Here is a 64,640-nt window from a genome sequence, read left to right as displayed (position 1 = left end):
AAAATTCAGAACGACATTGGGTTATAAAAAACTCATATGGAGAAAAAAATATGAAAGTTTAATTCAGATTATTTGTTTTTAAATTTCCAAGTAATTCGTGTCTAATAGCGAAAGCAATTGGGATCCTAAATGGTTCAACAATAATATGAGAGGGGAGATTCTAACTTCCTAGAGAATATACGTCCTAATTTGAATCCGAAATATTATTATTTTGGTTGGATTGCTTCCGTTTGTGATTAGCTACCATAAACTTAGGTTTTGCTTTCTTATCTTTTTACTTCAAATGATTGACAAATAAATATATTCACGACAATAGGAAAATGGAAATTAGTAGCATATAATAAGAAACTTCAAGTGTTGATGGCTTGCAGCGGTGTACTTTTAGTCCAAACACCATATCCTAAAATATATATATTATAATAACTATATTCATGTGTATTGTTTTTTCTTTGTATTGCAGTAACATGTTAATTGGCTTTTCATCTCTTCACTTGTGTCATGTTGTTATTAATCATCCATAGAAAATATTCCATTGATTATATTATGAATTTGATCATACATCATACTCAGTATAACTGGTTGAAATTAAGAATTTTGACATGGGTCAATATTTGTTAAATCCACAATACATTTATGCGTGTAAAATTAATTCATAAAAGTCTTCGACAACTTATTCAAAAAAACATCATGACAGTACCAAATAAATTAGATCTAACAAATTTGGATTATTCTTTTGACACAAAAAAAATATTTTTCTTTTCATTTTAAGACATTAAATTATTTTAAGGTAGTGACTGTCATTCGAGAACAGTGATTTCTCTATAAAAGTACAAATAATATTATTAAAAGCATGCCACATGATCCATCGCATGCACGAAATGGGAACCTTTCAAAACTAAAATAAAAATGCTAGGGAAAAAGATGGTTTTCCATGAAACTATTGCCACCATGGAAATGATTAATCAGTTGATGGGCCATCAAGAGGAGCAACTTCAGCGCAGATTTTAGGGTTTTGCTTTCCGGAAATGGTGGGCTTCACATTTGCACACTGAGATGTAATCGGACCTTGACTTCCACTGTACGTCAGGTCAATATCAGCAACTTCTACACCCTCACATGGTATGCTTTTGCTGCAAACAAGTTTGACTGCGACTGGAGTAGCAGATGTGCCTTTGATATTTTTGAAGCTAACTTTACTGACCTTAATTTTGATGGAACCTGAGCAGTAAAAAGAAAACATTATTGTCATATATAACTCAATTTTCCACTGTTTTTTTAAATACATTTTTCAGTTAATAATTAGTTGAACTAAATAAGGTACAATTTTAATACATACCTTTCGATTGCACTGATTCCATGGACAATATTCTTGGTCTATAATGACAGGATTACTGACGTTAACCATTTCAATATCTTCAAAATGCATGTCTGATGCTCCGAATGAACCAGCAGAATCCGGCCATGTTTTGATCCTGACACCGTTTGTAGTATCAATTAATTTGCATTTTTTTATTGTAACTCCTTCCACACCTTGTTCCCTGGTGTACTTGCCCAAACTTCCTATGGCAATGCCATGTCCTGGTCCACAAGTTACATCACTGATAGTTATTTGTTTGTTAGTATCTCCTACAGAGATACAATCATCTCCGGTTGCGATTTTTGTATTAAGAATGTTAATCCCTTCTGAACAACCAATGTGAATTCCATCGGTGTTGGGACTATTCCCTGGTGCAGTAATTGTCACATGTTGGAAGGTCAGATTTTTGCAGCCCAAAACATTGATATGGAAATTTTTGCTGTCCAAGGAAGTTATATCCTTCACTATTGAATTAGTGACGAAATTGAACTTCAAACTCTGTTCATTTGGAACAAATAAAAAGCTCTTAGTGTCAAAAGTATATAAATTAATTGAGATTACATATATTTAATAATAAACGATATTAGGCTATATTAATGTATATGTATGTATATATATTTATTTATTTAATGATTGAACACTTACCATGGCAAGCTTGGTGCATTCTTTCTTTTGGTGGCAATCATTCTTTGCCCAAGCTGCTTTTCCTTGGCCATCAAAAGTTCCAGTGCCTGACAATGTCAATTGATCGATATAATCCAACATAATCCACCCTTCTCCTTTCACTTCGCTCGGAGCTTGTAAAATCCCATCTACTTGGACCTCAATAGGACTCTTACAAGGGCCTTTGAGGCTGGCTCCACTTAATAGGTAAATTCCTTTTGGAATCAGTAATTTACTTGGAGTGATTGATGCACATGCTTCTTTCCATGCAGTTGCTAAAGCCTGTAGAGTGAATTACTTCATCAAATAAACGTTTATTGTATAAATTAAAATGGTCTATCAAATTAATTATATACACTTACTTGAGTAACATCAGTGTTGGGTTTGGCACCATACTTGAGTATATCAAAAACACCCGCACCAGGTTGACATTTAGCAGTAGACGCTAAAAGTAACAATAACAGTAACGCTACAAAGTTTGATGTAATAAATCCCATTCCTTTATGTGCCTTCTAAGCTTCTTATCTTCTCTTAGTCCTAATTGCTAACTTAGAAATTAGTATGAATGTTCCTCTTTATATATGTGAAGAAATTAACATTATTGGAAATTATCTCCCGATTCCTATGAGCTAAATTTATCAAAATCATTGAGAGGTTGAAGTTAAACAATTGCTTGCCTATTATTGGCATTTGCTTTGTTATTGGAACGACTACTTCTCTTAGTCACTTCAACAAAATTCATTCCGTAAATTTGTATCCGAGACAAACCTGCATGGCCACATAGCACAATACGTAACAAGTGGTGTACAAAAAATATGAGTAATTAATTGCGGATTTGATTTATAATTATTCAAATATCTAATCCTATTTCAATAATTTAAAATTTTAACTTTTTTTTTTCATTGATTCAAATGTTCTATATTTATGACAACTCGGACTTTTTTAACTAACTTAGACAGTCTTTTAACATTTAAAACAATAACGATAACATCACATATAAATAATTAAGATGTCTATTTGATATTTCATATAAAATCTACATAAATCATAATAATAACAAAATTGACTTTTGATAAACAATTGATCTCAACAAACAAACATAAAAAACTAATTTGGAGACTGAAATCTAGGTAGTAAATATCGTCGATTAGTCACCTTGTACGTCTTTGCTTTTTACTAAAAAAAATATAGAAGGAATGAATATTAAAACATGATCGGTCATTAGTCTTGCTCACGGGATCGGAGAGTCATTCACACACACATAATATGATTTATGATATCGTAAAACATGTGGGACCTAAAACTATTGTTAAAATATATAGTTATAACTTTGACAAATTAGACAAGTAACAGCTCCAAAAACTTGTTTGATGTCTCAATTTAGATGCTATAAGATTTTATGCGAAACCTAAACTTCAACGGATGATAATTGGTACCCAGTTAACAAAGTCAAGTAATCGTACCCAATTAAGTACCTCTTAATATATATGGTTTTCCCAACTCAACGCGGCTGCCAGTGAAAAATTTAGAAAGCAAAGGAATGTGATAGTTTAGGTCTAAACACCAACGTGGGAATCATTTTATCATAGTTTTCTATTTATAATTTTTTTCTTGTTTTTCTAGTTAGGAAAATCTTATTATAAATTCGTAATATTTTTCTGAAGTAAATCTTAGACTAATTATTTATTTTTAGATTTCTAAGTTAATTAATGAGATATTCATATGACTAATTCAAAAATATTAAATTTACCAATTATCCTACCAATAACCTTACTAAAAATATGGGCAAGAGGTAGTCTCTAAACTTTACTGTCAAAGCTCTTTTTCCTTCTTATCGACATATTATTTAAATTTGTTTAGATTACTAATTTAATTAATGAAGCATTCATATGAATAATTAAAAATATTGAAATTACCAACTATCCTACCATTAATATTACTAAATATATACACACCATCAAATACAAATCCCCATACTTTGTCTTAAAATGTAGTTTTATCGTATCAACTTGAACTTAGCTCAATTAGATAAGACATCTATCTCCAACTTAACCAAAAGGTCATATATTTTGAATTCCTACCTTCACGTTTTATACTAAAAAGAAAAGGAAAAAAAACTCATTTTTATCCGATGCAATATGAAAATTTAACCATTTTGTTCCAAATAGATTTGTGAAAATTCAAGGTATTAAGTAGAATTTAAAAATAGAAAAATGAAAACATAATTTTTGTAAAGATTTGGACTAATTTAAACTTTTAATTTTGTTTGGGGAGAAAATTGTAATGCCATGTGGAGAACAGAAAGAGCTCAAGGTGAGTACGGGTGTATACTTAGTTGCAAAGGTAGGAAGTAAGAATTTTGTGGGATGACAAACGATTAGGAGGTATGATCAACAGCACCACCCAACATGTCCGACCTTCGGGCCGATATGAATAATTGCATGTCGGATCCCCAACCTATAAATAGGGGGCCTCACTCCTGCATCAGGTATCGAATTCCATCTCGAACTCCCTATTAAATTCGAGTTTATACTGACCTAAGCTTCGAAGTGTTTGCATATCTTGTGCAAGGTCATTCCACATATGGGTCTTTCGGCTATTCCACCAATTATACCTTGACCAGGTTGGACCTTATTCAACTTTTCGTATAAACATTTGGTGCCGTTTGTGGGCACTATCGACATTTTAAGTCATTCCTAACTAGAGTTAAAATGGCACCAGCCATGTCAACTGATTCTAATCATCCCAATCGTTGTGCGATACTTCTAACCCTCAGCATGAGGGAACCTCTAAAGGAGGAGAGGATTGAGCTCGGGTCTAATTAGCAGGCGACTAACCTTGTAAGTCTACTCGAAATGCACTCCCACCGTTTCCACCCCGCCGGACCAAATGTTCGCATCGAACCCGTGGAGGGGGCACTAAAAAGACCGAATGGAAGCTTCTTCGTCAGGCTAACCCCGACACTTTAGCAGCAATGCAGGTCGAGTTAGATGATATGTTTGCTGGAGTTTGAGCCATGAAGAACTCTACAATAACCTGGTCGATGTGACCAGGACGGGACTCATTATTGGATCCAAGATGAGGATGAATAGTGTCCTTCCCAAGTGGAACGACGTAATGAAGCTGGGGACTACAATCAACATCTGGTAATTGGAAGACACCCATCCCATCTCCAGGGTATAGATAGTTGTATGGAAGGCACAACCTACGAAATTATTTCAACTACAAGGTGCGAGATGAGAATTTCGTTGTAAATGGAGGGAATGTCTCACAGAGCGACCTGCGTAACAAGCTCAACAACAAGGTTCAATCCAAGTACACACTGATCGAGCCTCAAGCATTGATCACCAGGAAATAGTGTGACCATATGAAAAGCAAGTTTGATGCTCAGGTCGAAGCCCTTAAGAAGAAATGCGAGAAGAAGGAATGTATTTCCAACAATGGCGAGCCAGGCAAATCACCATTTAGTCTAGATGTCTTAGATGCTTTAATTCTGAGCAAGTTTAAGACGCCCACCATGAATCCCTATGACGGATTTGAAGGACTACGTTGAGCTCTTTGAGGATCTCATAGACTTCCAGGTAGCATTGATGCCATCAAATATCGTGCCATTCAGATTGCCTTAATTGGGAGTGCATAGCTCTAGTACCAAAAGTTGCCAACAAGGTCAATCTCGACCTAAAGTCTACTGAGGAAAGAACTCATTAGCCAATTATCTTATTGACATTAAGATACAAAAACAACGACTCACCTTGTCACCATCAGGCAGAAGGAGAATGATACGTTGAAGGAGTATGTGGCCTAGTTTCAAGAGGAACAACTCAAGGTCATATATTACTCAGACGATTCAGCAATGTGTTACTTCCTAACAAGCTTGGCAGACTAGACTCTAACTGTAGTCAGATTGGGAGAAGAAGCCCCTGCAACATTTGCTGAGGTCTTACAAAAGGCCAAGAAAGTTATTGATAGACACGAGTATAGCTCACACAAAAACAGGTCGGATAGAGAAGAATCCTGACTAGAAGAAATCAAGTCGCCCTGAAAAGGGCAACTTTGACTCCAAATCTAAGGATAGGGGATATGCCTTCCAAACCTTATAGCATCACACTGATTACAAACATTCAGATTTTGGAACAAGTAGGAGCTCACCTTACGAAAGATACACTCCTACTACCATCCCTATCTCACAGTTCTTGACTAATATGGAAGAAACAAGGATGGAAAAATTGTTTAAACGTCCGGACAAGCTCATAGGAGATCCCAACAAGCGTGACAAAGGGAAGTATTGCGGCTTCCGGATCCTGAATTATTCGACACCGAGTGGTGTTGGGATAATTAGAGGATAGCTAAAGACTTCACGTGAATATTACACTACTGCTCTCAAAGACTCCGTCATGCACGCGATCTCCGAGAAGGCCAACCATGAACAAGCACCTCGACAAGAGCATCTACTTATGTGGAAAAGTTGGAGCTTGTTCCCTACTTAGCCCTGAGCGCATGTCATCATAGATACCAAGTTGGGGGCCACTAAGAGGGAGAAACTCATTAACTTCGTCGAAGTTAATTCAGATGTTTTTGAATTGTCTCACGAGGACATGTCAGGCATTGATCCAATGGTTATGGTGCACCGCCTCCATCGACCCATGGTTCCAACCTGTTTAGCCAAAAAGAGGCTTGTAAATAGAGATATGAGAGATGTAATTTTTTAGGAAGTGAAAAAATTGCTTAAAGCATAATATATAAAATAAGTTATCTATCTCGAGTGGCTATCTAATGTAGTATTAGTCAAGAAATCTAACGGAAAATGGAGAATGTGTGTGGATTTCACAATTTCAAGAGAGCATGCCCAAAGCATTGCTTTCCAATTCCAAGGATTGACTAGCTCGTAGACGCCACAACTAGGCACGAACTATTCATCTATATGGAAGCCCAGTCCATTTATTATCAAATTAAGATGCACATCCTTGATTAAGTACATACCTTCTTCATAATTGAATAGTGCTTGTACTGTTATAAGATCATGTTGTTTAGCCTGAAGAACGCATGTGTGATCTACCAAAGAGTGGTACAAAATATTTGAAAAGCAGATTAAGCGTAATATGGAAGTTTATGTGTAAGGACCGTTTGGAGTTAAAAAAAATAAATAATAAGAAAAATTGGAATAAGGGCATTTTGGTCGTTGGATAAAAAAAAGAAAAAAATGAATTTTTATTTTTGTGTTTAAAAAGAAATTGGGAAATTGAAAAAAAAAATAGGGTGCAAGTGTGTGTGGTGTAAGAGGACATGTGGTGGTAGGAAAATTAGATAAAAAAAAAAGAAGAGGAAAGGAAAAGAAAGAGAACGAAAAGGAAGAAGGAGGAAGAAAAGGGGATCTTGGCGTTTTCAACCGAAACATAAGGAAGAGGAAGAAATTGATGGTGATTGTGAGCCGGATTGAAGAACCAACCTTAGAAGTGGTAATTAAAGTTATTTTTATTTGAAGGTTTGGGAAGAAATAGAGGTTGAAGAGAAATAGTCTATGGCTTTGTTGTTTTGCCTAAGAAATCTCTTGAAATAGGTGTCGAACTTGGATTTCTGGTTTATGTGAATATGCGTATCGATGAGTTAGCTTCAATTTATGCGTTTTGGTCACATATCTGGATTGGTATAGTTTGCAGAAGAAGCTAAAAAAAAGAAATGGAGGGGAAGAAGCCATGGTACGGTGGTTTTGGGTCAAGGAACAAGATGATCAATAGTAGAGGAGAGAGAGTGTGGTTTTTAAATTAAATAAAAAAAAGGAAAAAAAAAAGAAGAAAAATGTTGGAAAAATTGGGCTATTTGCGTGAAATAGAGTGGGAGAAAGAAAAATTTAATGGGTTTGGTGGGACCCACCTGAAATAATTTGGTATTAAATCAATATTTCAGGTCAAGCGGAAATTTGAAACAGCGTACGACTCCCTTAAAGGATTTGTGAGTGGTTGTTTTATTAAACGTTTTTGGATATTATTATTGACTTACGAGTGGTTACTTTATTAAATGCTTTGGATATTATTATTGGAATTTGTGAGTGGTTATTTTATTAAATGTTTTGGATAGTATTATTGGAATTTGTGGGTGGTTTATTTTAGAAATGTTTTTAGAAGTATATCATGATAGAATTTCAAGAAAGTACATATATTATGTATGGTTTAGCATTTCTGCTATGAATGAAAGAAAATATGTTTTTTCGAGAATTTAGAAATGTTTATGAGAATTCAGAAATGCTCATGAGTTTAAAGAATTGTTTAAAGCTTATGAAATGTTATTTAGAAAGAGATTTCAGAAAATGAGTTTAGAATTTCATGAAATGTGTTTAGAAAGAAATATTTCAGAAATGGTTTGAGAAAGAAAGAAAAGTTCTTAGAAGGAAGAAAAGAAGAAATTTAGAAAAGTTTACGAGATTGAGAAAGAAATTTTCAAAACCACCATGTTATTGTATCCAGGTGATTACCCGTATGTTATGTGAATGTGTTTCTACAGTATATCCAGAAATACAAGGTCTTTGGGACCATTTTAATCCACGTGTTGAGAGAATTATTCTGCTGTGTATATTGAGATTACTCTATGCCAGTAGACCAGAAATAGAATTATTCTGCTCTGCGTATTGAGATTACTCTACGCTAGTAGACCAGAATAGAATGTGGATACATGTGTGGTGTCGAGTTTTCTGAACCTATTTATTGGTTGAAAGAAAATGTTTGATATGATATTAGAAAGTGTTTTCATAGTTTTGTTTAATGTTTCAGGAGAACGATTTACAAATTTATTTAGAGAAAGCGTGCTGTTACACGTTTATTATGAGAAAGTCTTTATGAGTTTTAGTTGCTCAAGTTTTATGAGTAGAACGGTTTTATAAGGTTTGTTTTGCAGAACTTCGAAACTTCAGTTGTTTACGAAAGAAGTTTTACAATATTATTTTTTTTGTATTAATTTACCACTCACTGAGCTTTTCAGCTCACTCTTTACCCCTTTGTTTTCCCCCCAGGTTGTATCTGAGTTTCAAAGAGAGAACGGACCAGCTTCTGCCACCCAGAGTCGTTAAGAAATTGCATATCATTTGTAGTTAAATCCTAAATAGTGTATCTAGAAGAAATTTAAGAATAGAAGTGATGTTAAAAATTGGTTTAAAAGTCTAGAAGTTTTCCGGCTATAGACTCTGCACCTAGTGGGGTCCATGGCCGGCGCGGTCTGTTCTTGAACCAGTAGGTGTTCTGGGACGGGTTGTGTCATTATGTAGATGATATGTTTGTCAAAAGAAAGCAGTCAAGATCGCACCTATCTGACCTTGCTGAGATATTCAGAGTTTTGCATCGATATTTGATAAAGCTTAACCCGACTGAATGTGTTTTTGGTGTATCCTTTGGCAAATTCCTTGATTTTATGGTTAATAATCGCGAAATTGAGGCCAACTTTGAGAAGATACAAGCAGTTCTAGAGAAGATTAATTAGTTGATGGACCATCAAAAGGGGTAACTTCAACGTAGATTTTAGGGTTTTGCTTCCAGAAACGGTGGTGGCTTCACATTTGCAAACTGTGATGTAATCGAACTTCGACTTTCGCTATACGTCAGGTCGGTATGAGCAACTTCCACACCCTCACATGGTATGTTTTTGTTGCAAATAAGTTTGACTGCTACTGGAGTAGCCGATGTGCATTTATATTCTTGAAGTTGACTTTGCTGACCTTAATTTTTTACAGAACCTGGGCAATAAAAAGAAACCATTATTGTCATATATATAGACCCTAAATTTTATAGTATTCAATTTTATCATTCGTTTTTCTTTATTTGATTTGTAATAGTTTTTTCTTGTAGAATTTTTGTTTAATTTTATAGTAAATTTTTCCTTTTTGTGTGTTTTATCAAGAAAAAATTAAAAATTAAAAAGTATTTAGTTTAAGTATCGATTTCCTTATATTTATCCAAATCAAATCTTGTTGAATAAAATAAAAAAAGTAATAAAATCAAAAAGATTTTTTTTCATTAAATGTGAATTTTTATGTTAAAATAAAAATTTTCTCATTTGGAAAAGTGTTAATTTAATTTAACAAAATTCGGTAAAAATCAAATCTTTTAATTAATATTTGAAATCATAATACTGTTTTTTTCATTTTTTAAACATTCCACCAATTAATAAAAAAATATTTTTGTCATTTAATTTATTGGTTGATCTTTTCCTAGAAAAGTGGTGAGTTTGAATTCATCCTAAATAGTAGCTTGGTGGCTAGGTTTTGGGGATAGATCACAAAGAGAGGTCCAGTACCTTCAATTTTTCTCTCTTTCTCAAGGTTTGCTCCCTTTTGTCATTTTTTCTCTTGGTTCGTTGCTTTATGGTCTTTCAATTTTTTTGAATAAAATTAATTTTTGATAGAATAAAGAAACACAACTTTTGGTGATAGGACGTGTCTTTTGTAAAGGATTACGAAAAGATGTAACTATTTGAATGGCCACAAATAATTTATAAACTGTGGTTTTTTTCAGTTTTGGATGAGAAAAAACTCATCCCTCAAAATATTCTATATTTTTACTTCTGTACGAGTACTTAAATACTTTGAGTTCGTTTAGTCCTGTGCGTGAAGTACTGCATTCATTGGTTGGTATACTCGTCCTATCTTGGGAGACAATTGTTTATGAAACCTTGAGCACCATAGAGAGAACAAATTTGTCTTAAGGAACAACGCTACATTGGGTTCGAATTGTTTATTTTCGTGTTTCCTTAAAATTGTCTACATAATATCTAACAGTCTTAAGACAAATTTTTTCATATTCTTTGTTTATATATCTCTCTAATTTGTGTCTTAATTCATGTGAATTTCATGTTTATCAATCCTATTTTCTTCATCGTGACTTTATACGTTGTAATATTTTTTCTCTCTATTTGTAAATTCTGGCTCTGTCATCTTTATTGTTTGTAAATTTTGCTTACTTAAATCAGTATTGGTGTTGGTCCAATATTTATTTATATTTATCGGTTTTGATTCTATTTTAGATCTCTTGGTTGGGTGTTGTTTTAATTTCTCTTTTTAAGTCTGTTGCTTTGAGTTCCTTCTCAATTGCATGGTTCTTTGAATACTGATCTTACTTTTGTTACTCTGTTTTAATTTTCTTTCTGTTCGTGTAAGTATTTCAAGATATTGCTGTTTTTGTTTTCATAAGTTTATTCAGTAAGTTTATTTTTTTAATTATTATCTTTCATGATTACTTTCCGTTTAGCGTGTCCAGATTATTTTCAAAGTTTAATTTTGTTTTCAATTTGGGTGTTCCTTCGCTGTTGTGTGTTTATTTCACCCAAAATCTTTTTTTAATTAAAAAATAAGTTCTACTACATTCTGTCGCACACAATTTAATTTAAGTCTATATATCGAGTGTTTCTTTTTAAGATAAATTGTTCAGTAAAATTATTTATTTTGTTTATATAAAATTTCATGAAAACGTTTCTGATTAATTCACAGAATGTCTTCGATGATATCGGAAATTTATAGTGGAAAAGCCTGAGAAGTTTAATGGAAATAACTTCAAACGATGGCAGCAAAAACTGTTGTTGTATCTCACAATGTTGAGTTTGGCAAGATTTCTCAAAGAAGATGCTCCTATTCTGGATGAAGGTGAGACTGACAAAGAAAAGTTGCTTGCACTCGATGCATGAAAACATATAGAATATTTGTGCAGCAACTATATTTCGAACATGCTGGACAACACACTCTACAATGTTTATAGTGGGGTTGATTCGGCGAAAAGTGTTTGGGAATCGCTAGAGAAGAAATACAAAACGAAAGATGCTGGATCAAAGAAATTTATAGTAGGAAAATTTCAGGACTATAAAATGGTTGATTCCAGAACTGTGATAAGCCAGATTCAAGAACTTGAAGTCATTTTACATGAGATGCATGCTGAAAAAATGTCTGTTGGTGAATCTTTTCAGGTTGCATCGATAATTGAGAAGTTATCTCCATCATGGAGAGACTTCAAAAATTATCTCAAGAATTGAGGGGGATAGCTAGAAACCTGAGATAGAAAATGGAGCCAATGATCCTATGATCTCAAAAGCCAATATTGTAGAAGGATCTTCTAATGCCAATAATAAGAAGTGGAAGTTTTCTGGGGCTGGTCCAAGTCAGCCACATAACAAAGGCATGAAGTTCAATGGCAATTGTTATAACTGTCGAAAACCTGGACATCGTTCCAAAGATTGTTGAAAGCCAAAGTCTTTCTAGAAGAAGAAATCAAATGCTCAACCACATGTAACAGAAATGGATAATCTTTCTGATGGGGTTGCTAACATTGATTTATCTGCTCTAGTGTCTAAATGTAACTTGGTAGGCAATACCAAATAATGGTGGGTAGACATTGGAGGCACTCGTCATATGTGTGCAAATAAGTGGATTTTCTCTACTCATACATCAACATGAAATGGAGAACAACTTTACATGGGTAATTCTTCAAGTTCCAAAGTTGAAGGACGAGGAAAAGTGGTGCTAAAAAAGACTTTTGGCAAAGAACTGACCCTTAATGAAGTGCTTCATGTTCCCGACATTCACAAGAACCTAGTGTCTGGTTCTCTTCATAGAAAAAATGGGTTCAAACTGGTATTTGTTTCCGATAAATTTGTACTTCGTAAACATGACGTCTATGTGGAGAAAACTTACTTAAGTGATGGTAAATTCAAGATTAATGTAATGACTGTTGTACCAAAGTCCCCAACTATTAATAATAAGAATGGTTCTTCTGTTTACTTGATTGACTTTTCTGATATTTGGCATGGGCGGTTGATAAGCCTTGATTAAAGGCTAAAAAAAAAAAGGTTTTCATGCTTAGTTGAGAGTTACTTAGGATGAAAAGTGTATGATCATACACCTATCTTGGCAAAAAATGTGCATATTTTGTGATTAAGGACTTGGGCATTTAGTTATAGGTAAATGAAGGTTAATTGTGTAAATAGGTTTATTTTGTAAGGAAAAATTGAAGATTGATGATCAAAATGCGTCAGGCACATTGCACGCGAAGATTTCCCAGCTTACTAGAGGAATGTGCCAGCCACATTACCTTGAAAGATCTAGCTTTACAATGCTTCAGCCACATTTGATACCCTGATTATCAAAACGTAACCACTTTTGACCAAGTATTGGTCCAACATTTAGTCTTACTTCCTAAGATCTCTACAACAATTAGTGGCTACCCATTTCCCATGAAATTCTCAACACTTTGTTACCTCCCAAGCCTATAAATTGAGCTTCCATGGATCACTTCAATACACTTCATTTTCGATACTTTAGTTTTTCTTTTCCACCTTGTTATTAATTTTAGTTTAGTAGTTTTTATTTAAGTTTTGTTTTTCAACTATTTTTCTACAATTATTCTTTGTTTATTTTATTATAATTCAACTTGTTTCAATTTTGTACTTTCTTTCCAATTTTAATGAAAATGCATTCTTTTGTTATTGTATTTCTTTTACTTCAATGAGTAGCTAAATTATCTCTTCAACCCTCCTACGAATGGTTTAGTTCATCTATTTTAAATTACATCTATCAGTGAGCACGACGTATTATGCTCTCTTTGCTTATCTTGATTAATACAATTTATCCAGTTGATTTTCATGTTGACCACTTGTTAAATCACACTAGTTTCAATTTAACTCTGAAAAGGTTAGAGTCAAACGGATTTAATCAAGGTAAAACGGGAAGGTACTTAGACATAAGAACTAAAACAATATCCTAGACATAGACTCTCTTACCCATTAAACATAAGTTAGAATTTGATTTATTTAGGCTTCTAGAGTTTCATAGACATACGTAAATGCTAACCTAAGCTTCTAAACAAACCAAAAGCGGTATGGAATAGGAGTTGAACCAGTTTGCATAAATTGAGCATAATTACAGGCACATTTGGTAGGTGTAATTAATCTTTTTAGAACTAAATCTTAGTAGGGGGTTGACCTTTTAATCTTTGTGTTCTTAAATTGCGTTCCCAACAATTTCACCAATTTTTATCCCAAACTCGATTACTCATTTAAGCAATTTACAAAATCAATTTTTAAAAGAAAACTAGTCTCGTTGAGATGAACTTGGAATATTTCCATAGTATTACTTATGACAGTGTGCACTTACACTTACCCTCGAGCTATTAAGTAGAGGCGCAACAGCGGTTGGGCCATGTTAATTACAAAACTTTAAATAAATTGTGCAATATAGATTTAATACATAATTTCACATTTGATCATAATAAAAAATGTGAAATATGTGTTGAATAAAAGATGACGAAACCTCCATTTCATTTAGTGGAAAGAGAAATTAAACCTCTTGAATTAATTCATATATATGTGATTTGAAATTTTTTCCTACAAGAAGAGGTAAAAAGTATTTTATAACATTTATTGATGACAATACAAGGTACTCTCATGTATATTTGTTAAAAAGTAAAGATGAAGTCATTTAAGTGTTGAAACACTACAAGACTGAAGTGGAAAATCAACTAGGCAAAAAGATTAAAATCTTTTGAAGTGATCGAGGGGGAGATTATGAATCAGCTTTTGAAGGTTTTTGTTCAGAAAATGGAATTGTACATCAAACTACTGCGCCTTATTCTCCTCAATCAAATGCCATAGTAGAACGAAAAAATCGAACATTGAAAGAAAAGATGAAAGCTATGTTGATTAGTTCAGGATTACTACAAAATTTATGAGGGGAAGCGTTGTTTACAGCAAATTACATCCTTAATAGAATTCCATATAAGAAAACACAAGAAATTCCATATGAATTATGGAAGGGACGAAAACCCGACTTATAAATTTATGAAAGTGTGGGGGTGTTTGGCCAAGGTGGCGATTCCTAAACCTAAAATGGTTAAAATAGGGCCAAAAACAGCTGACTGTGTGTTTATTAGGTATGCAATTCGGTTTCTTGTATATAACTCAGGAAATTATGACATACATGCAAAAACAATTATTGAGTCAAGGAGTGCATCATTGATTCTTTGAAAATATGTTTCCTTATAATATGAAAAATGAGTCAAATATAAGGAAAATGACACGTGAATCATCATCTAATCAAGAAAATTTGGATGAGATACAACAACCGAGACGTAGTAAGAGAACAAGAGTTGAAAAAACTTTTGGCGCAGATTTTCTAACATATTTGTTGGAAAATGAACCTCAAACATTTGCTGAAGCAATTTTTTCTCTAGAAGCACCATATTGGAAATAGGCTACACAAAGTGAAATTGATACCATTATGCAAAACCAATTGGTTAATCTTCCTTCTGGTTCTAGACCATTGGGCTGTAAATGGATTTTTAAGAGGAAAATGAAAGTAGATGGAACAATTGATAAGTATAAAGCTTGCCTTGTAGCAAAAGACTATAAACAAAAAGAAGGGTTGAATTATTTTGATACATATTCACCCATTAGTAGAATTACTTCTATTTGCATGTTAATCGCCTTCGCAGCTTTATACAACCTTGAAACACATTAAATGGACGTAAAAACGACTTTCTTAAATGGTGACTTAGAGGAAGAAATATATATGGAACAACCAGATGGTTTTGTTGTTTCTAGACAAGAGAAGAAAGTATGCAAACTGGTCAAATCTCTTTATGGTTTGAAACAGGCGCCCAAGCAATGACATGAAAAGTTTGACCATGTTATGATAACAAATATCTTTAAAATCAATTAATGTGACAAATATGTCTATGTTAAAGGAACTCAAACGGCGTTGGTAATTGTATGTTTGTATGTTGATGATATGTTAATAATTGGTAGCAACAAAAAAAATTATTTTAGCTACAAAACAAATATTGACTAGAAAGATTGAAATGAAAGATATGGGTGTCGCATATGTTATCTTGGGAATCAAGGCCCATAGAACATCTGATGGATTAGCACTTTCTTAGTCACATTATATCGATAGAATTCATGAAAAATTCAAGAAATTTGATATAAAAGTTGTAAAGACACATTTGGATGCTAGCCATCAATTTTATTCAAATACGAGTGATAGTATGTCTCAATTGGAGTACTCTCGTATAATAGGAAGTTTAATGTATGTTATGAATTGTATAAGACCGGATTTAGTATATGAGAAAATAAATTATCGTTCATTGAACGAGTGTTGTCGGGTACTAATACATTCCTTATACACAAAAGACCTCCGAACCCAAATATTTTTTTTTTGTTCAGAACAATTTATCCATGCATTTGAGTGGTCAGTCACATCTTATAAATAAAGACTGGTGGCAACTCCAATTTTCTCCTCTCAGGAAGAAAGTCTGCCACTCCACGTTGCAAACCCGTAGCGAGAGTTTGACGACTCCACAATGAACTTCATCTTTTAAGCAGGTCTAATTTATTTTTTGTATTATTTTCTATATGTGGCTTTATTTTATTTTTATTTTGACACACACGTACACAAGCCTCCTACTCGAGCTTTTCCATTAAGTTTAGAATCAAGGATGAGTAGTGGCGGCCTTCGTGGAGTATTAGATTCTCGTGTAGGCACATGAAATCCCTCACTCAGGTCAACCCTAATCAGGAGGCTGATAAGGGTGCCTCCATTTTTTATTCGATGAAGAAAGAATCGAGGATAGTAGAGCCTCGCCACACGCGTTGTAGTAAGGGATTATTCATATGAGTATTACATTATTTGTTTATACCTTTAATTACGATAATCTTTTGTAAACATGTTGGTGCTTTTCTTTCACTTTTATTTAATTTTTTTTATATATGTTCATCATTTGTTTGTGCATGACAATTAATTTTTTTTCTTTTGATGACTTAGAAAAAAGACACAAAACTTACTCGTTAGTTTTGTAAAATATAAATAAATTGAGTCTTTAGTCTTTGTGATTCTCATGTCTCACTTCTTTTATAAAAAATGTATCTTTAATGTCCTAAAATTACTCTTCACATTTTATAACGAATGTTTTTAGATAGTTAAATTAACTCAGCCTCATTTTCCCTACTAAACAAATATATGTTGATTTAAATTGTGTTTAAGCAAAGTAGAGTCACGTCTATATAAGAAAGAAAAAAGAATGAGGAAAAAAAATGAAAATGAAAAAAAAAGTGAAAAAAGTAAAAAATGTAGAAAATGTGAATGCCCTCATGGTCTCTCGAACAACTACAAGAGTTCTATATTGAGCTCTCTTTTGATGTTAAGATCTCCACCTTGACCATTTTTGTCTGAAATTTCATTGTCATTAAATTCCATATCATACTAGTTCAACCACTACCCAATGTCTTTGACCTAATTATCATTCCAAAACCTACACATGCCACTTTTTCTTTTCACTCATACTCGAAATTTGAGATGAAATTATCCTTATTAACCTTAATCATATCACTATATCGAGGCCATTGGCCCATTCATTTTTCTATTATCCTTCATCATACCATTGTATGGGGGCAATTCTTAATTTTTTATTAACCTTTACCATACCGCTATATTTGGTCAATTGGCCATTCAGTTTTCTATTAACCTTCACCATATCATAATTATAGAGGCCAATTGACCAGTTTTTTTCTATTGACCTACACCATAACACTATAGTGGTGCAAATTGGCTACAATTCGTCACTTACATTATAGTACTACTAATTTGGGTGCTACTGCCATCTAGGGTTGTAAGTTTTGGAGTAAGAGTTGTCTCTATTATCCTGAAGGTTCCTTAAGTAAAACAGATTTCCTAGGCATTCATCATAGCAATTATCCCTCTCGCACTATGAGCAAGAGACTTCCTAAATATTGCTGACATTTGCTTTTACATTGGATTTTCCAGCAAAAGGCATCTTTTTCATCATCATATCCGTGAAGTTTGCAATCCTTAAGTTGATGGCAGAGAGGACATCATCATTTTGAAACCATTTGGATGTCTTCCTTGTTGTTGATCGTGGATTTGACAACTAATGGTTATTTACACAAATTTGTTCAAGGACATTGAGTGCTTCATCATAATGTTGTGATAGTAGTTCTCTATTTACATAAACATCAATCACCAAATGCGTTACTTCATTCAATCCTCAATAATAGGTTTCAATATATATACATCTTGAGATTCCATGATGTGGACATTTATTTCATAGATGTTTGAATCTCTCCCAAGACTCACTCACAGACTTTCCTGATAACTGCTGGAAGTTATTTATGTCAAATGTAAATTTTACATTCTTACTTGGTGGGAAATACTGCATTAGAAACTTCCCTTGCTCAATTGGAGGTAACTACACCAAGTTTTTAAAAGACATCATATCTAGGCGTAAGAAGTTAGGTGAGCATGAAACGGTAGCCTTAACAAAGTGTAGTAGTGATGCTCTAGGGAATCCATTGCCTATTAAATGTAAGGACCCCGGTAGTTTTACTATCCCTTGCTCAATAGGAGGTAAGAACCTAGGAAGAGCATTATGTGACTTAGGAGCAAGCATTAATCTTATGCCTCTTTCTGTCTTTAAAGAGTTAAATATAGGAGAAGCTCGTCCCACTACTATCACTTTACAACTAGCTGATAGGTACATAAAGAAACCGGAAGGGAAAATAGAAGATGTGCTTGTTAAAGTCGATAAGTTTATTTTTCCAGCCGATTTCATAATTTTGGTTGTGAAGCAGATCTTGAGGTGCCGATCATTCTTGGGAGGCATTTTTAGCAACTGGAGATATGGTATTCAATGTTAGGGAATGAAAGATCACTATGAAGGTCAATGATGAGCAGGTAACCTTCAATGTCCTTGATGCAATGTGTCTCCCAGATGAAGTCGATGAGTGCTCTACAATAGGGGCAATCATGGAGGAACTCCAACAAATGATGGTGGAAGACTTAGAAGCAAATTTGGAGGTCATAGAAAAAGAAGACAAAATTGCGCCTGGCACAATTTTACCCCAATTTGAGCATTTCGAGCTTTTGCAGCTGATAATAGCTTATTTGAAGGCTTTGCAACCTTCCATCATTGAACCTCCAAAATTTGAGAAGAAACCCCTACATTTTCATTTAAAATATGCTTATTTGGGTTTAAATGATACTTTGCCCATTATCATTTCTTCGTATTTGTCTAATGAACATGAATATTTGCTTTTGCAGGTTTTATCTAAGTACAAGAGGGCTATTGGATGGACCATAGCAGACATTAGAGGAATTAGCCCTACATATTTTGCATGCAAAAAATCATTCTGGAGGAAGGAGCCACAAATTCTATTGAGTGTCAAAGGAGGCTTAACCCCAAAATGAAAGAGGTGGTCAAGAAGGAGATCATAAAATGGTTAGATGCTGGAGTGATCTACCCCATCTCGGATAGTAGATGGGTTAGCCTGGTTCAATGCGTTCCCAAGAAGGGTGGTATGATGGTGATTACAAATGACGACAACGAATTGATCCCAACTAGAACGGTGACTGCTTGGAGAGTGTGTATGGACTACGGTCGCTTAAACAAGGTAACTCGAAAAGACCATGTTCCATTACCCTTTATTGACCAAATGCTTGATCGTCTTGTAGGGAAGGAATGCTATTGTTTCCTCGATGGGTATTCTGGTTACAGCCAGATTACTATAGCTCTGGAGTACCAAGAAAAGACCACGTTCACGTGTCTTTATGGGACATTTGCGTTCCGGAGGATGTCGTTCGGTCTTTGTAACGCTCCCGCTACCTTCCAGAGATGCATGACCGTTATTTTTCAAACATGATAGAAAGCACGATAGAGATTTTCATGGATGATTTTTCTGTGTTTGGTGAGTTGTTTGATGTTTGTTTAGAGAACTTAGAGAATGTTTTAAAAAGGTGTGAAGAGACCAACCTTGTGCTTAATTGGGAGAAGTGCCATTTTATGGTACGTGAAGGTATAGTCTTAGGTCACAGAATTTCAGAAAAAAGAATTGAGGTCGATAGCGCCAAAATAGATGTGATTGCCAAACTACCCCCTTCTACAACTGTAAAAGGTGTTAGAAGTTTCTTAGGACACGTGGGTTTCTACCGCTGTTTTATAAAAGATTTTGTGAAAATTTCTAAACCTTTGTGTCAGTTGTTGGAAGTGGATCGACCCTTTGTTTTTTAGGAACATTGTTTGAAAGCTTTTGAGACACTTAAGAATGCACTTAGCTCAGCACCTATCATAATTGAACCAGATTGGAACTTGCCATTTGAACGAATGTGTGATGCAAGTGATTTTGCTGTAGGTGTGATGTTGTGTCAACGAAAAGGTACAATTCTTCATCCTATTTATTATGCAAGTAAAACCTTAAATAGTAGTCAGTTGAACTATACTGTGACTGAGAAAGAACTTTTGGCTGTTGTTTTCGCATTCGATAAGTTTCGTTCATATTTGATTGAGACTAAATTGATAGTGTTTACTGATCATTCTGCACTTAAATACTTGTTTGCTAAAAAAGAAGCTAAGCCTAGGTTGATTAGATGGATCTTGCTGCTACAAGAGTTTGACTTAGAGATAAAGATAGAAAAGGAACAGAAAACCAAGTAGCAGATCATCTATCTAGGCTAGAGTCTTCTTTGCAGCATGATAGTTGTGAGATTAAAGAGCATTTTGTGGATGAGTATCTTTTAGCTATTTTTGAAGTCCCTTGGTATGCTGACTATGCGAACTATCTGGTGAGCAAAATAATTCCTAATGATTTGAGTAAGCACCAAATAAAGAAGTTTCTTCATGATGTTAGGTTTTATAGATGGGATTAACCTTTCTTGATTAAATTAGGACCTGACAATATTCTTCACAGGTGTGTTGCTGAGCATGAACAAAAGGAGATTTTATAGGCTTGCCACAAATCACCATATGGTGGGCATTTTTCTGGACGTAAGACTGCAACAAAGGTCCTCCAATGTGGTTTCTTCTGGCCGTCCCTATTCCGAGATGCTCACATATTTGCTCAAGGGGTTGGCCGTTGTCAAAGATCAGGTAACTTGACAAGGAAGCATGAGATGCCTTTAAACCCAATATTGGATGTTGAACTTTTCGATGTTTGGGGCATCGACTTCATGGGTTCGTTCCCACCTTCATTCAGTACGAATTACATTCTCTTGGCTGTTGATTATGTCTCGAAATGGTTTGAGGCTTTGGCCACCCCTACTAACGATGCCAAGGTAGTTTCTCTCTTCTTGCAAAAGTTTATTTTCACTAAATATCGTACACCTAGATGCTTGATTAGTGATGAAGACACGCACTTTTGAATAGGGTAGTATGTAATTTGCCTAACAAGTATAACATTCACCATAAGATTGCTACTGCATATCACCCTCAAACTAATGTACTAGCAGAGGTATCAAATAGGGCAATAAAGTCAATTTTAGAGAAGTTCGTGAATGTAAACAGGAAGGACTGGGCTATTAAACTCGATGATGCTTTGTGGGCGTATAGAACTCCTTATAAAATTTCGTTAGGCATGTCCCCATATCGCAGGTAAAGCATGTCATCTTCCGTTAGAATTAGAACATAGAGCATATTGGGCTACGCGGAAACTAAATTTTGATTATGTTGCTACAGGTGAAGCGAGAATTCTCCAGTTACATGAGTTGGATGAATTTCGTCAGTTTTCTTATGAGAATGTCAAGAGGTACAAAGAACAAACTAAGAAGTGGCATGATAAAAAGATAATGGACAAGAATTTAGAACTTGGAAACTTAGTTTTGCTTTTTAACTCTAGATTAAAGTTGTTTCCAGGTAAGCTTAAGTCTAGATGGTCGGGCCCATTCGTAGTTGAACATGTTTATACATATGGAGCGGTGGATTTAAAGGGTTCCAAAGGTAATATCTTTAAGATAAATGGGCATCGGGTCAAGAAATATTATGGTGAGTATATTGACAGAGGTAAAAACCACTGTAGTACTGAAAGACCCGTGAGAAAACAGTGGAAACAATCTCTCGAACTGTTTGGGGGGCGTTTTTATGTAAAATGTTTTTTATTTTGTTTTTGCGAAATTTTTACATTTTCTTTAATGCTTTTTTGTGTAGATTCCAAATCTTATTTTTTTTTTTTTTTTTGCATTTGAATTTTACAGGATCAAGATCCGACCCTCGTTAACATTGCACTAGGTGCAATTTAAGAGAAAAAATCGATTTTTTTGAGTTACGGATTAGGGCTTTCGTGGGCATTATGTGGGTTATGTTTAAATGGGCTTTGGGTTATTTTTAAATAAAAAAGAGGCCCAATTTTAAACCCAATTATATTTTTAATATGTTTTAAAACATAAAACAAAAAGCCCTAGGATTTCAAAACACCCCATTCATGATTTTCACCAAGATTTTCTCATTTGTTTTCAAATCTTATCTCAAGAAATCTTAAAGAATCTCAAAGTCTCTCTCATCTCTCTCTTTTTCGGCATATTTAGGGTTTATTGGAGAGATTTTCGTTGTTGATCGTGAAGCAAGATCAAGAACCATGGAAGGTTCATCTTCCTCCAAGCCACACAACAAAGAGAAGGAGAATAAGAGAGTGTTGTTGCCTCCACCAACTAAATCGGATATGATTCCTCTTGAACCTCTCAGATTTCTCATGAAAAATTAGTTTTTGATCCTAGGGATCAAAGAAGAAAATATGAGGAAGCTATAAGAATGAACCCTAGGAGAAATCTATCCATAGGTGGTACAAATTCTGAAAAAAATTAATATGGAATCTAATGATGCTAGGGTTAATAAAGAGGATCATAGTGAGAAGAAATTAGGAGGAGTTAATAAAGTCTATCTTCGAAAAAATCAAACTTTAGAGGAAAAAGGTGCTGTTTTAGATGAAGAAATAGCTAGACTTCAAGAGAGAGTGGAGATGTTCAGTAAAAATAACGAAATTAAGGATAAAGAGAATGAGAGGGTTTATGCGAAAATTGAGGAATTAAATATAAATGGCAAGAATTCATGGAAAACTCAAAGAAAGTGAGTGAGGAGATTCAACATGAGTTAAATAGCACGAGTATACGTCGTAGGATGAATCTTTCTCAAGATAACCCCATTTTCGAGTCTATAGAACTGTCTATCCCTCCCCCTCTTTCCAATACTATTGTTGTGCATGTTGAAGGTCAAGAACAGGTTAGTGGGGACTCAAACACGACACGGAGCCCTTGGGGCATTCAGATTCGGCCACAGTCGAAATTCAATGCCAAATTGCTCCTGACGCAATTATGGATGAGACTCCACCGGCCACTCTACAAGGTATTTTGTCTCCATCTTTTCCAGATCCTATCTTGACTAAAAAGCCCCTAGTTTTTTATGATTCTGAACAGGAAAGGACAACGCCGAAAATTTCCGAAATTTTGGTGGCGTTGAATGAAGCAAGGGGAGAAGATTTTTGTCTCTTGGTGGTCCTTCATTGGAGCTATTTGAAGATTTTTGAAAAGCTACAAAGGTTTGTATTTTTCTCTACTTATCTCTAAGCATCATAATGTATGATCATGCATGTTTAATCCTAGGTTGTATTATGCATCTAGATTGTTATTTCGATTCTTGCTCACTTCCGCTGCGCATGTATGTATATTATCCATCATGTTTAATGTCTATTTAAAACTAGCACATACATAAAAATGAACCAACATTATTTGTTTATGTTAATGTCAGTTGTTGTACTTCGAATTTTTGGAAAACGAGGCGCCTTCCCGTAAAACCGACATCATTTAAGCAACTAACATTGTTAGGAATGGCCAACTGACATCAACGGTTCGAATTGTTGTACTAATGGAATCGCATCCCATTTCTCAACCCATGATACACCGTAACAGAATAGTGTATTAGAAAGGAGAACTCTGTTAGACATGGTTCAGTCAATGATGAGCTATGTTCAGTTGTCTAGCTCATTTTCGGGTTACACAATAGTGACTGCTGTATACATTTTGAACGTAGTTCCATCGAAAAGTGTTTCTGAAACATCTTTTGACCTATGGAAGCATCGTAATGCTAGTTTACGTCACTTCTAGATTTGAGGATGTCCGGCACAAGTGCTTATGACCAACCCAAGGAAACTAGAGTCTCGTTCAAAAGTATGCCTATTCGTAGGTTCCTAAAGAGACGAGAGGTGAGCTCTTTTTCGACCCTCAAGAAAATAGAGTGTTCATATCGACAAAGCCACTTTCTTGGAAGAAGACCACATTTAAGATCATAAATCACAAAGCAAAGTATTGATAAACGAGAGTTCTGAAGAGGCTGCAAACACATCAACAAGAGTTATTCATCAAGCTAGCACTTTAACAAGAGTTGTTCATCACGTCAGTCACATCCACCTCAAGAATTGAGGGTACCTCGACATAGTGGGAGGGTTGTGTTACGACCTGACTGCTATGTGGGTTTAACTGAAACCAAGTTGTCATACCTGATGACGTTGTCGATGATCCATTGACCTATAAACAGGCAATGAAAGATGTTGACATGGACAAATGGGTCAAAGCCATGGACCTGGAAATGAAGTCTATGTACTTCAATTTCATTTGGGAACTTGTAGATCAACCCAAATGGGTAAAACCCATATGGTGCAAATGGATCTATAAGTGAAAACAAGATGCAGAAGGAAAGACACAAACCTATAAGGCGAGGCTTGTGGCGATAGGCTACAAAGGGAAGGAGTGGACTATGAGAAAACTTTCTCCCCTATAGCTATGCTCAAGTCCATAAGAATACTCTTGTCTATTGCCACATATTATGACTATGAAATTTGGCAAATGGACATCAAGATTGCCTTTCTGAATGGCAATCTTAAAGAAAGTATTTATATGGTTCAACCCGAAGGGTTCATAGCACAAGGTCAAGAGCAAAAGTTGTGCAAGCATAACGATCCGTATATAGATTGAAACAAGCATCTCGATCATGGAACATAAAGGTATGATACTGGGATCAAATATTATGGTTTTGACCAAAATGTCGATGAGTCTTGTGTATACAAGAAGATCGTCAACAACACTGTAGCATTTTTAGTATTGTATGTGGATGATATCATACTCATTGGAAATGATGTAGGATATCTCATTGACATAAATAAGTGGCTAACTATTGAGATCGAAATAAAGGATTTGAGAGAAGCTTAACATGTCATTGACATCCAAATTCTAAAGGATCGCAAGAACAAAACGCTAGCCTTATCTTAACCAACTTATATCGACAAGATGCTTGTTCGATATTCGATTCAGAATTTCAAGAAGCACTTATTGCCTTTTGGGTATGGAATTCATCTATCTAGGGAACAATGTCCTAAGACACCTCAAGAAGTTGAGGACACGAGACTATGTTCGCTTCCTCACAACTAGGAGAAAATTGGTGCAAGTATACACCAAAACAATCCGTTGTAGTATAAAAACAAGGTCGTCTCCATGGGGGTTACAATTTTACTTGAAATAGCAACTAAGAATACCAAAAATTAAAATAAAAATAATTTGTTTAGAGTGTTCTGGATGCTGTAACAGTAAATGATAAAAACAGAAAAATGAAAAAGAATAAAAATATTCTGCAATTATGCTCTCGAGCATCCGAAAACGGAAAACAGACAGAAAATGCGAAATGAAGGTAAATCGAGGGGGAATCACTCTAATGCTCTCACTCACGTCTAACTATGCTCTAGTAAACTCAAAATACTGAGTGCCCAAATCGACATGGCTCTCTCCCAAGATACCCAAACATGTTTAACCTCAACCCTCGTTGTAGACTAAACAAACAATACATACAGTTTATAGGCACGAAAGAGTGAGTCTCTTCCCTGAGTACTCACCATTCTACTTCAAAGAGAGAAATCCTACACAAATAGAGGCAAACACGCAACACAAGGATTTTCTCAAGCCTCAAGTGAGCATAGCAAACTAATAATGTTGACCAAACAAAATCAGTAAGATGAAAGGATAAAAACACCTCTATTAAATCAGTATAAATATATGAGTTACTAAAACATAAATAAACAAGACCTACAGCGAGTTCATCCCCCCCCAAAGGTGGGGTCTAGTTCATGCTAAAAGAAAATAAAATAGTGGGTAGAGAAGAAATGAAGCTCATTGATGAAGAAGACAAAAGAAAAATGAAGGCTTCCTCAACAGTAAAATGGTGATGTCAAGGAGAATCAGCCCACGTCCTTCAGCTCCTTCTTCGATGAGAAAATGTTGGGAATGTTTCCTCTTTTCGATGCCCAAATATTTTTTCTGTTCTGGGACTCTCTGTGGTGGCTGGGCACTATTCTTCTATTTATGTCGTGTCCTTAAAAATTAGGGCACCACCAGGAGGCTGTACGGACACGGTAAAACTGGTGCAAATAAATTACTGTGCAGTCACATGCTCTAGAGCATCCTGAGCAGCTTCCGACTCTAGAATAAATGCATCTTCCAATCATGTTCCAGCAACACTTTCACAGCCTTGAAAGCACTTTGATTGCCCTAAACAAATTTTCCAATTCCTATACAAAACATCCATAATTAAGCATAATTCATTCAAAATGAGGAAATTGAGAATTCTAATAGCTCAAGGACCTAACTAAGTGATTTCTTCTATTCTACATGGTCTTTTGATATGGACTCTCACATTTACACACTAAAATTGCCCAAATTATGCCACAAAACACTCTCTTATGGAAAGTTACCACAAAAACTTATTCGCTCTCTCACAAATAGGAGAAACTTAGTGTAGTACACTAAATATGTAATTGTAGTACCAAACAAGGTCGTCTCCTCAGGAAAATAACTTATAAAATGTTAGTAATTAAAAAAATACCACAAAAGTAAAACAAGAAAAATATATGTTCTGCGTTGCTTTGCTGAACTTAAAGTGCATAAAGACTAAAACAAAAACTAGGCAGAACTACTTTGATCTGCTCCTAAAAACAACCACCGAAGACAACGAAATGATAAGGGATTACATTTGGTTAAAAGATTGGGGATGGGAGATTGATATACTGTTTACTCTCAAACTGCTACCTAAAAGTTCTCTTAAAGCACTGATTACCCAGACCTTCACGGCTCTCTTCCAAGATACCTAACACTTGCTCTAACCCAACTCCTGCTGTGATTTAAGTAATAAAATAAAGTGGTCTAAAGGTGCTATAGAGTGAACCCCATCCCTGAGTATTCACTGTCCTGTTTCGGAGAGAAAAAGGAAACTATAGCTAACAGAAATCAATCCACTCAACAAGGACTCTCTCGAGCCTCAAGTAAGCTAGCACCCTAAATGAGTTGGCCACACAAGTTTAGTGAGAAAGAAAATAAACACATTTCTGTTAAATCAATACTTCAAAGTTCTAATGTGTAGCAAGTCGGAAATATTACAGAAACCTTCCAATCTCTCCCCGAAGGTGGGGTTTAGTTCATAATGGAAAGAAGAAAAGAGAAGGAAAATGAAGGAGAGGAGTTTATCGTTGAAGAGAATGAAAACAGAGCAGAAAGCTTCCTCAGATGTGCAGTGCAAATCCTCAGTAATTTGTCACCCTTCACCTTTCTCGATAAGAATCTCCATGTCAACACGGAAACATTCCCTAAAATCAATGCTTCCAAAAAATGAACGAATCAATTTGTCCTCTTGTCTCTCCCCCGTCAGCTCAGGACCCCTTTTCCTTAAATACCAAGCCTTAAAACTTAGGGCACCCGCGAGACGTTATATGGACGTAGTAAAATAGATGTTAACTTAAATGAGTTACTGCTCTAGTCTCTACTCTGGAGCATCCAGGTGACTGCAAGCTTCCAAGGTTTGGGCTTAATTTCTCAGCGTTTCAGCAGCACTTCTTTAACAAGGCCGCATCCTACTCGACCTGAGTGCCCTGCTACTCTCTTTTTGTACAAATCCTTAGTAATTTAGCATTAAATCATAAAATTGAGTGAAATCTAAGAATTATACATGTAATTCAAGTCCACTCTTGAAATTCTCACATTCTTTTTGGCTATTTGGAATAGATTCTCACATTTCCGCGCATAAATACCCTTGTTTAGCCCACAAAACACTCTCTATTCGAGAGTTATCACACTCCCAAACTTAAGACCTTGCTTGTCCTCCAGCAAGATTAATTCTAGCATCCCTGAGTAATGACAACTCCTGCATCTAATGAACGTACATCTTGCATCAAGCACTGCTTTCTACTTTCACACGCACTGCCAGCAACTACTATAGCCTACGGGTCTGATTTCACTAAAAACATCTACAAGAGAGCAGCTAAGCCTTTGCTCTAACTCTAACAAAGGTTCTTTCATACAGCTCTAGCATCATCCTACTTTCCTCTTTAAAGCCATCAACTCACCTAGGGATACACTTCGCAACTCCCTTTCGCTTGTTTTCACCACTACACTATTATTACCATTCTAGCTTTTTAACTATGGGCTACTAGCCCTTCTTAGCCCTGCAGCCTCCTTAATTTTTTTTTTTTAGAGCTGAATTATAGGACTAGAAAGATTTGTAGTTATACATTACAAGCTTATCCTTACAAAAACAAAGCAAGCACGCTCACCCCCAAACTTAGATGTAACATTGTCCCCAATGCGACTGATAGCAGGATATAGGATGCTCCCGCCTACCCCCAAACTTAGAACTAAGAAAAATGGAGTTACAGAAGGGACATTTTTCGCAGGTCAAATATAGATGGTGTAAAGGGACATCAAAAAGGGTGTGAAATAGAAAGATTGAGTCTATGGTGATACTAAGGTAGTGGTTGACATGGATATGGAAGTTATGGAAGCTTTTCATCTAAGTGTTCTCTGTTTTTTAATTGTACTCACAGGATGCTGTTGGGGCCTTCGTACTGGAACCTAAGCTAGAGCAGGAACAAAAACACTCACTGCCCACAAGTGTATGCTTTAGCAGAAAGCTAACTCAAGACTATAGAGCTACTGGCAACATTATTACTTAAGAAAGCAGCGCAAGAACAATATGCACAGGACAGTATATGCAAGAACAATCATACTTCAATTCATTAAAAATAAATTTGAAAGTGCAGAAAACTAAATGCTGAAATTAAAAGATTGATTTGAATTGGGGTTGCTGAATTGTGTTTCCGGATTGGAGAGATTTGAATTATATTATTAATTAATTAATTGATTATATTAATTAATTAATTATATTAATTATTAATAAGTATTATTATTAATTAAAAACTCCCCTACAATTGTATGGGAGTGGGAAGTTGCTGTGACGTGGAGAATTATTCCATGTCACTTTTGGTTAAAGTGTAAAAGAACTCTTTTATACTATTTTTTTCCTCTTCCCAGCATTGCAAAAACAAAAAGACTAAGAGATCTCTCTTAAATTTGCTACCTTCTCAATTCCATGTAATCGGTCCCACAAATCGGATCTTCGCCACATACATAGCAAGGAATATTGTTTGGTGTTGTCCATTTGGTTTTTCTGAAAGAAAAGACTTTAAAGGTAAACCAGAGTCTTCCTCTATTATTTTGTTTTCTGTGTTTTTTAATTTCAAAAGGAAAAATCAAACCAAGCGATAAATCGCATCCGCTAGGGATTCAATCCCATCAAAAAGATATATATCGAGCAAGTTGAGAAGGCCCCACAACATAATTTAGATCTAGAAGACCTGACGGGGTAGCATTGAGACGTTACCAGAACATCTCAACACTCAAACGATGCATCCAACCAACTAACCATCCTCAAAGCATCTCAACGCTACGATGTTAAAGCATGCTTATTAACGCTTCACGTTGTAGCGTCTCAACGCCATTCATAGCGTCTTGACGCTACACGTTGTCCCTAGCGTCTCAATGTTGTCCTTAAATAATCTATAATAAAGACCTTCATGATGAATTGAAGGGAGAGCCTAGAGGGAGAATTGCAAAGTATTTCGAGGAAGAAGTGCAGTTTTGAAGATCGATTGTGGAGATTGAGTCGGGGACGATAAATCAACACGACGGGTTCACTTTCCGTCTCTTTTTCTTTTACTTTTCTAGTTGATCATGATCATGAGTAGCTGAATTCCCTTGTCTTGGGGATTGATGTAGCCATTGACGCTATGAATTCATTTTTTTGATTTTCTTGATTGAATGCATTTGTTCATTCTATTTATGTTTCTCTTTGCTTCATGCCTTTAATCTATTGGCCACAGATTAATTAATTGATCTTAGACTTGCAATCCTAAGCTTGGTAGATGTGGTTGAGACTTGAGAACTGGGATTCATAACTGAATGACTTTTAAGATTGATAGATTTAGAATTTCTTTAGAGGTCGTTAAGAGACTTGTTCATTAAAGCATTTACTTGTTACACAACTAGATAGAGATATTGGTTTTGTAATTTAGTAAGGAGATTTGGCATACACTCGGGAGAAGCAGTTGAGATTTTAGAGTTCTTGACCTATAGAATTTATAATATGTTCAATCTTGATAAATTAAATAATTTGTCCATAGATTCGATCGGTGAAATCTATTCTGTAAGATCGTTCTTCCCATTGAATTTACATTCTTTAATAATTTATGTTAATTTGCCTTTATCATATTACAAATATTCCAATTTGATTTTCTAAATAAAATTGGGCAACAGTATTTGTGGTAATTGAGTGATCTAGAAACCTAATAGTGACAACGATATCAGTATTGACTTACCACTTTATTAAAACTTGACCTGTGCACTTGCGGTTAACAATTTCTCCTACAAGTTTTTTGCGCCATTACCACGGATTGACAATTATTTAGTTTCACTCAAAATGGTGGAGAAATTGTTTGATCTTAATTTAGATTTTTGTTCTTTTATTTATTTTATTGATTGTGAGATTATTTTTATATTCTACACGAAATTTTATGCGCAAAGATAGATGCATCTTTATTTCCATTTAATCCTGAAGTTGAAAGAACTTGCACAATCGAAAGGAAAAAAGGGAAAAGGTTGAAGATATCGACGATTCGTTCGATTCATTTGAGAATCATCATTCACCTAAACCAATCTTGCAACAACCTCAAATGGTGCAGGATCATAAAACCATTACAGAATATTGTCAGCCAAACTTCCCTGACAATATTGGGATAACCAATTTGCCAATTAATGCAAATAATGTTGAGCTCAAACCTAGTTTGATACAAACGGTTTGAGAGAGTCCTTTTAGGGGTAATGCCACAGATGATCCAGACGGTCATTTAACAACATTTTTGGATATTTGTGTTATAGTAAAAATGAATGGAGTTATGGATGATGTTATTTGCTTACACCTTTTCCCTTTTTTTTTTTGCAGGACAAAGCTAGAGATTGGCTACGATCTCTAAGGGAGTATCACCACTTGGCATGAGATGGTCCAAACATTCCTTGCAAATTTTTTTCCACCTGCCAAAATAGCTTAACTCAGAACGAAAATTGGATCATTCAAACAATATGACTTCGAACAAATAGTTTGAAGCTTGTGAGCGATATAAGGAACTCTTGAGAAAATTCTAACAGCATGGTTATACGACATGGTTGCAAACACATATGTTTTATAATGGATTGAATGGACAGACAAGGTCCATATTGGATGCTGCAGCTGGAAGAACTTTGCTATCCAAAATACCTGACAATGCTCACCTATTGTTATAGGACATAGCAGCTAACAACTATATGTCGCAGAGTGAGAGTTTTACTGCAAAGCAAGTTGCTGAAATTTATGATGTTAATGAGGTAAGTGTTCTAAAAGCTAAAGTTGATGTTTTGAATAGTGTTGTTTCACGACTTTCAAGACCAGGAACTTCTGGATCAAAAGAGTTAATGGCAGCTGCAAACATATATTCTTTTTATGTAGAGCCAACCATTGAGCAAGCTCAATATGTCAACAACAAAAACTTTGACTATAGAGGGAATCAGACTCAGATTTCGTTGTTGACAAATTATCATCCAAGATTGAGAAATCATGAAAATTTTTCTTACTCCAACAATAGGAATGTTTAGCATCCACCAAAACACGTTACACCTTAGTTGAACGAAAAGATATCATCCCTTGAGGAAATACTTGGTAGTTTCATCACTGAATCTAGAAGTTAGGCCAGTTGAATTGAAAAACAAATAGGAAATATGGAAGAGAAAATTGATGAAAATACAATAGCCATCAAGAATATTGAGGTGTATATTGGGCAAATGGCTAACACTTTGAATGTTATGCAGAAAGGAAAATTTCCAAGCGATACTAAGGTGAACCTAATTGAGTATTGCAAGGCAATGACTTTGAGAAGTGGAAGACAACTCTAAGAGCTAGAACATGAAGCAATTGACGAGCCAATAATCTATATTGAGGAGAAAGACAATTCAAACGAGAGAGAGAAGGAAGCACCACCAACACTTGAGGCTCAAAAGCCTACTAGTTCTACTCTTCCTACTCATCCTAATAATTTACTTTATCCTTCACGTTTTCAAAAGAAAAAACTTGATGCTCAACTGAAAAAAATTTATTGGATATATTTAAAAAGCTTAACATTAATATTTCTTTTGCATATGCAGGGAGTTTTTCTTCTCCATGCAATCTTGGTATTTATGGTTTTAGAGCTTTATGTGATTTGGGTGCATTAATTTAATTCCTTTATCTTTGTGCAGAAAATTAAATATTGGAGAAATTAAGTCGACCACTGTAATGATCTAGTTAGCTGATAAATCGACTACGCACCCTTTTGGAGTCATTGAAAACGTGTTGATAAAAGTCGGCAAATTCATCCTTCTAGTAGATTTTTATGTTATGGCAACTGGGTGGATTTTAATCGATGTAGAACAAAGGGAGCTCACCATCCGGGTCCAAGATGAGAAAGAAGTATTCAAAGTCACAAAGTACTTTAAAATGAAAAAGTCTACACATGAAGAGGTCAATGGAGGAAACAATAAATTTCAACCTCCTTGAATAAGTGACTTAAGCTTCGTTTAGCTACCGACGTTAAATAAAGCACCTAATGGGAGGAAATCCATATTTTCTTCTTTTGCTTTTATTTATTATTATATTCATTAGTATTTTTTATTTTTATTTTTATGGACTTCATTAACTTGTTTTATTTTTATTTATTTATTTATTTTATTATTTATTAAATTATTTTTCTTTTCGTTTCAGATAATTAAAAAAAGTGATTAAAAAGGGTGATTAAAAAAATGAAATTTCTATTCCATTTCTCCCCCTCTTTTCTTCCCCTCTCAATTTCTTCCAAATTTCTATTCCATTCTTCCATATTCCCTCATATCCACTCTATTGTTGCAGCATTATTTCACATTCAAGGAGGAAGGAAGGCATTTTCGAGGTTTTTGAAGCTACATCCATGGATATTTATTCTCTTTACTTTTTGACAAATTTTGACTAATTCGAACTCGATTTTGTGTTGCCCATGCAACTGTATGCTTGGATAGAGTTCTTATTGACGGAGATAGATTAATTTGTGGAGAAATCAAAATTAGCCTAGCATTAGATTTGTTCTTGTGCCATGAGCCCAAGCGTGCTAGACATGTCACATCATCAAAGGTAACTTTGATCCCACCACCTTGTTTCAAAAGCGGCCGCTGATTTATATCACTGGTATGTGTGGAGCGTACGATAATTCAAGAGCGAAGCTTGGCACCATGTGAGATTCATCAACCTTGCATTTTTAATAACATTGTACAGCGTGGTTGGGGGGAGTTTGTTAAAAAACCTGAACCTGTAGTGGTCCTAGTTACACGAATTTTATGGTAACATTATAGATGACGACCGTCATTTGTATATTTGTGGCCATCACATCCCTTTTGACCATGATACTATAAATCAGTATTATCGCTTGCTCGGGTTCGAGCGGGATGAATAGAACCGTTATGCTAGTGAGCAGTTAGATGTCCATCAAATGAAATCATTCATTTTATTTACATTTGGGACAATGTAAGTTTTAAGTTTGGGGTGTTGAGTAATTCTAGTCTATAATAATTTTGTTTTTTCTGTGATGTGGATTTGTAGAGTAATTATGGTTTGTAATAGTTTTATTTTTTCTCTCATGTGGATCTGTATAAATTGATGGGATGATTGTTGCTCTAATTCATGTATGCTGATTTTCTTTTTTAAACTTTGAATTATGATTAATACCCCTGAATATTTGATATGTTATGAATGCATCTTTGGGTCGATTCGTTATGGAATGAAAGCGATAAGAATGATCGTTTTTCTTAAAAGTTATATGATGGTATCTCATTGAAATTTTTGATTGAAAATGCACTTGACTTGATGCAATTTACACACCCAAGTAAGGTTTTTGAGTCTATCAGTAACCCATTACATCTTGCTCTACTTAATTTTATTCTTGTGTGTGATCAAACCTAGCATAATTATTCTAGAACTTGCTTGTGAATGCATTTTATGACCACTTATTTGGAGAGATGTTTTAATGTGATAAAGGCAATTTAGGCTTACCCTATGTTTGACTTCTAAAAAGTCCACCTTTCACTATATTTTCCTGTAGTAAGCCAACTTTGAGCCTAATTTCCTATTTTTCTTCTTGTTTAGTACACCATTTTGAAACCTTGAGGTCTTTTTATTGTTTTATCTTAAATGTTTCCGTATGGTCAAGACAAAGGAGAAAATATTGCACGGTAATATATTAAAACTTATCGTTATGCAAGTTATATGTTGAAGAGAAGAAAAATGAGGTGGTGATTAATATTGAAAAAAAAAACTATTATCATTTGGAGAATTATGGTCTAAAATTTTAGCTGATACAAAAAAGTCATTTGGAGGTTATTTTTTCAAAAAAAAAAAAAAGTCAATCAATTTTACGTCTCCAAAATATTTAGTACTCGAAGATATGGGTGGACAGTTCAAGATGCCAGGAATACGATGTACTTTATGTTATTATGCAATTTAATAGCTCTGTTGTCTTGATTATTGAGCCTATAAATTTCCTTATCCCACCTTTACATAATCCCCGCTACAACAATTATTAAAGTCCCTTTGATTTTTGCAATTTATTCATCTACAAGTGGGAAAATTTGATTCATTTGCAAGCCTATGGTAATAACATGTTATGTTTGGTTTTGAGAGTAAAAAGAACCCTAAATCATATTGAGATATTGGAGTGAATTCTATGAGGGTGTCAAGTCCTTTGCATTGAATTTCAAGAAATTGATTAGATGCTTGAGTTCTTTTACAAATTATATCTTATCATGGCTTATTTCTTGATTGTCATTTGATTCATCTCATAGACACATTATTAATTTTTAACTTTACTTGTATTTTTTGGTATTGAGAAGAAGGAAAATAAAGTATAAAGGGGAGTTGGTATAATGAATAACATGTACGTGAGCATGACTTGGATTAATTAACTATAAAAAAATGTACACCCATAATTATCCTTGATTGTTTGATATTAGATTGCTATATTTGCTTGAGGACAAGCAAAATGTTAAGTTTGGGGGTGTTGATAGCCCCTCATATGGGCAATATTTTATAATCATTATGATTGAATTAATTGTTACTTTCTGTTTCTTTATGATCAATTTACGCGCATAAATGTTATTTTGTAGAATTAAGGATCAAGAAGAATTGGGACATCGAACTCATTAAATAGAATGAAAGGTCATAGCCCGAGCAAGTTAAGAAGACCCCATAACAAACTTTAGAGCTAGAAGACTCGAGGGGTTAGCGTTGAGATGCTACCAGAGCGTCTCAACGCTCAAATGATGCAACCAGCCAACTGACCAGCAAGGGTAGCATTGAAACGCTACCTCAGAGCGTCTCAACGCTATGATGTTGAAGTGTATTTATAAACGCTTCACGTCGTAGCGTCTCAATGCCGATCATAGCGTCTCAACGCTACGACGCTAGGATCCATTTTTTCCAGCACTTAGGGCACATCGTTGAGACGCTGTCCCTATCATCTCAACGTTGTCCTGAAATAATATATAAATAAGGACCTTCATGATTAATTGAATGGAGAGCCCATAAGGAGAACTACAAATTATTTCGAGGAAAAGGCCGAGTTTTGAAGATCGATTGTGGAGATTGAGTTAGGAATGATCAATCAACACGACATATTCACTTTTTGTCTCTCTTTTTTATTTTTTGCTAGTTTGATCGTGAACATGTGATACAAATCTATTTGTGACCAATTATATGTACACAAAGGAGTAATTACTACAAGAAAGTCAAGGAAAATTCAAGAGGTTTTCACACTACATCTTCAAGAGATGGTTAATCCAAAAGAACCAATAAACAGTTTTGAGTCCAAAATTCTTTACAATGTTACTTTAATGAGTCAATAAGAGAATGAAGCAATGATGACATAGGAAAAGTTGTCTATTTTAAGATATGACACTGAGGACAAAAAAAAGTGTGTATAATTGTGAACTGGTGCCTTTGCAGATTGCATCTCTTGGGAGTTTGTGAAGTCAAAGATTGTCAAACCATTATTCAAACGTGAAGCACCTCCTACATTAGATTTCCAAGACAATTTAAAGTCATTCTACATTTTTTGTTATGCATTTAAGCGTCTAGATTAATGTGCAATCACATATTAATTTGCATGTCTTATTTTCTTCAATTTGCATTAAATAGGATTTTGAAATACTTTTGGTATTTCTTTGTTGAACAACCATTTGGCCTATTTAAAGGCTTGTAATGCTGTTGATATGAGGATTATTCAGATTTGACATATTGAAATCAAGAACTTTTGTTCCTTAGCACATTTGGTGTTGTCTCTTTCAAATCTTGCTTTAGGTTTGATGTTAAACTGATTCATTGGATTAGTCTCGATCAAGCTTTGGAGTGAGTTGCTTAGAATCTAGGAGTGACCATCATGGATTCTAGGTTTTATCTTAGAGTGATTCATCTTCTAACCTTACTCTTGGTTGCAATCACTCGGTTAAGTTAGCTATTTTTGTGAAAGTTTGCAAAGATCCTAAAAGTACCTCTAACTTTGTAAACCCGAGCAACCTTCGCGCTTATCATTTTGTATCAGAGCACTTGGTCGACATCCTTTGGCCGACTTTAAAGGTGAAATATCTTTGCTTTATGTAATTTTATTTTCTGTCATTTTCTTTTTCGAAAGTAGTTTCTTACAAAGCATGACAAGTCATACTACAACTTGCCTTGAAATTCTTGTATTTTTCTCTTGGATCATAAGAAAAAAAAGAAGCAAAAAAATCAGAAGCAAAAGAAAAATAGAAGTAGAAGAAACAAAATTCAATAGTAAAAGAAAGAAAACAGTAGCAAAAAAAAAAAAAACATTTGAAGATTCGAGACACATAAAAAAATTTCATCATTGTTAGTGTTTCGTTCAAATTGTCGAGTTGTTGATTCTAAGATTGAGTCACTCTAGTCTTAGTTTGTGAGAGTTGATCCCTGAATTAGTTATATCAAGCTTTAAGTAAGGTTGCACCAAAATTTAAGCTAACCCTTGCATCTTTGACCTAGTACCAAAAGCCTACCCAAGTGATAAACACGAGTATCCTTAGTAAAATCTTAGTGAGAAGATTGGAAAAGGTTCTTACTATTATTATTGTTATTTTTTATAACAAAATGTCACAGGAAGGAGTACCACAAATACCATAAGATCCTATGACTATTCTTCAAGCAATCCAAGGTATGATGGAAATGATGAAGGAGGATGGGCAAGAAAGAATGACACATCAACAGAGAGAAGAACGAGTCTTACAAGAATGACACCTCCAAGTTGTCTTTCTTACATGAGTAAGAAAGACAACTTGGAGGAAGAGGAAATGTCAGAGGAAGTGGAAGAAATAACTCTGTCAATGTTATGAAGCCTAGAATTAGTTAAATTAAAATAGAGATGGCGAAGTTAAACTCAAAATTCCACCTTTTATTGGACCGGCGGATCCCGAGGCTTACTTGCAATGAGAAAGGAAGATAGAGCATGTGTTTGATTCCTATACATATAGTAAGAATAAGAAGATGAGACTTGCCATTACTGAATTCATCAATCATGCAAGTGAATAGTATAAACATCTTGAGTCCGAAAAAATAAGGAATGAGGATGATCCAATAGAAACTTGGGAAGAACTCAAAAAAGCCATGAGAAAGAGGTATGCTCCAAAAAAATTATAAAAAATATATTTGCAAACTAAATTGCAAGCTTTGAGGCAGGAAACAAAAAGTGTTGCTGAGTATTATCAAGAGATGAAATTTTTATGGAAAAAGTACAAATTTGAGAAGAAGAGAAAGATACCATGTCTAGATTTTTTGGAGGTCTAAATATGGAAATTATTCATCTGGTTGATATAAATCTACCACCTTACTTAGAAGACATGTATAACCATGCTATCAAAATTGAAGATCCTACAAAAGGAATAAATTGATGCAACCAAAAGGAAAGTTTGGTGCTACCAAACAAGTGGAGATTGAGAGCTACAATACTAAAAAAAATGAAGCTCCAAAGGAGATAAGGGACATGACTAATTATTTAAAATGTTGAAAGTGCAAAGGGTTTGGACACATCAGCAAAGAATATGTCAATAAAGAAGTCATGTTGATAAGAAATGTTGTAGTTGATTCAAACGATGGTTGTGAGGAATATGATGCAAAATTTGAGGAAGAATCTAAAGCACATGTTGATGAATTTATTGAAGAACATAGCAAAGATTCTCATGAGAATGAAAGTGAGTTGAATACAAAGGTAAATGGAGAAAAAGACGTAAGAGAAAAGAAATTCAAATGAGAAAGAAGGGAAAAGAGTAAGCTCCAATCTCCAATCCATTTGTCCTTATAGGCCAAAATTAATGAATGCATTGAACAAGGACCCCCTACTATCAAGCTCACATATTTTATCCTAGTTCTTGTACTTTTCAAAGTTTTTTGCAGGAAATTTTAACGCTTCAAATCAAGTGTGGTCTAATATAGGTAACGATGGAAGCTATGATTAAGTCAATGAGAGTTATCCTATCATTTTCTCATGATCTTAAGATTGTCTTACAAGGTAAGTATAAAATAGATCTTGATTTTGAAGATAATAACTTGCTTCCTTGTTGAGTAGGTAACCATGGCAAACGAAGCCTAAGGAGAAAAGAATTGTGGAAAACTACTTGTTCAAGAAGTCTTTTAAACAATTCCATGGTGAAGAAGACAGGTTGTTGTGTTGGAGAATGCAAATGCAAAGTACCACGTGGAGGAAAAATAAATTAAAGCACAATGTCAACAAACCAAGTGAGTGTGTTTGGAAGCACTTTTGGAAGGAACAAAGAGTTTGCCCAAGTACTCCAAACCAAAGAAGACCAAGAATATCAATATTACGTCAAGACTGCAAGGTTGCACTTCAAGGACTTCAACAAGTTGTGTAAACTCAAGCACCCACAAGGAAGAACGAATAAAAGAAATGACATGTCCATGGAAGAAAATCATAAATCACCCATGAGGTAAGGGATAACTTTTTAAGGCTTATCATTGAACTAACTTGATTCATTTTTATGTAGGAAATGAAGACCTTTATTGGAGGACAAATTCTTTTAAAGAAAGAGGGGATGATACAAATCCATTTGTGACCAAATACATGTACACGAAGGAGCAATTACTACAAGAAAAGGCAAGGAAGATTCAAGAGGTTTTCACGCTACATCTTCAAGAGATGGTTAATGCACAAGAACTAACAAAGAGTTTTGAGCTCGAAATTCTTTATAATGTTACTTCAATGAGTCAAGAAGAGAATGGAGCAAATATGGCAGGGGAAAAGTTGTCTATTTTAAGATATGGCACTGAGGACAAAAAAAACTGTGTAGAATTGTGAACTGGTGCCTTTGCAGATTGCACCTCTTGGGAGTTTGTGAAGTCAAAGCTTGTCAAACATCATCCAAACGTGAAGTGCCTCCTACATTAGATTTCCAAGAAAACTTAAAGTCATTCTACATTTTTTTTCTACATTTAAGCATCTAGATTAATGTGCAATCAAGTTTTAGTTTGCATGTCTTATTTTCTTCAATTTGCATTAAATAGGATTTTGAAAGACTTTTGGTATTTCTTTGTTGAATGACCATTTGGTCTATTTAAAGGCTTGTAATGCTCTTGATATGAGGATTATTCAGTTTTGACATGTCGAAATGAAGAACTTTTGTTCCTTAACACATTGGGTGTTGTCTCTTCCAAATATTGTTTTAGGTTTGATGTTAAATCGATTCATTGTATTAGTATCGATCGAGCTAATTCTGGAGTGACCATCATAAATTCCCTAGATTTCTAGGTTTGATCTTAGAGTGATTCATCTTCTAACCTTACTCTTGGTTAGAATCTTCAATAGGTTAGCTATTTTTGTGAAAGTTTGCAAGGATCCTAGAAGGACTTCTAGGTCTATAAACTCGAACAACCTTCATACTTATCAACATGAGTAGCTAAATTTCCTTATCTTAGAAATTGTAGCTATTGACATTTATGGATTGAATGTTTGATTTTCTTGATTGAATGCATTTGTTTATTTTATTTATATTTCTCTTTACTTCATGGCTTTAATTGACTGGTCATCGATTTATTGATCTTAGACTTGCAATCTTACTCTCGGGAGAGGTAGTTGAGAGTTGAGAACTAGGATCATAACTGAATGGGTTTTAAGATCGATAGATTTAGAATTTGTTTAGAGGTTTTTAGGAGATTTGTTCATTAAAGCCTTTACTTGTTACAAAACTAGACAGAGATATTGTTTCGTAATTTAGTAAGGAGATTTGGTTTGCGCTCGGGATAGCCAGTTAAGATCGATAGACTTACAATTTGTTTAAACAGAGTTCTTGGCCTATAGAATTTATAATTTGTTCAATCTTGATTAATTAAATAATTGGTCCACAGATTCGATGGGTGAAATCGATTCCCTAAGATACGTTCTTCCCATTGAATTTAGATTCTTTAATAGTTTATGTTAATTTGCCTTTATCATAGTACAATATTCCAATTTGATTTTCTAAATAAAATTGGGCAAAAGTATTTGTGGTAATTGAGTGATCTAGAAATCCAATCCTAAGAATGATATTGGTATTGATTTACCGCTTTATTAAAACTTGACCCGTACACTTGCGGCTAGCAATTGCTTCTACAATGAGGTGTCAGCTGACGTAGAATTTCATGAGTTACTTTTTGATGATGTGACAGCTAACATGGAAGATGATGTGACATCTTATGATCAAGATATGATGACATGGCGCTGAACAGATATATTTGCTGACGTGGTGATGAAAATTATGATGTCGGGACGAATCACAACTCGACACGTGGCAGTATTAAAATGGATATATTTGAAATTTTTATTATATTAATAATTTCAAATCTTAGGCCAATCGGAGCACGACACATGACACCATGCATGAACCGTCCCAACGATCAACATGCAAAATTTTTATCTATGTGTTGTGAGATTTCATCTTTTTATTTACTATTTGGGAGAGTTTTAGTGTATTATAAATCTTAATTTCCACATTTATTTGGGTTTAGTTTTTGAACCCGGTAAAAAGAATAGAGTGAGGTTTTTGATCTTTATCACAGGAACAAAGTTGGGTTTAGTTCTAGATCTCATAAAAAGAGTGATTTGTAACGTTTGGTCTTGAATCCGTAAAAGGAATGAGCTTGCGATCTTAAACCCATAAAAATATTGTGTTTAGTGGAAAATCTCGAGAGGTTCTCAAGGAGTGAAGTACGTCGAGGGATGGCCAAACCACTATAAATCTCTCAGCATAAATATTTTTTGTAACCTATATTTTTTATTTATTGCAATTTATTTTTCAAGTATATTTTCTTTTATTGCAAATAATTGTTGTGCTTATCTCGAATGTTTGTTTTATGATATTTTTGTTAGTATAAATTGTACATATATCATTTTGACATAAAAAGTTCAATTAATTATTTTATTTAAACTTAAAATTGAAAAAGTTTAGTAAATTAATCTTCAATATTATTCATCCCCTCTAATATAGTCATGTCGATCCAACAACATCGACGTAACTGAACAGCAAGCAAATGAGAGGGATGTAAATAAGCACATAACAATCTACAAGAAAAGATTCAGAGAAATAAAAGGGGAGGTATATCTACGTTATTGCTAATACCCACTGCCCAACATCGAATTTCTGCTACAGCCAAACAGACACGATTATCTTCCGAAACACTCAAATTTTCTATCCTACAACTTCTGTTACTTCAAGAAACAATAAAATCAGTTTTTAAAACAAATATTAGGTAAATCTTATCTCTACGTCTTTACGCTCTATGTAGATATAAAGATCTTAAAGCCAATCAAAGTTTGACATATATTTCTATGTGTTTCCCAACAATAAAAACACCAGGAGCTGAAGTATGTTGATCAAGCATTTAAGAACACTCAATAATAAAAATGAACCTTACTCAACAGTAGAAGGAGCTTTGATACTCAAGAAATGAAGTTGGTACGCAAAAGAATTTAACCTCTCCAAAGAGGGTTTAGCTCAAATACATCATAAAATAGTTCCAAAACAAATGAAAACTACAACCCATAAAGAAAATTAGGAGAAATTTGCTGCTGACCTCGAAAGTTCTTGATGCTCGAACAGTGCTTAAACGACCAAGCCTAAAATACTTAAAATGAGTGAACGTTTTATACTGTTTGAAATAATACTCATAGATGACTAATTCTCAAAATTACAACAATAATTCAGCATTGAATACACATGTAAACCCAAGCTACGGTAGTCAAAACAATAACAAATTCTTCTTAATGATACCAAAATAACTCTCTCATGAGAGTTACCGGTTACTCACTTATTGAGTAAAATTGAGAACATTTGGTTACAAAACAATTCATATGGAGACATCTTTATCAATTGCTATAACCTCTTAGTGTATACTTGGACTTCTGCTGGCATTATATTGTTAAGACAATAATAAGAAAATTTTAATTCAGATTATTCATTTTAAATTTCCAAATAAATGGTGTCTAATACCAAAAGTATATTTGGATCCTCTATACATATGCACACACATATACACACAATATTTCACGGTGGAGATTCTAACTTTTCTAACTTCCGAGAGAATATACGTCTTAACTAGTTGAACTATGCTCAGGTTAGCTCCGAAAATATTATTATTTTGGTTGGATGGCTTCCATTTTCAATTAGCTACCATAAACTGTCAATAACCTAAAGTGGTTCCCTACATTTTACTTCAAATGATTGATAAATGATATATATTCATCCAACATGGCAAATAGCAAATGACAATTAGTACCGTAAAATCAAAGCATACAATAAGAAACTTTTAAGGGGCCATTTGTTTCGTGGGAATTTGAGGTTCATGATGGACGAGTATCTAGATTCCCACGTTTGTTTGACAAGAATCTAAGATACTCGAGAATGTTGAGATGTCCGGGTATCCTAGGATGTCCATACGGGAGACATCTTACGAGTTTTGGATGCCCTTCTGAAACATAGGTTTCCAAGATTCCTGTGTTGAGAGCATCTACTTTTTTCAATTTTTGTCCTTCATTATTTTCTCCATATATTTTCTTTCATCAATTTTTTTAATTTTTCCTCAAAAAATTCTTTATTTTAAAATTTTAAATTTATAATTAAAATAATTCAATGTACTCATGCTCCAATAAAAAATTTTATGCTATTAGTATATTTGTACATTAGATTTACATGTAAAATAAATTGTAATTAAATTATATAAACCTTCATTTATTTTTAATATTTTGAAGGAATTACATTATTCATAATATTTATTATCATAAATATATAATTTTAAAGCAACATTTTTTTTACCACCAACATACCTATGGTATTTTTCCTCTTAAAAAATATAATGTGCTGATAGGCACCTAAGATAGCATAAATTATATGATTGTCTTTTTGAAAAAGTATTAAAGTTGAAAATGAAATATACAGGAGGAGATGGAACAACATCCAAGCTGTGACAACCTAGCAGCAATAACCTGCTTATCAGCTTTCCTTTTCATTACAAACAAAGTGATTTCAAAAGACAATTCTTTCTCTACTGCTTCTTGACGAATGATTGATAGGAATGGATTGCCTGAGCCTCCCTGCATCCCAATCCTGTCTTTCGATTATTAGTCGAGGTTGTGCTAGACTGATTTTTCTTAATCTTTTTGACGAGATAGAACGCAATAGAAACAAAGGCACAGGGAACGAGTTACCTACTAGAAAGGGGGCAAAATCACAGGTTTCATGGCCAAAATCACAGGTTTCATGAAGCTCACTCAGAAGCAGATGACCAAAATCTTTCCTAGAATTCTTAGTGGGGCTGTTGGACGATGGTTATAAGTTAATATGAATTAATTTGTTCTACAAAATAACATATAAAATATAATAAATTAATTCAAATAAATCTATTATATTAAATTAATTTATAAATTATATAAATATTCATAGGACATTTTTTAAATTTAAAACATTCTCAAGAATAAATCCTGCAAAACAAACGTGACTATCCAAATATTCCGAGATATCCTTATAAATTGTGCTTATCTAAAGATGCTAGACATCTAAAATTCTGGGCATCTGAAATTCCAGACATCTATAGATGTCGGACATTTACATTCTTGAAAGGGGTTAAAATTTCTTGGGAGGGATCACACATACATATAAGAGTTTTTATAAATGTAGTTAAAAATCCGAATTGAATTATAGGAGGGTCAAAAATCCTAATTTTCCCAAAGTATTCAACAACTTATTCAACAAAAATCATTGTAAAAGTATAAAAAAAAAAATTTGAGTTGACAATTTGGGATTATTCCTTTTGACATAGAAAAGATATAATTTTTTTTTTCATTTTAAAACATTAAATTGCTCTCAAGGTAGTAACTATCATTCGAGAGCATTGATTTTGCTATAAAAAATACAAACAAAATTATTAAAAGCATGCACATGATCCATGGCATGCACGAAATGGGAAACTTTCAAAACTAAAAATAAAAATGCTATGGAAAAAGATGGACTAATGGTTTTCCATGAAACTCTTCGGCAGTAGAACCAATTAATCAGTTGATGGGCCATCAAGAGGAGCAACTTCAGCGCAGATTTTAGGGTTTTGCTTTCCGGAAATGGTGGGCTTCACATTTGCACACTGAGATGTAATCGGACCTTGACTTCCACTGTACGTCAGGTCAATATCAGCAACTTCTACACCCTCACATGGTATGCTTTTGCTGCAAACAAGTTTGACTGCGACTGGAGTAGCAGATGTGCCTTTGATATTTTTGAAGCTAACTTTACTGACCTTAATTTTTGATGGAACCTGAGCAGTAAAAAGAAAACATTATTGTCATATATAACTCAATTTTCCACTGTTTTTTTAAATACATTTTTCAGTTAATAATTAGTTGAACTAAATAAGGTACAATTTTAATACATACCTTTCGATTGCACTGATTCCATGGACAATATTCTTGGTCTATAATGACAGGATTACTGACGTTAACCATTTCAATATCTTCAAAATGCATGTCTGATGCTCCGAATGAACCAGCAGAATCCGGCCATGTTTTGATCCTGACACCGTTTGTAGTATCAATTAATTTGCATTTTTTTATTGTAACTCCTTCCACACCTTGTTCCCTGGTGTACTTGCCCAAACTTCCTATGGCAATGCCATGTCCTGGTCCACAAGTTACATCACTGATAGTTATTTGTTTGTTAGTATCTCCTACAGAGATACAATCATCTCCGGTTGCGATTTTTGTATTAAGAATGTTAATCCCTTCTGAACAACCAATGTGAATTCCATCGGTGTTGGGACTATTCCCTGGTGCAGTAATTGTCACATGTTGGAAGGTCAGATTTTTGCAGCCCAAAACATTGATATGGAAATTTTTGCTGTCCAAGGAAGTTATATCCTTCACTATTGAATTAGTGACGAAATTGAACTTCAAACTCTGTTCATTTGGAACAAATAAAAAGCTCTTAGTGTCAAAAGTATATAAATTAATTGAGATTACATATATTTAATAATAAACGATATTAGGCTATATTAATGTATATGTATGTATATATATTTATTTATTTAATGATTGAACACTTACCATGGCAAGCTTGGTGCATTCTTTCTTTTGGTGGCAATCATTCTTTGCCCAAGCTGCTTTTCCTTGGCCATCAAAAGTTCCAGTGCCTGACAATGTCAATTGATCGATATAATCCAACATAATCCACCCTTCTCCTTTCACTTCGCTCGGAGCTTGTAAAATCCCATCTACTTGGACCTCAATAGGACTCTTACAAGGGCCTTTGAGGCTGGCTCCACTTAATAGGTAAATTCCTTTTGGAATCAGTAATTTACTTGGAGTGATTGATGCACATGCTTCTTTCCATGCAGTTGCTAAAGCCTGTAGAGTGAATTACTTCATCAAATAAACGTTTATTGTATAAATTAAAATGGTCTATCAAATTAATTATATACACTTACTTGAGTAACATCAGTGTTGGGTTTGGCACCATACTTGAGTATATCAAAAACACCCGCACCAGGTTGACATTTAGCAGTAGACGCTAAAAGTAACAATAACAGTAACGCTACAAAGTTTGATGTAATAAATCCCATTCCTTTATGTGCCTTCTAAGCTTCTTATCTTCTCTTAGTCCTAATTGCTAACTTAGAAATTAGTATGAATGTTCCTCTTTATATATGTGAAGAAATTAACATTATTGGAAATTATCTCCCGATTCCTATGAGCTAAATTTATCAAAATCATTGAGAGGTTGAAGTTAAACAATTGCTTGCCTATTATTGGCATTTGCTTTGTTATTGGAACGACTACTTCTCTTAGTCACTTCAACAAAATTCATTCCGTAAATTTGTATCCGAGACAAACCTGCATGGCCACATAGCACAATACGTAACAAGTGGTGTACAAAAAATATGAGTAATTAATTGCGGATTTGATTTATAATTATTCAAATATCTAATCCTATTTCAATAATTTAAAATTTTAACTTTTTTTTTCATTGATTCAAATGTTCTATATTTATGACAACTCGGACTTTTTTAACTAACTTAGACAGTCTTTTAACATTTAAAACAATAACGATAACATCACATATAAATAATTAAGATGTCTATTTGATATTTCATATAAAATCTACATAAATCATAATAATAACAAAATTGACTTTTGATAAACAATTGATCTCAACAAACAAAACATAAAAAACTAATTTGGAGACTGAAATCTAGGTAGTAAATATCGTCGATTAGTCACCTTGTACGTCTTTGCTTTTTACTAAAAAAAATATAGAAGGAATGAATATTAAAACATGATCGGTCATTAGTCTTGCTCACGGGATCGGAGAGTCATTCACACACACATAATATGATTTATGATATCGTAAAACATGTGGGACCTAAAACTATTGTTAAAATATATAGTTATAACTTTGACAAATTAGACAAGTAACAGCTCCAAAAACTTGTTTGATGTCTCAATTTAGATGCTATAAGATTTTATGCGAAACCTAAACTTCAACGGATGATAATTGGTACCCAGTTAACAAAGTCAAGTAATCGTACCCAATTAAGTACCTCTTAATATATATGGTTTTCCCAACTCAACGCGGCTGCCAGTGAAAAATTTAGAAAGCAAAGGAATGTGATAGTTTAGGTCTAAACACCAACGTGGGAATCATTTTATCATAGTTTTCTATTTATAATTTTTTTCTTGTTTTTCTAGTTAGGAAAATCTTATTATAAATTCGTAATATTTTTCTGAAGTAAATCTTAGACTAATTATTTATTTTTAGATTTCTAAGTTAATTAATGAGATATTCATATGACTAATTCAAAAATATTAAATTTACCAATTATCCTACCAATAACCTTACTAAAAATATGGGCAAGAGGTAGTCTCTAAACTTTACTGTCAAAGCTCTTTTTCCTTCTTATCGACATATTATTTAAATTTGTTTAGATTACTAATTTAATTAATGAAGCATTCATATGAATAATTAAAAATATTGAAATTACCAACTATCCTACCATTAATATTACTAAATATATACACACCATCAAATACAAATCCCCATACTTTGTCTTAAAATGTAGTTTTATCGTATCAACTTGAACTTAGCTCAATTAGATAAGACATCTATCTCCAACTTAACCAAAAGGTCATATATTTTGAATTCCTACCTTCACGTTTTATACTAAAAAGAAAAGGAAAAAAAACTCATTTTTATCCGATGCAATATGAAAATTTAACCATTTTGTTCCAAATAGATTTGTGAAAATTCAAGGTATTAAGTAGAATTTAAAAATAGAAAAATGAAAACATAATTTTTGCAAAGATTTGGACTAATTTAAACTTTTAATTTTGTTTGGGGAGAAAATTGTAATGCCATGTGGAGAACAGAAAGAGCTCAAGGTGAGTACGGGTGTATACTTAGTTGCAAAGGTAGGAAGTAAGAATTTTGTGGGATGACAAACGATTAGGAGGTATGATCAACAGCACCACCCAACATGTCCGACCTTCGGGCCGATATGAATAATTGCATGTCGGATCCCCAACCTATAAATAGGGGGCCTCACTCCTGCATCAGGTATCGAATTCCATCTCGAACTCCTTATTAAATTCGAGTTTATACTGACCTAAGCTTCGGAGTGTTTGCATATCTTGTGCAAGGTCATTCCACATATGGGTCTTTCGGCTATTCCACCAATTATACCTTGACCAGGTTGGACCTTATTCAACTTTTCGTATAAACATTTGGTGCCGTTTGTGGGCACTATCGACATTTTAAGTCATTCCTAACTAGAGTTAAAATGGCACCAGCCATGTCAACTGATTCTAATCATCCCAATCGTTGTGCGATACTTCTAACCCTCAGCATGAGGGAACCTCTAAAGGAGGAGAGGATTGAGCTCGGGTCTAATTAGCAGGTGACTAACGTTGTAAGTCTACTCGAAACGCACTCCCACCGTTTCCACCCCGCCGGACCAAATGTTCGCATCGAACCCGTGGAAGGGGCACTAAAAAGACCGAATGGAAGCTTCTTCGTCAGGCTAACCCCGACACTTTAGCAGCAATGCAGGTCGAGTTAGACGATATGTTTGCTGGAGTTTGAGCCATGAAGAACTCTACAATAACCTGGTCGATGTGACCAGGACGGGACTCATTATTGGATCCAAGATGAGGATGAATAGTGTCCTTCCCAAGTGGAACGACGTAATGAAGCTGGGGACTACAATCAACATCTGGTAATTGGAAGACACCCATCCCATCTCCAGGGTATAGATAGTTGTATGGAAGGCACAACCTACGAAATTATTTCAACTACAAGGTGCGAGATGAGAATTTCGTTGTAAATGGAGGGAATGTCTCACAGAGCGACCTGCGTAACAAGCTCAACAACAAGGTTCAATCCAAGTACACACTGATCGAGCCTCAAGCATTGATCACCAGGAAATAGTGTGACCATATGAAAAGCAAGTTTGATGCTCAGGTCGAAGCCCTTAAGAAGAAATGCGAGAAGAAGGAATGTATTTCCAACAATGGCGAGCCAGGCAAATCACCATTTAGTCTAGATGTCTTAGATGCTTTAATTCTGAGCAAGTTTAAGACGCCCACCATGAATCCCTATGACGGATTTGAAGGACTACGTTGAGCTCTTTGAGGATCTCATAGACTTCCAGGTAGCATTGATGCCATCAAATATCGTGCCATTCAGATTGCCTTAATTGGGAGTGCATAGCTCTAGTACCAAAAGTTGCCAACAAGGTCAATCTCGACCTAAAGTCTACTGAGGAAAGAACTCATTAGCCAATTATCTTATTGACATTAAGATACAAAAACAACGACTCACCTTGTCACCATCAGGCAGAAGGAGAATGATACGTTGAAGGAGTATGTGGCCTAGTTTCAAGAGGAACAACTCAAGGTCATATATTACTCAGACGACTCAGCAATGTGTTACTTCCTAACAAGCCTGGCAGACTAGACTTTAACTGTAGTCAGATTGGGAGAAGAAGCCCCTGCAACATTTGCTGAGGTCTTACAAAAGGCCAAGAAAGTTATTGATAGACACGAGTATAGCTCAAACAAAAACAGGTCGGATAGAGAAGAATCCTGACTAGAAGAAATCAAGTCGCCCTGAAAAGGGCAACTTTGACTCCAAATCTAAGGATAGGGGATATGCCTTCCAAACCTTATAACATCACACTGATTACAAACATTCAGATTTTGGAACAAGTAGGAGCTCACCTTACGAAAGATACACTCCTACTACCATCCCTATGTCACAGTTCTGGACTAATATAGAAGAAACAAGGATGGAAAAATTGTTTAAACGTCCTGACAAGCTCATAGGAGATCCCAACAAGCGTGACGAAGGGAAGTATTGCGGCTTCCAGATCCTGAATTATTCGACACCGAGTGGTGTTGGGATAATTAGAGGATAGCTAAAGACTTCACGTGAATATTACACTACTGCTCTCAAAGACTCCGTCATGCACGCGATCTCCGAGAAGGCCAACCATGAACAAGCACCTCGACAAGAGCATCTACTTATGTGGAAAAGTTGGAGCTTGTTCCCTACTTAGCCCTGAGTCGCATGTCATCATAGATACCAAGATGGGGGCCACTAAGAGGGAGAAACTCATTAACTTCGTCGAAGTTAATTCAGATGTTTTTGAATTGTCTCACGAGGACATGTCAGGCATTGATCCAAAGGTTATGGTGCACCGCCTCCATCGACCCATGGTTCCAACCTGTTTAGCCAAAAAGAGGCTTGTAAATAGAGATATGAGAGATGTAATTTTTTAGGAAGTGAAAAAATTGCTTAAAGCATAATATATAGAATAAGTTATCTATCTCGACTGGCTATCTAATGTAGTATTAGTCAAGAAATCTAACGGAAAATGGAGAATGTGTGTGGATTTCACAATTTCAAGAGAGCATGCCCAAAGCATTGCTTTCCAATTCCAAGGATTGACTAGCTCGTAGACGCCACAACTAGGCACGAACTATTCATCTATATGGAAGCCCAGTCCATTTATTATCAAATTAAGATGCACATCCTTGATTAAGTACATACCTTCTTCATAATTGAATAGTGCTTGTACTGTTATAAGATCATGTTGTTTAGCCTGAAGAACGCATGTGTGATCTACCAAAGAGTGGTACAAAATATTTGAAAAGCAGATTAAGCGTAATATGGAAGTTTATGTGTAAGGACCGTTTGGAGTTAAAAAAAATAAATAATAAGAAAAATTGGAATAAGGGCATTTTGGTCGTTGGATAAAAAAAAGAAAAAAATGAATTTTTATTTTTGTGTTTAAAAAGAAATTGGGAAATTGAAAAAAAAAATAGGGTGCAAGTGTGTGTGGTGTAAGAGGACACGTGGTGGTAGGAAAATTAGATAAAAAAAAAGAAGAGGAAAGGAAAAGAAAGAGAACGAAAAGGAAGAAGGAGGAAGAAAAGGGGATCTTGGCGTTTTCAACCGAAACATAAGGAAGAGGAAGAAATTGATGGTGATTGTGAGCCGGATTGAAGAACCAACCTTAGAAGTGGTAATTAAAGTTATTTTTATTTGAAGGTTTGGGAAGAAATAGAGGTTGAAGAGAAATAGTCTATGGCTTTGTTGTTTTGCCTAAGAAATCTCTTGAAATAGGTGTCGAACTTGGATTTCTGGTTTATGTGAATATGCGTATCGATGAGTTAGCTTCAATTTATGCGTTTTGGTCACATATCTGGATTGGTATAGTTTGCAGAAGAAGCTAAAAAAAAGAAATGGAGGGGAAGAAGCCATGGTACGGTGGTTTTGGGTCAAGGAACAAGATGATCAATAGTAGAGGAGAGAGAGTGTGGTTTTTAAATTAAATAAAAAAAAAAAAAAGAAGAAAAATGTTGGAAAAATTGGGCTATTTGCGTGAAATAGAGTGGGAGAAAGAGAAATTTAATGGGTTTGGTGGGACCCACTTGTAAGAAGAAAAAGTAGTGAGTTTTTAATGAAGAGAGCGAATGGGGAATTTGGGTAATTGGGTTATTTTGAAGTTATTGTGATTAAAGTTTGAATTAAGTTATGTTGAAATTGGAATTAAGTGAAATAATTTGGTATTAAATCAATATTTCAGGTCAAGCGGAAATTTGAAACAGCGTACGACTCCCTTAAAGGATTTGTGAGTGGTTGTTTTATTAAACGTTTTTGGATATTATTATTGACTTATGAGTGGTTACTTTATTAAATGCTTTGGATATTATTATTGGAATTTGTGAGTGGTTATTTTATTAAATGTTTTGGATAGTATTATTGGAATTTGTGGGTGGTTTATTTTAGAAATGTTTTTAGAAGTATATCATGATAGAATTTCAAGAAAGTACATATATTATGTATGATGTAGTATTTCTGCTAAGAATGAAAGAAAATATGTTTTTTCGAGAATTTAGAAATGTTTATGAGAATTCAGAAATGCTCACGAGTTTAAAGAATTGTTTAAAGCTTATGAAATGTTATTTAGAAAGAGATTTCAGAAAATGAGTTTAGAATTTCATGAAATGTGTTTAGAAAAAAATATTTCAGAAATGGTTTCAGAAAGAAAGAAAAGTTCTCAGAAAGAAGAAAAGAAGAAATTTAGAAAAGTTTATGAGATTGAGAAAGAAATTTTCAAAACCACCATGTTATTGTATCCAGGTGATTACCCGTATGTTATGTGAATGTGTTTCTACAGTATATCCAGAAATACAAGGTCTTTGGGACCATTTTAATCCACGTGTTGAGAGAATTATTCTGCTGTGTATATTGAGATTACTCTATGCCAGTAGACCAGAAATAGAATTATTCTGCTCTGCGTATTGAGATTACTCTACGCTAGTAGACCAGAATAGAATGTGGATACATGTGTGGTGTCGAGTTTTCTGAACCTATTTATTGGTTGAAAGAAAATGTTTGATATGATATTAGAAAGTGTTTTCATAGTTCTGTTTAATGTTTCAGGAGAACGATTTCCAAATTTATTTAGAGAATGCGTGCTGTTACACGTTTATTATGAGAAAGTCTTTATGAGTTTTAGTTGCTCAAGTTTTATGAGATTTAATGAGAATATTTATTAGAACGGTTTTATAAGGTTTGTTTTGCAGAACTTCGAAACTTCAGTTGTTTATGAAAGAAGTTTTACAATATTATTTTTTTTGTATTAATTTACCACTCACTGAGCTTTTCAGCTCACTCTTTACCCCTTTGTTTTCCCCCCAGGTTGTATCTGAGTTTCAAAGAGAGAACGGACCAGCTTCTGCCACCCAGAGTCGTTAAGAAATTGCATATCATTTGTAGTTAAATCCTAAATAGTGTATCTAGAAGAAATTTAAGAATAGAAGTGATGTTAAAAATTGGTTTAAAAGTCTAGAAGTTTTCCGACTATAGACTCTGCACCTAGTGGGGTCCATGGCCGGCGCGGTCTGTTCTTGAACCAGTAGGTGTTCTGGGACGGGTTGTGTCATTATGTAGATGATATGTTTGTCAAAAGCAAGCAGTCAAGATCGCACCTATCTGACCTTGCTGAGATATTCAGAGTTTTGCATCGATATTTGATAAAGCTTAACCCGACTGAATGTGTTTTTGGTGTATCCTTTGGCAAATTCCTTGATTTTATGGTTAATAATCGCGAAATTGAGGCCAACTTTGAGAAGATACAAGCAGTTCTAGAGAAGATTAATTAGTTGATGGACCATCAAAAGGGGTAACTTCAACGTAGATTTTAGGGTTTTGCTTCCAGAAACGGTGGTGGCTTCACATTTGCAAACTGTGATGTAATCGAACTTCGACTTTCGCTATACGTCAGGTCGGTATGAGCAACTTCCACACCCTCACATGGTATGTTTTTGTTGCAAATAAGTTTGACTGCTACTGGAGTAGCCGATGTGCATTTATATTCTTGAAGTTGACTTTGCTGACCTTAATTTTTTACAGAACCTGGGCAATAAAAAGAAACCATTATTGTCATATATATAGACCCTAAATTTTATAGTATTCAATTTTATCATTCGTTTTTCTTTATTTGATTTGTAATAGTTTTTTCTTGTAGAATTTTTGTTTAATTTTATAGTAAATTTTTCCTTTTTGTGTGTTTTATCAAGAAAAAATTAAAAATTAAAAAGTATTTAGTTTAAGTATCGATTTCCTTATATTTATCCAAATCAAATCTTGTTGAATAAAATAAAAAAAGTAATAAAATCAAAAAGATTTTTTTTCATTAAATGTGAATTTTTATGTTAAAATAAAAATTTTCTCATTTGGAAAAGTGTTAATTTAATTTAACAAAATTCGGTAAAAATCAAATCTTTTAATTAATATTTGAAATCATAATACTGTTTTTTTCATTTTTTAAACATTCCACCAATTAATAAAAAAATATTTTTGTCATTTAATTTATTGGTTGATCTTTTCCTAGAAAAGTGGTGAGTTTGAATTCATCCTAAATAGTAGCTTGGTGGCTAGGTTTTGGGGATAGATCACAAAGAGAGGTCCAGTACCTTCAATTTTTCTCTCTTTCTCAAGGTTTGCTCCCTTTTGTCATTTTTTCTCTTGGTTCGTTGCTTTATGGTCTTTCAATTTTTTTGAATAAAATTAATTTTTGATAGAATAAAGAAACACAACTTTTGGTGATAGGACGTGTCTTTTGTAAAGGATTACGAAAAGATGTAACTATTTGAATGGCCACAAATAATTTATAAACTGTGGTTTTTTTCAGTTTTGGATGAGAAAAAACTCATCCCTCAAAATATTCTATATTTTTACTTCTGTACGAGTACTTAAATACTTTGAGTTCGTTTAGTCCTGTGCGTGAAGTACTGCATTCATTGGTTGGTATACTCGTCCTATCTTGGGAGACAATTGTTTATGAAACCTTGAGCACCATAGAGAGAACAAATTTGTCTTAAGGAACAACGCTACATTGGGTTCGAATTGTTTATTTTCGTGTTTCCTTAAAATTGTCTACATAATATCTAACAGTCTTAAGACAAATTTTTTCATATTCTTTGTTTATATATCTCTCTAATTTGTGTCTTAATTCATGTGAATTTCATGTTTATCAATCCTATTTTCTTCATCGTGACTTTATACGTTGTAATATTTTTTCTCTCTATTTGTAAATTCTGGCTCTGTCATCTTTATTGTTTGTAAATTTTGCTTACTTAAATCAGTATTGGTGTTGGTCCAATATTTATTTATATTTATCGGTTTTGATTCTATTTTAGATCTCTTGGTTGGGTGTTGTTTTAATTTCTCTTTTTAAGTCTGTTGCTTTGAGTTCCTTCTCAATTGCATGGTTCTTTGAATACTGATCTTACTTTTGTTACTCTGTTTTAATTTTCTTTCTGTTCGTGTAAGTATTTCAAGATATTGCTGTTTTTGTTTTCATAAGTTTATTCAGTAAGTTTATTTTTTTAATTATTATCTTTCATGATTACTTTCCGTTTAGCGTGTCCAGATTATTTTCAAAGTTTAATTTTGTTTTCAATTTGGGTGTTCCTTCGCTGTTGTGTGTTTATTTCACCCAAAATCTTTTTTTAATTAAAAAATAAGTTCTACTACATTCTGTCGCACACAATTTAATTTAAGTCTATATATCGAGTGTTTCTTTTTAAGATAAATTGTTCAGTAAAATTATTTATTTTGTTTATATAAAATTTCATGAAAACGTTTCTGATTAATTCACAGAATGTCTTCGATGATATCGGAAATTTATAGTGGAAAAGCCTGAGAAGTTTAATGGAAATAACTTCAAACGATGGCAGCAAAAACTGTTGTTGTATCTCACAATGTTGAGTTTGGCAAGATTTCTCAAAGAAGATGCTCCTATTCTGGATGAAGGTGAGACTGACAAAGAAAAGTTGCTTGCACTCGATGCATGAAAACATATAGAATATTTGTGCAGCAACTATATTTCGAACATGCTGGACAACACACTCTACAATGTTTATAGTGGGGTTGATTCGGCGAAAAGTGTTTGGGAATCGCTAGAGAAGAAATACAAAACGAAAGATGCTGGATCAAAGAAATTTATAGTAGGAAAATTTCAGGACTATAAAATGGTTGATTCCAGAACTGTGATAAGCCAGATTCAAGAACTTGAAGTCATTTTACATGAGATGCATGCTGAAAAAATGTCTGTTGGTGAATCTTTTCAGGTTGCATCGATAATTGAGAAGTTATCTCCATCATGGAGAGACTTCAAAAATTATCTCAAGAATTGAGGGGGATAGCTAGAAACCTGAGATAGAAAATGGAGCCAATGATCCTATGATCTCAAAAGCCAATATTGTAGAAGGATCTTCTAATGCCAATAATAAGAAGTGGAAGTTTTCTGGGGCTGGTCCAAGTCAGCCACATAACAAAGGCATGAAGTTCAATGGCAATTGTTATAACTGTCGAAAACCTGGACATCGTTCCAAAGATTGTTGAAAGCCAAAGTCTTTCTAGAAGAAGAAATCAAATGCTCAACCACATGTAACAGAAATGGATAATCTTTCTGATGGGGTTGCTAACATTGATTTATCTGCTCTAGTGTCTAAATGTAACTTGGTAGGCAATACCAAATAATGGTGGGTAGACATTGGAGGCACTCGTCATATGTGTGCAAATAAGTGGATTTTCTCTACTCATACATCAACATGAAATGGAGAACAACTTTACATGGGTAATTCTTCAAGTTCCAAAGTTGAAGGACGAGGAAAAGTGGTGCTAAAAAAGACTTTTGGCAAAGAACTGACCCTTAATGAAGTGCTTCATGTTCCCGACATTCACAAGAACCTAGTGTCTGGTTCTCTTCATAGAAAAAATGGGTTCAAACTGGTATTTGTTTCCGATAAATTTGTACTTCGTAAACATGACGTCTATGTGGAGAAAACTTACTTAAGTGATGGTAAATTCAAGATTAATGTAATGACTGTTGTACCAAAGTCCCCAACTATTAATAATAAGAATGGTTCTTCTGTTTACTTGATTGACTTTTCTGATATTTGGCATGGGCGGTTGATAAGCCTTGATTAAAGGCTAAAAAAAAAAAGGTTTTCATGCTTAGTTGAGAGTTACTTAGGATGAAAAGTGTATGATCATACACCTATCTTGGCAAAAAATGTGCATATTTTGTGATTAAGGACTTGGGCATTTAGTTATAGGTAAATGAAGGTTAATTGTGTAAATAGGTTTATTTTGTAAGGAAAAATTGAAGATTGATGATCAAAATGCGTCAGGCACATTGCACGCGAAGATTTCCCAGCTTACTAGAGGAATGTGCCAGCCACATTACCTTGAAAGATCTAGCTTTACAATGCTTCAGCCACATTTGATACCCTGATTATCAAAACGTAACCACTTTTGACCAAGTATTGGTCCAACATTTAGTCTTACTTCCTAAGATCTCTACAACAATTAGTGGCTACCCATTTCCCATGAAATTCTCAACACTTTGTTACCTCCCAAGCCTATAAATTGAGCTTCCATGGATCACTTCAATACACTTCATTTTCGATACTTTAGTTTTTCTTTTCCACCTTGTTATTAATTTTAGTTTAGTAGTTTTTATTTAAGTTTTGTTTTTCAACTATTTTTCTACAATTATTCTTTGTTTATTTTATTATAATTCAACTTGTTTCAATTTTGTACTTTCTTTCCAATTTTAATGAAAATGCATTCTTTTGTTATTGTATTTCTTTTACTTCAATGAGTAGCTAAATTATCTCTTCAACCCTCCTACGAATGGTTTAGTTCATCTATTTTAAATTACATCTATCAGTGAGCACGACGTATTATGCTCTCTTTGCTTATCTTGATTAATACAATTTATCCAGTTGATTTTCATGTTGACCACTTGTTAAATCACACTAGTTTCAATTTAACTCTGAAAAGGTTAGAGTCAAACGGATTTAATCAAGGTAAAACGGGAAGGTACTTAGACATAAGAACTAAAACAATATCCTAGACATAGACTCTCTTACCCATTAAACATAAGTTAGAATTTGATTTATTTAGGCTTCTAGAGTTTCATAGACATACGTAAATGCTAACCTAAGCTTCTAAACAAACCAAAAGCGGTATGGAATAGGAGTTGAACCAGTTTGCATAAATTGAGCATAATTACAGGCACATTTGGTAGGTGTAATTAATCTTTTTAGAACTAAATCTTAGTAGGGGGTTGACCTTTTAATCTTTGTGTTCTTAAATTGCGTTCCCAACAATTTCACCAATTTTTATCCCAAACTCGATTACTCATTTAAGCAATTTACAAAATCAATTTTTAAAAGAAAACTAGTCTCGTTGAGATGAACTTGGAATATTTTCATAGTATTACTTATGACAGTGTGCACTTACACTTACCCTCGAGCTATTAAGTAGAGGCGCAACAGCGGTTGGGCCATGTTAATTACAAAACTTTAAATAAATTGTGCAATATAGATTTAATACATAATTTCACATTTGATCATAATAAAAAATGTGAAATATGTGTTGAATAAAAGATGACGAAACCTCCATTTCATTTAGTGGAAAGAGAAATTAAACCTCTTGAATTAATTCATATATATGTGATTTGAAATTTTTTCCTACAAGAAGAGGTAAAAAATATTTTATAACATTTATTGATGCCAATACAAGGTACTCTCATGTATATTTGTTAAAAAGTAAAGATGAAGTCATTTAAGTGTTGAAACACTACAAGACTGAAGTGGAAAATCAACTAGGCAAAAAGATTAAAATCTTTTGAAGTGATCGAGGGGGAGATTATGAATCAGCTTTTGAAGGTTTTTGTTCAGAAAATGGAATTGTACATCAAACTACTGCGCCTTATTCTCCTCAATCAAATGCCATAGTAGAACGAAAAAATCGAACATTGAAAGAAAAGATGAAAGCTATGTTGATTAGTTCAGGATTACTACAAAATTTATGAGGGGAAGCGTTGTTTACAGCAAATTACATCCTTAATAGAATTCCATATAAGAAAACACAAGAAATTCCATATGAATTATGGAAGGGACGAAAACCCGACTTATAAATTTATGAAAGTGTGGGGGTGTTTGGCCAAGGTGGCGATTCCTAAACCTAAAATGGTTAAAATAGGGCCAAAAACAGCTGACTGTGTGTTTATTAGGTATGCAATTCGGTTTCTTGTATATAACTCAGGAAATTATGACATACATGCAAAAACAATTATTGAGTCAAGGAGTGCATCATTGATTCTTTGAAAATATGTTTCCTTATAATATGAAAAATGAGTCAAATATAAGGAAAATGACACATGAATCATCATCTAATCAAGAAAATTTGGATGAGATACAACAACCGAGACGTAGTAAGAGAACAAGAGTTGAAAAAACTTTTGGCGCAGATTTTCTAACATATTTGTTGGAAAATGAACCTCAAACATTTGCTGAAGCAATTTTTTCTCTAGAAGCACCATATTGGAAATAGGCTACACAAAGTGAAATTGATACCATTATGCAAAACCAATTGGTTAATCTTCCTTCTGGTTCTAGACCATTGGGCTGTAAATGGATTTTTAAGAGGAAAATGAAAGTAGATGGAACAATTGATAAGTATAAAGCTTGCCTTGTAGCAAAAGACTATAAACAAAAAGAAGGGTTGAATTATTTTGATACATATTCACCCATTAGTAGAATTACTTCTATTTGCATGTTAATCGCCTTCGCAGCTTTATACAACCTTGAAACACATTAAATGGACGTAAAAACGACTTTCTTAAATGGTGACTTAGAGGAAGAAATATATATGGAACAACCCGATGGTTTTGTTGTTTCTAGACAAGAGAAGAAAGTATGCAAACTAGTCAAATCTCTTTATGGTTTGAAACAGGCGCCCAAGCAATGACATGAAAAGTTTGACCATGTTATGATAACAAATATGTTTAAAATCAATTAATGTGACAAATATGTCTATGTTAAAGGAACTCAAACGGCGTTGGTAATTGTATGTTTGTATGTTGATGATATGTTAATAATTGGTAGCAACAAAAAAAATTATTTTAGCTACAAAACAAATATTGACTAGAAAGTTTGAAATGAAAGATATGGGTGTCGCATATGTTATCATGGGAATCAAGACCCATAGAACATCTGATGGATTAGCACTTTCTCAGTCACATTATATCGATAGAATTCATGAAAAATTCAAGAAATTTGATATAAAAGTTGTAAAGACACATTTGGATGCTAGCCATCAATTTTATTTAAATACGAGTGATAGTATGTCTCAATTGGAGTACTCTGGTATAATAGGAAGTTTAATGTACGTTATGAATTGTATAAGACCGGATTTAGTATATGAGAAAATAAATTATCGTTCATTGAACGAGTGTTGTCGGGTACTAATACATTCCTTATACACAAAAGACCTCCGAACCCAAATTTTTTTTTTGTTCAGAACAATTTATCCATGCATTTGAGTGGTCAGTCACATCTTATAAATAAAGACTGGTGGCAACTCCAATTTTCTCCTCTCAGGAAGAAAGTCTGCCACTCCACGTTGCAAACTCGTAGCGAGAGTTTGACCACTCCACAATGAACTTCATCTTTTAAGCAGGTCTAATTTATTTTTTGTATTATTTTCTATATGTGGCTTTATTTTATTTTTATTTTGACACACACGTACACAAGCCTCCTACTCGAGCTTTTCCATTAAGTTTAGAATCAAGGATGAGTAGTGGCGGCCTTCGTGGAGTATTAGATTCTCGTGTAGGCACATGAAATCCCTCACTCAGGTCAACCCTAATCAGGAGGTTGATAAGGGTGCGTCCATTTTTTATTCGATGAAGAAAGAATCGAGGATAGTAGAGCCTCGCCACACGCGTTGTAGTAAGGGATTATTCATATGAGTATTACATTATTTGTTTATACCTTTAATTACGATAATCTTTTGTAAACATGTTGGTGCTTTTCTTTCACTTTTATTTAATTTTTTTTATATATGTTCATCATTTGTTTGTGCATGACAATTGATTTTTTTTCTTTTGATGACTTAGAAAAAAGACACAAAACTTACTAGTTAGTTTTGTAAAATATAAATAAATTGAGTCTTTAGTCTTTGTGATTCTCATGTCTCACTTCTTTTATAAAAAATGTATCTTTAAAGTCCTAAAATTACTCTTCACATTTTATAACGAATGTTTTTAGATAGTTAAATTAACTCAGCCTCATTTTCCCTACTAAACAAATATATGTTGATTTAAATTGTGTTTAAGCAAAGTAGAGTCACGTCTATATAAGAAAGAAAAAAGAATGAGGAAAAAAATGAAAATGAAAAAAAAAAGTGAAAAAAGTAAAAAATGTGAATGCCCTCATGGTCTCTCGAACAACTACAAGAGTTCTATATTGAGCTCTCTTTTGATGTTAAGATCTCCACCTTGACCATTTTTGTCTGAAATTTCATTGTCATTAAATTCCATATCATACTAGTTCAACCACTACCCAATGTCTTTGACCTAATTATCATTCCAAAACCTAACATGCCACTTTTTATTTTCACTCATACTCGAAATTTGAGATGAAATTATCCTTATTAACCTTAATCATATCACTATATCAAGGCCATTGGCCCATTCATTTTTCTATTATCCTTCATCATACCATTGTATGGGGGCAATTCTTAATTTTTTATTAACCTTTACCATACCGCTATATTTGGTCAATTGGCCATTCAGTTTTCTATTAACCTTCACCATATCATAATTATAGAGGGCAATTGACCAGTTTTTTTCTATTGACCTACACCATAACACTATAGTGGTGCAAATTGGCTACAATTCGTCACTTACATTATAGCACTACTAAAAATTTGGGTGCTACTGCCATCTAGGGTTGTAAGTTTTGGAGTAAGAGTTGTCTCTATTATCCTGAAGGTTCCTTAAGAAAAGACCACGTTCACGTGTCTTTATGGGACATTTGCGTTCCGGAGGATGCCGTTCGATCTTTGTAACGCTCTCGCTACCTTCAGAGATGCATGACCGCTATTTTTCAAACATGATAGAAAGCACGATAGAGATTTTCATGGATGATTTTTCTGTGTTTGGTGAGTTGTTTGATGTTTGTTAGAGAACTTAGAGAATGTTTTAAAAAGGTGTGAAGAGACCAACCTTGTGCTTAATTGGGAGAAGTGCCATTTTATGGTACGTGAAGGTATAGTCTTATGTCACAGAATTTCAGAAAAAGGAATTGAGGTCGATAGCGCCAAAATAGATGTGATTGCCAAACTACCCCCTTCTACAACTGTAAAAGGTGTTAGAAGTTTCTTAGGACACGTGGGTTTCTACCGCTGTTTTATAAAAGATTTTGCGAAAATTTCTAAACCTTTGTGTCAGTTGTTGGAAGTGGATCAACCCTTTGTTTTTTAGGAACATTGTTTGAAAGCTTTTGAGACACTTAAGAATGCACTTAGCTCAGCACCTATCATAATTGAACCAGATTGGAACTTGCCATTTGAACGAATGTGTGATGCAAGTGATTTTGCTGTAGGTGTGATGTTGTGTCAACGAAAAGGTAAAATTCTTCATCCTATTTATTATGCAAGTAAAACCTTAAATAGTAGTCTGTTGAACTATACTGTGACTGAGAAAGAACGTTTGGTGTTTGTTTTCGCATTCGATAAGTTTCGTTCATATTTGATTGGGACTAAATTGATAGTGTTTACTGATCATTCTGCACTTAATACTTGTTTGCTAAAAAAGAAGCTAAGCCTAGGTTGATTAGATGGATCTTGCTGCTACAAGAGTTTGACTTAGAGATAAAGATAGAAAAGGAACAGAAAACCAAGTAGCAGATCATCTATCTAGGCTAGAGTCTTCTTTACAGCATGATAGTTGTGAGATTAAAGAGCATTTTGTGGATGAGTATCTTTTAGCTATTTTTGAAGTCCCTGATATGCTGACTATGCGAACTATCTGGTGAGCAAAATAATTCCTAATGATTTGAGTAAGCACCAAATAAAGAAGTTTCTTCATGATGTTAGGTTTTATAGATGGGATTAACCTTTCTTGATTAAATTAGGACCTGACAATATTCTTCACAGGTGTGTTGCTGAGCATGAACAAAAGGAGATTTTATAGGCTTGCCACAAATCACCATATGGTGGGCATTTTTCTGGACGTAAGACTGCAACAAAGGTCCTCCAAAGTGGTTTCTTCTGGCCGTCCCTATTCCGAGATGCTCACATATTTGCTCAAGGGGTTGGCCGTTGTCAAAGATCAGGTAACTTGACAAGGAAGCATGAGATGCCTTTAAACCCATATTGGATGTTGAACTTTTCGATGTTTGGGGCATCGACTTCATCGGTTCGTTCCCACCTTCATTCAGTACGAATTACATTCTCTTGGCTGTTGATTATGTCTCGAAATGGGTTGAGGCTTTTGCCACCCCTACTAACGATGCCAAGGTAGTTTCTCTCTTCTTGCAAAAGTTTATTTTCACTAAATATGGTACACCTAGATGCTTGATTAGTGATGAAGACACGCACTTTTGAATAGGGTAGTATGTAATTTGCCTAACAAGTATAACATTCACCATAAGATTGCTACTGCATATCACCCTCAAACTAATGGACTAGCAGAGGTATCAAATAGGGCAATAAAGTCAATTTTAGAGAAGTCCGTGAATGTAAATAGGAAGGACTGGGCTATTAAACTCGATGATGCTTTGTGGGCGTATAGAACTCCTTATAAAATTTCGTTAGGCATGTCCCCATATCGCATTGTTTTTGGTAAAGCATGTCATCTTCCGTTAGAATTAGAACATAGAGCATATTGGGCTACGCGGAAACTAAATTTTGATTATGTTGCTACAGGTGAAGCGAGAATTCACCAGTTACATGAGTTGGATGAATTTCGCCAGTTTTTCTTATGAGAATGTCAAGATGTACAAAGAACAAACTAAGAAGTGGCATGATAAAAAGATAATGGACAAGAATTTAGAACTTGGAAACTTAGTTTTGCCTTTTAACTCTAGATTAAAGTTGTTTCCAGGTAAGCTTAAGTCTAGATGGTCGGGCCCATTCGTAGTTGAACATGTTTATCCATATGGAGCGGTGGACTTAAGCGTTCCAAAGGTAATATCTTTAAGATAAATGGGCATCGGGTCAAGAAATATTATGGTGAGTATATTGGCAGAGGTAAAAACCTCTGTAGTACTGAAAGACCCGTGAGAAAACAGTGGAAACAATCTCTCGAACTGTTTGGGGGGGTGTTTTTATGTAAAATGTTTTTTGTTTTCTTTTTGCGAAATTTTTACATTTTCTTCAAGGCTTTTTTGTGTAGATTCCAAATCTAACTTTTTTTTTTTTTTGCATTTGAATTTTATAGGATCAAGATCCGACCCTCGTTAACATTGCACTAGGTGCAATTTAAGAGAAAAAATTGATTTTTTGAGTTACGGATTAGGGCTTTCGTGGGCATTATGTGGGTTATGTTTAAATGGGCTTTGGGTTGTTTTTAAATCAAAAAGAGGCCTAATTTTAAACCCATTATATTTTTAATATGTTTTTAAAACATAAAACAAAAAGCCCTAGGATTTCAAAACACCTCATTCACGATTTTCACCAAGATTTTCTCATTTGTTTTCAAATCTTATCTCAAGAAATCTTAAAGAATCTCAAGTCTCTCTCATCTCTCTCTTTTTCGGCATATTTAGGGTTTATTGGAGAGATTTTCGTGTCGATCGTGAAGCAAGATCAAGAACCATGGAAGTTCATCTTCCTCCAAGCCAAAACAAGAGAAGGAGAATAAGAGAGTGTTGTGTGCCTCCACCAACTAAATCGGGTATGATTCCTCTTGAACCTCCTCAGATTTCTCATGAAAAATTAGTTTTTGATCCTAGGGATCAA

At 34.3% G+C, this 64,640-nt stretch overlaps 2 protein-coding genes and 3 long non-coding RNA genes across 6 annotated transcripts; 3 read left to right on the top strand and 2 right to left on the bottom strand.

The window, feature by feature from the left end:
• Positions 1-872: 872 nt before the first annotated feature.
• On the bottom strand, positions 873-2,587 carry LOC148207269 (exopolygalacturonase-like). Of its 2 annotated transcripts, none has more exons than XM_088118454.1 (4): positions 2,383-2,587; positions 2,003-2,302; positions 1,333-1,855; positions 873-1,218 (listed from the first exon to the last, which is right to left on the bottom strand). In XM_088118454.1, exons 1-4 carry the CDS (start codon positions 2,515-2,517, stop codon positions 959-961), a joined length of 1,218 nt encoding a protein of 405 aa, XP_087974580.1. In that variant the 5' UTR covers positions 2,518-2,587; the 3' UTR covers positions 873-958. The 2 variants fall into 2 exon arrangements, with proteins under 2 accessions (XP_087974580.1, XP_087974579.1); XM_088118453.1 differs by having other exon boundaries at positions 1,020-1,218; positions 1,337-1,855.
• A 4,751-nt stretch (positions 2,588-7,338) lies between these two features.
• LOC148207268 (uncharacterized) lies at positions 7,339-9,178 on the top strand. The gene is made up of 3 exons (XR_015788067.1): positions 7,339-7,476; positions 7,925-7,969; positions 9,024-9,178. It is a non-coding gene; the product is annotated as an uncharacterized LOC148207268 (long non-coding RNA).
• Positions 9,179-29,294: 20,116 nt separating this feature from the next.
• Positions 29,295-33,758, top strand: LOC148207267 (uncharacterized). Its single transcript, XR_015788065.1, has 3 exons — positions 29,295-29,819; positions 31,129-31,547; positions 32,028-33,758. It is a non-coding gene; the product is annotated as an uncharacterized LOC148207267 (long non-coding RNA).
• Positions 33,759-44,531: 10,773 nt separating this feature from the next.
• On the bottom strand, positions 44,532-46,440 carry LOC148207266 (exopolygalacturonase-like). The gene is made up of 4 exons (XM_088118452.1): positions 46,237-46,440; positions 45,857-46,156; positions 45,191-45,709; positions 44,532-45,072 (listed from the first exon to the last, which is right to left on the bottom strand). Exons 1-4 carry the CDS (start codon positions 46,369-46,371, stop codon positions 44,812-44,814), a joined length of 1,215 nt encoding a protein of 404 aa, XP_087974578.1. The 5' UTR covers positions 46,372-46,440; the 3' UTR covers positions 44,532-44,811.
• A 4,711-nt stretch (positions 46,441-51,151) lies between these two features.
• On the top strand, positions 51,152-53,761 carry LOC148207265 (uncharacterized). Its single transcript, XR_015788066.1, has 3 exons — positions 51,152-51,330; positions 51,895-51,939; positions 53,013-53,761. It is a non-coding gene; the product is annotated as an uncharacterized LOC148207265 (long non-coding RNA).
• Positions 53,762-64,640: the final 10,879 nt, after the last annotated feature.

The sequence above is a fragment of the Momordica charantia genome, unplaced genomic scaffold, assembly GCF_013281855.1.
Source record: "Momordica charantia cultivar OHB3-1 unplaced genomic scaffold, Mcharantia_2.0 BLBB01000160.1, whole genome shotgun sequence".
NCBI classification, from domain to species: domain Eukaryota; kingdom Viridiplantae; phylum Streptophyta; class Magnoliopsida; order Cucurbitales; family Cucurbitaceae; genus Momordica; species Momordica charantia.
This window is presented reverse-complemented; position numbering and strand designations above follow the sequence as displayed.

Excerpts from the sequence above, each read along its gene's own strand:
- LOC148207266 (XM_088118452.1), bottom strand. The coding sequence starts at position 46,371 with ATGGGATTTATTACATCAAACTTTGTAGCGTTACTGTTATTGTTACTT. Across the intron at positions 46,157-46,236 it reads CCAACACTGATGTTACTCAA|GCTTTAGCAACTGCATGGAA; the intron begins GTAAGTGTATAT and ends TTCACTCTACAG. Across the intron at positions 45,073-45,190 it reads GGAATCAGTGCAATCGAAAG|GTTCCATCAAAAATTAAGGT; the intron begins GTATGTATTAAA and ends TTTACTGCTCAG.
- LOC148207269 (XM_088118454.1), bottom strand. The coding sequence starts at position 2,517 with ATGGGATTTATTACATCAAACTTTGTAGCGTTACTGTTATTGTTACTT. Across the intron at positions 2,303-2,382 it reads CCAACACTGATGTTACTCAA|GCTTTAGCAACTGCATGGAA; the intron begins GTAAGTGTATAT and ends TTCACTCTACAG. Across the intron at positions 1,856-2,002 it reads AATGCACCAAGCTTGCCATG|AGTTTGAAGTTCAATTTCGT; the intron begins GTAAGTGTTCAA and ends CCAAATGAACAG.